We start from the raw sequence: 71509 nt of genomic DNA, 5'->3' as shown, positions 1-71509 counted from the left end.
GGAAAGACATCCCGTGGTCATGGATTGGAATAGTTAATATTGTTGACAGGTCAGTAACTACCCAAGATCTACAGATTCAATACAAGCCCTACCAAAATCCCAAAGACTTTTTTTTGCAGAAGCAGAAAATTTTACCCTAAAATTCCTATGGAATCTCAAGGGACCTTAAATAGCCAAATAATTTTGAAGAAAAAGGAGCACAAAGTTGGAAGTCTCACACTTCCTGATTTTGAAACTTATTACAAGGCTCCAATAATTGAAACAGAACCATAATGGCATAAAGACGGCCATATAGATCAGTTGAATAGAGTAGAGAACCTAAGATTAAACTCTCACAAAGGCTTTTCAACCAGAGTGCTGAGTTTTGTCCCCTGTAAATTCATATGTTGAAGTCCCAACCGCCCCCAACCCTGTACCTAAGAAGGTAACCTTCAAATTGGAAAGTCTTTAAAGAGGGGGTTAAGTTAACACGAGGCCTTTAAAGTGGGCCTTGTAATTCAACATGACTAGTGTCCTTGTAAGAAGAGGAAGATTCATCGGAAGGTTGAGGGGGAGGGGCGTGACCTGTGACACAATTCTACGTGTGCGTGTATATCCAAAAGAATTGAAAGCAGGGTCTCAGAGATTTGTACAGCCATGTTCACGGCAGCATTATTCATAATCTCCAAAGTAGAAAAAACTCCAATGTCAGATGGATGAACAAATAAGCAAAATGGTATACATAGGACGGGATATATTATTCAACCTCAAAAAGGAAGGAACTTCTGACTCAGGCTACAACGGAGTTGAACCTTGAAAACATTATGTTGAGTGAAACTAAATCTGATACAAAAAACAAATACTGTACAATTCTACTTATGTGAGGTCCCTAGAATACTCATTTTCATAGAGACAGAAAGTAGAATGATGGGTGCCGGGGGCTGGTAATGGGGATTTTTAATGTTTTACTTGTTAGTGTTTAATGGGTATAGAGTTCATGAGGAGTATGAAGAACCTCTGGGGTTGGATGGTGGTGAGAGTTGTACAATCATTTGAAAGTACTTAAGGTCACTGAACTATACACATAAAAATGATTAAGTGGTAAGTCTTATACATATTTTATCACAGTTTCTAAAATCTGAAAACTTGGGGCATTATGTTAGGAGACTTTGGAACTTATTTATTTATTTTAATTTTTTAAGATTTTTATTTATTTATTCATGAGAAAGAGAGGAGAGAGAGAGAGAGAGAGAAAGAGGCAGAGGGAGAAGCAGGCTCCATGCAGGGAGCCTGGGACTGGATCCTGGGTCTCTAGGATCACGCCCTGGGCTGAAGGTGGCGCTAAGCCGCTGAGCCACCTGGGGTGCCCTGGAACTTCTTTAAACCTACTGTGTGAACTGGCTTTAGCAGGGAGAGGGACAGTAACTCCTGGTTTATACCAAGTGGTGTGGAAGCCCAGGCTCCCCACTAGGCCTCTGTTGATACCAGAGTGGGTGAGGCTTCTCATTACTAGGCAGAGGTGGGAATTCTAGCTTCCTGAGAGACTCCACTGATACCCCTGGCTCTGAGGTGCCTCCTTATTGCCCCCCATGTGGCCTTCACTGACAACAGGGGTATAGGGTGGTAGCCTCCTTACCCCTGGGCAATGGTGAGAGTCCTGACTCTTCAGGAGGTGCCCTTCATCAGGATAGTGGGGAGGGGAAGGGCCACCTGGTTCCTGGCAGATGGAGTGGAAATCCAGGATCCCCACACAGTCTCCATTGTCACCTAAGGAAGAGTGGGGGGGTGTCTCGTTGTAGCTCAATGGGGATGAGAATCCCTGCTCCCTACTTGGCCCCACCCCAGTAAGGGAGTTAGGGAGAACAGATTTTGGCCAGGGCTTCCCCCCCTCCTCCCCTTGCCTGCTGTTGTTTTCTGGTTACCAGCCTTTTCAGCTTTAATTTGGGGATATATAAGTCAAAGAGAAAACCCAGGAACTCACCACCATTTCCTTCCTGTGGTCCTGACATTCCTACCCCGTCTGCCTTCTTCTCTCTACCTTCCAGAGTCTTATGTCTGTCTTATATACAATGCCCTGGGCTTTTAGTTGTACTTAATAGGAAAAAGTATATTGATTCCATCTTCGTAGAAGAGGGGGTCTGCTGCTGGAGCCGATGCAGGGGGAAATGGGCAGGTCAGATCTGCAGGCCATGGGAAGGGATTAATCTTGGGTAGGGGGAGGACAAACTCTGAAAGTGGAAGTAAGAATGGGCAGAGGGTGCAGAGAAATGGGAATGAGACAGGTTGCCAAGCCTTGCTTTAGTGACTATCTCCTCCACGAAGGCAGAAGTTAGTGGTAGAGGATGAAGGAAGAGGCAAGATGAGGGGCTATAGAAGGATGACGAAGCCTAGGAACAGCTGTGAGTTGTTTCAAGACTCTGCTTGCTTATGTGCAGCAGGCTGGCCAGCAATGGTGATCACAATCACTGATGCTGACATTACCAAAGGTGAACTGTGTGCCAGGCCCTGATCTTCACAGAGGCTCCAGAGCGGAGCATGTTTGAGGGATTCCCACTTGCCAGTAAGGAAATCAAGCCTTGCAGAGATGAAGTAACAAGCCATTTCATGGCCTGAAATGGCAGAGCTAGGACGTGGCCACATGGTTTCTAATTCTAGATCCTGCTCTCTTGGGTGCTCAGGGCCCAGCTGAAATTAGAGACTGAATCTTTGGTGTCCTTACACCTGGGTAAATTTCTCTAGGAGGCTGAGTGTCAAAACAGAAGTGGAATTGCTAGATAGAGTCCAGGTTGGGGCTCTTCCTGGTAGGTGTGTCAGAAGGACAGTGTGCAGAGGATATTGGCAAGAGATGGACTTGTGTCCTTGTTGGATCAAGAATTAAGTTGAAGGGATCCCTGGGTGGTGCAGCGGTTTGGTGCCTGCCTTTGGCCCAGGGCGCGATCCTGGAGACCCGGGATCGAATCCCACATCGGGCTCCCGGTGCATGGAGCCTGCTTCTCCCTCTGCCTGTGTCTCTGCCTCTCTCTCTCTCTCTGTGTGACTATCATAAATAAATTAAAAAAAAAAAAAAGAATTAAGTTGAGACAACCAGGGGATGATAATAGGAAAAATGGTGACCAGAACTCCTGATAGGGTGGGACATATGTGGGATAAGGGTACTGGTATGAGAGAACAGGAAGTATAGGAAGTTGTGGTTAGAAAGAAGGGGTTAACTTAAAGATTTCTTGGTAAGGCAGATCCTAGAGGTGACAAGGTCTAAGAGTGTGGGTGGCTGAGGGTGGGGGAGGATTTGAGGTCAACAATCTCAATGGTGGAGGATAAAGTCACTTGCCCAAGATGATGCAGCTGTTCACTGGGAGAGGTGGGATTTGTTCAAGAGGACAAAGAACATTCAATGACTCTTTCAAGCACAGGGAGACAGACTTTACTCCAGGGAGGTTCTCCAGATAGATGTGATGGAATTTTGCAGTGAGGGAGAAAGATAAGGCTCAAGTCCAAATACAGCATAGGCAAGTGGGAGTTTAGAGTGGAGGAGCGGGTGGATGGGTGGAGATTTACAAAGAGGAAACATGGGGGTTGGGAGATTCTTGCAGAGGCAGTTCAGGGTGACCAGATGGCAGTGGGGAATGATGGAAGAAGAGGGACTCAGTCAGATGTGCAGGGTGGAAGTCTTTACTAAAATGACTTTGCAGTTCTTGCTCAAACTGGATCTTATGAGGAAGGGCACAGGCAGGCCTAGGAGAAGGTCCAGGATTAGGTCAAGCAGAGAAAGAGTCTTTGTAAGATTTAAACCCCACTGAGAATCCAGAAAAAGATGTCAAAAGGAGAAGGGCGGTGGGAATGATTAGGAGCAGAGGAGGGAGGCACAGGGCAGATAGATGGAGACTCCCAAAGGGGGGCGTTTGAAAGCAGCATTGGGATGTGCAATCAGGGAGGTGCTGGGACTGGACTCACATCTGCATCACACACTCCTAGCACCTCTGTGGGCTGTGCCCTGCACAGGGAGGTGGAACTCAGAGCCTGGTGCGCGAGGCAGGCGTGTGGCACATTGAGGAACATAATCACCAAACAGAATAACCACTTCTGGGAGCCACAGCTGCTGCAGCAAAGAGGTGATGCTCAGGCCACCTTGGGGGACATTACCCAGTGGGCGCTGCAGTGGAAGGACGCAACCCAGAGTGTGTTCAGAGCCTCCCAAGTGGCCTAGCGTGGCGAGCACAGGAGCCATGCACTGAGGGATGAGGGCAGGCAGGGCCTTTGCCAGCCATCTGCGTCACGTCGGCACCTCAGCCTGAGTGTTGGGTGTGGAGGGGAGAACAGGGAACAATACGCATTTTAGAAAACATGAAAAAGCAGATGAAAAAAAAAAAAGCATTGTGACCAACTATATAAAATGCTAGACAGGTTCATAGAGGATTATGTTCTTCTTCCTTTTCAGGAAGTTTCCTTCACTATGGCCAGCTCATTGTTTTTACAACAAAATGTGGCTAAAACAAAAAAGGGAACAAGTATGGGTTTACCAGAATCACATGTTCCTGGCTGGAAAGAAGTCACAGCAAAATGCAGAACACTTGGGGCTGCATCTCCTCTCTCACCCCAAGGTGAGGCTGCTGGGGGACTTCCTGCCACGTCCCACAAAAGATAAGGGAACTAACACATTGGCTGTATTTGGGGCCAGCTGTGGGTGTGGCAGGAAGGTAAGGGGCTCTAAGCATAGAAACCCACCTGCGGAAAGACAAGGCGTGAGCCAAGAGAGGCTCAGGGTTCCTCCAGCCAGATGTTACTGAAGAGACATGGCAACTTGATGTGCAGCATGGTCCCCGATTGGAGCTGGGTAGTGGGGAGGCACCCATCACAAAGGAGTGTTTTAGGGCAACTGGCAAAATGTGAATATGGGCGAATGGTTGAAAGCCACATTGGATGGATGTTAAATTTCCCCCATTTCAGTCATTGCTCTGTGACTACATTAAGAGAATGTCCTTGTTCTTCGAAAGCACACACTGGAATCTATAGAAAGTCTTTGGGGACGTTGATGTGTGCAACTTACTCTCAAGCAGTCCAGGAAAATCATACACCTGTTCAATACGGAGGAGGAGGAGGATGAAAACACAAAAAGAGGCAAAAGATTAACAGTTGGTGAATCTGGATAAAATGTTCTTTGAATGTGAGTTCTTGAACTATTCTTGAAATTTGTGTGTAAATTTGAAATGTCAAATGTTGAACTTAGAAGAAAACAAAGGCAAAGTTCGGGGTTGGATTGTTTGTGGCTGGAACTTAAATTCAGGGCTGAGAATAAACTAAATCTCTGAGGGGGACAATGGAACCAATGGTGAGTTTTTGTTTTTGCGGGGGGAGGGTTTGCATTATCTTCTTAAATATCATCCTCCATGGAAGATCAACTTAAATGTATTCTGCAAATATTAATAATTAACTGACTACCATGGGGTTTTGTTTCTGCTATTGTCTTCACAGAGTTTACGTTATATATTAGTTTTGGACCAGAAGCTTCCAGAATGATGACCTGGGAGCAGTTTTTCCAGAGTGTCCTCTTTAGTCATGCAAACTGATGGCAGCAAGGAATGTTGCTTTTGGAGAAGGTGCAACATACGTGTGCTTTGTGGGACTTGATGAAGGCAGCCCTTCTGGGGCTCCTTGATGCCTGGAGCTGTAGGGAGTCCATATAAGGAGCCAACAGCCCCGGGAGAGGACAAACTGCAGATTTTAAAAGTTGAGAAGATCTGGCAAAGTGGCCAGGATGACAGGAAAGGACAAGGGCACCAAGGTCAAAGGCAAATTCACCAGGGGGAAGGAGATCGGAACTTAAGGCAAGAGCTTAAGTCTCTGGTGTGTACGTGTGTGGGTCTGTAGGTGGTGTGTGTGATTCTGGAATAGCATGCAGCTGAGGCTAGCAGCTCCAGGGACAAATAACCCTGGCATGGTGACAGTGTCATGTGTTAGGAACGATGGCTGAGCATGTGTGAGTTGAAGGAGCCACAGTCTTGGAGGCCAGTGTATGGCACCCTGTATAGTGGTCTAGACCGACCCAGAGCAGCCAGGGCACCACCTCAGGAACAGGCAGGTATCCCTGGCGCTGAGCCTGTCAGGCTTCCACAGTCACCTGTGGGGGATCTCTAGAGCAGAGTAGCAGTGGCCAATGTGTCCCTTTCAGTTTTCTCCTAGCCTGGGTTCGGAAGAAGGGCTAACGCTTTTCAAGTCTTTGGGGTTCTTTCTTTGTTTTTTAAAGATTTCATTTATTTATTCATGAGAGACACAGAGAGAGTCAGAGCCACAGGCAGAGGGAGAAGCAGGCTCCCTGCGGGGACCCCGATGCGGGACTCACAACCTGAGCCACAGGCAGATGCTCAACCACTGAGCCACCCTGGTGCCCCAGCCCTTGGGATTCTTACATTATTTGAGGTGGAGCTTCAGACAGGAGATGCTGTGTCCTACTCTTCTTGACTATTAATTGGGGGAATAAAGAAATATTATATATATATAAATATATATATATGTTTGGTCGTATATATAATATATATATTATATAATATATATTATACGTATAATATAATTATACGTATAATATATTATATATATATGCATTTGTCCCAGGTGGTAGCCAGTCCTCAAAACAGTCAATATCAGTTCTCTCCTTCCCTGCATGTATCCAGGCATGGAGCGTGTTTCCCCTGCCCCACATGCGGGCTGGCCCTGTGACTGCTTTGGCCAAATGTGGTGGGACTTCTGGGGTTTCAGGCCTGGCAACTTCTGCTTTTGTCCTCCTAGAGCATTCACTCTTAGCTGCTGCCCCTGGAAGCCAGTGCCCAGCCATGAGAAGCCCAGCTAGCCTCACAGAGAGGCCATGCGGAGGACTGACCTCCTGGGAGGCAGCCCGCACCATCTCACCAGTGATGGGAGGGAGGTCAGTTTGGACCTTCCAGCCATCCCGGCACCCTGGCCAGTAGCTCATGAAGCAGAAGAGCCTCTCTGCCACCTGCGGAATCGTGACAGATGATGGTTTGGTTATTTTAAGCCGCAAAGTTTTAGGGGGTTTTTGTTGTTGTTTTAGCATGGCGACTGACAATGTGTATTGTAAGTGGGTTCAGGTGAATGAGAAAGGGAATATAAAGAGCCGCTTAAGGCTTGGTGACAGACTGCACCTGTTTATTTACCTACAAGGGCTCAGGACAGCTCTGATCTCTGTTCCTTCGCCTGCAGCTTTCGAGCCTGGGACTCAGAGACCCAGAGGTGTCAGTGCTGGGTCCAGTGGCTTCCTCTTGTAAATGAAGAAACTGGAGCCCAGGGTGGGGGAAATGAGCCCCTCGGGTCACGGAGCTGGTGTTAGTGCTCGCTCACCAGAAGGCCATGGCTTCTGAAATCCCTTTGGCCTTTCTCCATATTATAGTTTGAAACATCAGCTCATATTGACTGTTTGCCACATGCCATGCACTCCATGGCCTTTGAACGCCCCTGCACCCTCTGTGGTCAATCCTGAGGTCAATACCCACCTCTGAGACCAGGAAACCAAGGCTCAGACCGAGGTTGCATAGCTAAGAAAGTGGAGCTGGAATTTGATCTCGGGGTTCCCAATGTCACCTGTACCCTGTCTGTCTTTTCCTGTATCATGGAGGATGGGGGTGTGTGTGTTCAGAATTCTGATTTTAGCTTTCCCTTCACAGGATAGCTTGGGATAACTCATGTTTATCCGAAGCCTAACATCACTGGCTGTGGCATATCACATATGGTGTTTGCACACTACTTCCATCTGTGCCTCTGCCTCTCCCCCCCCACCCCTGTCCCTGCCACCTTCTCTGGCTCGCAAAGCCACTGTGAGGTGAAATGGCAAAGTGAGGTGCTATGAGATCTGTGTGATTGTCAGTAAGTGTGACCACTCTGGTTAAAGCAAAGAGATAATGGAGGCTCCTCAAAAAATGTAGAGAGAAAATGCCATCGGTTCCACTTCTGGGCATCTATGCAAAGAAAACAAAATCACCAATCTGAAGAGGTATCTGCATCCCCATGTTCATCGCAGCATTATCTACAGCAGCCAAAATATGGAAACAACCTGAGTGTCCATCAAAAGATGAGTGGATAAGGGAGATGTGGGATATTTGCAATAGAATATTACTCGGAATATTCAAGAATGAAGTCTTGCCATTTGTGACAATATGGGTGCACCTAGAGGGCGTTGCGCTAAGTGAAATAAGTCAGACAAAACAAATATGGTATGATTTCACTTATGCTTGGTATCTAAAAATAAATGAACCAACAAACCAGATCAGAAACAGACTCACAGATCCAGAGAAAAATTGGTGGTTGCCAGAGGGGAAGGTTTTGGGGGAATGGGCAAAATAGGTGGAGGGAATTAAGATCTGTAATCTTCCAGTTATAAAATAAATAAGTCACAGGGGTGTGAAGTACAGAGTAGGGAATATAGTAAATACTATTGTAGTAACTTTGCGCGGTGACAAATGACAATTATACTTGCCATCGTGAGCATTTCATAATGTATATAATGTTGGATCACTATTTGTCCACCTGAAATTAATATAATACTGTATGTCAATTATACTTGAATTACAAATAAATAAATATAAACAACCATTTGTACATAGGAAGACCAATGAAAAAGATGTGGATGTGGATAAAGTATATGGATTCAAACGTTTGTGTTTGCCAATAACTCTGACTTCCTGCCGGTTCACACTTACAGCGTCCCTGGAGGGAGGGTGGGGGCGACGGTCATGTCTTGGTGACCCAAAGGCTCTTGTCTACCATGCCCAGGCTGCTTCCTGGGCACAGGGGAAAATCATGAAGCCCAGAAGAGTAGGAGTCCCCATGAGCCACAGCCTCCAGGCTTGGTGGGCTTCTCAGAGCCCCCCCAGCAACACTTCTGAGTTTCCCCATTCTGTGTCACATGTGTTTCAAACCTTCTCACCCTAGAATTCTCCTGCTGCCCCCCTGTCCCATCATTTATTTCACCAAGAAAATAGTAGCCATCAGGATAAAGCCCTCTTAACTTTTGCTAGAAACCCTCCCACATCGCCTGCACCTTCACCCCTCCCAGCCTTGTTCTGACCCAGCACAGGGTGAGAGTGAGTCCTGCCTGTCCTTGTCCCCTCCGCAGACACCGCCTCTTCAGCTCTGCCCCCAACTTCCACCTTTCCCTCTCTGAGCCCCAGCCTCTCCCATTTGATGAAGTCTTTCCCTTGATCCCTTCAGTTGCTGCCCAACCTCCTCTGCTCTTCATAACTACACTTCAAGACACCTGTCCCCCAACCCACTCCAATCTGACATCTTTGCTCCCAGTTGTTCCCCATCCCATAGAGGCTCATGGCCCCACACTTCCTTAGCAAGGCTCCCCCAGCCCAGCTGCTCAGCTGACCTGACACCCTGTCCTGAAACACTCTATCTTCTTACATAGAAGACTACCCTCCTGGAGTTCTTCCTACCTCTCTGAATGTTCTTTCAGGCTTTCTCCCTGCCTATTTCTGGAAGGTTGTTTGTTTTGGCTTCTGGCTCTATCCTCACTCATCACAATACCTTGGTCAGAGTTCAGCCCCGGGAGCCAGGGAGAAAAAATGAGTCAGGCTGGGTGGGAGTATTAGGGATCAGTGGGGACTGGGACAACCAGGGAGCATGAGAGCCTCGGAAAGGTGGTGGCAACAAGTCCACATGAGCAGATGAGTGCCAAGAGCAGGGTTGGCAAACGTTTTTCTAAAGGGCCAGACAGCGAGTGTTGTAAACTTGTAGGCCATGTGTCATCTCTGTCACTTAGTCCTCTTTGTTTTAAAAACCCTATACAAATGTGTAAAAAAAAAAAAAAAAAAGAAAATTCTAAGCTCTCTGAGTCATATAAACACAAGCCATGGGTCAGGTTTGGTGGGCAGACTGTAGTTTGCTGAGCCCGAGTAAAGAGTGAGTGCAAATCCACAGTGGCTAGACCTCCTGGTTTTCCAGGGAGGCCAGAAATCCAGATTTTGTTTGAAATCTTTTGGTTACCAAATGCTGACAGAGAAGATCTTCTGGGATAGCCTGTCTCCAGGTAACCCCTGAGCATCTTGCAGCTACTGGAAACATGTCCATCCAGAGCCCAGTTCATCAGTACGCCCCCACCCAGCTGAGTTCACAGTCTCAGCAAATGGCGACACCTTCTACTAGAAACAGACACCCGGGGGTCCCTACTCCTCACCCCCACCTCATTAGCACAGTGTTGCTGATCCTTCTTCCTGATTTCCTGTCCCCTTGGCTCTGTCCTCAGTGCCACTTCCATATGTTGGACCACCCTCATTTCATCCCTTGGGAACCAAAACATCCTCCCAATAAAGAGTCCCCAGTTCCTGTCTTACTTTCCCTTAATCTTTTCTACAGACAAAATGCTCTTTCTAAAATGCAAGTCTGATCATGGCACTCCCAAGCTTAACACTCATTTGCTAATTGGCTAAGGTCCTAACCTTCCTTTGGTCTATAAGGCTTCTTGTGATCAGGCCCCTGTTGGACCCCTGGTCCCCTCTGTTTCCTGGCTCATCCCACTCCACTGTGTGCTGCTATCTTTGTGGGGTGCTTCTATTTCTTGAAATGAGCCAAGCTCCCTATCACTTCCAGGTGTTTGCATCTGCAGATATGGCACATCCTTCACTCTACCCCGCTTATTGCCATGTTCTTTGTATCTCAACTCCTGCGAACTGGTGCCCTATCCTCCATTCCCCCCTCCTTCCCCACTCCCTTCCCTCTATCCCTCCCTTCCTTCCTTCCTTTTAATATAACAACTTTATTTATATATGATTCACATGCCATATAATTCATCCATATAAAATATAAAACTTTTTTTAGTATATATTTTTAATATTATATTATTATACTTTAGAATATACTTTTGAGTATATTCAGAGTTGTGCCATCATTTCCACAATCAATTTTAGAGCATGCTCATCATCCTAAAGAGAAGCCCTATACTTTTTAGCAGTCACTCCTTTCTCATCAACAACCCTCCACCCCTGCCCTAGCCTTAGGCAACCACTCGTCTATGTCTACTTTCTGTCCCTATAGATTGGCCTATTCCAGACATTTAGCATAAATGGAATCAGACGATAAGTGGTCTTATGTGACCGGCTTCTTCTTTTTTTTTTTTTTTTTTTTTCCGGCTTCTTTAATCTAACATATTTCGAGGGTTCATGTATCAGAACTTCATTTTTTATTGTTGAACAACATAGCTTTGTATAGACATACCACATTTTATTTGTCAGCTTATCAATCATAATGTTAGTTTTATCTGCTGTTTCCTTGTGTTCTGATATGTCATAGTCTTTGGAAAGGAGTCTGTTTTGTTTTGTTTTGTTTTGTTTTGTTTTTTCAAGTCCTGTAGAGTGAAGGAGAAGAGCCTCTGCAACTCTAAGATCCTTTGCAGAAATATCAACTCAAAGAGGAGGGGAGGTAGAGGCATGAAAGTTGATGTAGGTAGGTAAAGCCAAAGCAATCAAGGCAGGAAGAAGACTCTTGGCGTCCCAGCTCGGACCCCTAGGCAGAGCTGTCTCTGTACCTCACAGATGAGAAGCTTTCTTCTCAGAAAGAGAGGCAGCAGGATAAAATAGGAAGCAAAGGGCTTCACACTTTTGACTAAAGGCTAGGCTCCTGTCAATAACAGTGCTGAGCAAAGACCTCCAATATATGAATATTCATGTTGCGATTGATTGAGTTATAGGGGTTCCCTGTATATATCAGATATTAACCTCTTATCAGGTAGATGGTTTGCAAACATTTTCTCCCATTCAGTAGGTTGCCTTTTCATTTTGCTATTTCTTTTCCTGTGCAGAAGCAATTAAGTGTGATGTAGTTCCATTTGTTGATTTTTGCTTTGTTGCTTGTGCTTTTCATGTCATCCAAAACATTCTTGTCAAGACCAACGTCCTGTATGTTTTCTTCTACTAGTTTTACAGTGTCAGGCCTGATGTTTTAGGTCTCTAATCCATTTCAAGTTGATTTTTGTGAATGATGCAAGGTAGGGGTCCAGTTTCATCCTTTTGCATGTGAATGTCCAGTTTTCCCAGCACTGCTTATTAAAGTATTGACTATTTAATACTTGTTAGTTGATCATGTATATATGGGTTTATTTCTGAATTCTTGATTCTGTTCTATTGGTCTGTGTGTCTGTTTTTGTGCCAATACCATACTGTTTTGGTTACTATAGCTCTGTAATAAAGCTTGAAATCAAGAGTTGTGATGCCTCCAGCTTTATTCTGCTTTCTCAGGATTGCTTTGGCTATTCAGGGTTTTTTATGGTTCTTGTACAAATTAAAAACTTTTTTTTCTATTTCTGTAAACAATGCCATTGGGATTTTGATAGGGATTGATTTGGACAATCTGTAGATGACTTTGAGTAAAATGAACATTTTAATGAACTTTAATTCCTCCGATCCATGAACACAGGTTATCTTTTCGTTTACTTTCCAATTTCATATAATTTTCAATGTACAGATATTTCACCTCCTTGGTTAAATTTATTCCTAAGTATTTCATTCTTTTTTGATGCTATTGTAAACGGGATTGTTTCCTTGGCCAAATCCAAAGTCTGAAGATTTCTTTCTGTGTTTTCTTCTACAAGAGTATTGTTTTCGTTCTTACATTTAAGTCTATGATTCATTTTGAATTAATATTTGTGTATGGGGGCAGCCCGGGTGGCTCAGTGGTTTAGTGTCGCCTTCAGGCCACGACGTGATCCTGGAGTCCTCGGATGGAGTATCTCGTCAGGCTCCCTGCATGGGGCCTGCTTCTCCCTCTGCCTGTGTCCCTGCCTCTCTCTCTCTCTCTCTTATGAATAAATAAAATCTTTTAAAAAATATTTGTGCATGGTGTGAGATGAGGGTCTAAGTTCATTTTTTTACATGCATATACTGTTTCATGATGAGACTTTTTCCAGCACGTGAGTATCAGTATCAGCTTAATATTCCATTTCACAAACATACTATAAACACTGGGGGCCTGGGAAGTGTTTAACAACTGTCTTTCAAAGTATGTCCTGATTTGTAGCATTTGCCAATTTCCCTGGTGTAAATACTCCAACCACATCTAATTTCAAGGTACTGATGTTACATGACTTATGGAATTGGGACGAGATTACCCAATTGGTTCTTGTGAGCCGTTACAAGCTGACTGTAGCACATGATGGGTTTGTTTTTTGTTTTTTTTCTGGTTTTGGTTTGCTTCTTGTTTGTCCCCTTGTTTACCCTCAGTATACAAAAGGCTCCCCAAGGCAGGAAGAAGCAGTCTATTTTATTCACTGCTATAAATGAATGCTGGCTCTCTAGGGAGTTTCTGGTTCTCCCTCATAATGAGCACAGCTGTGGACTACATCCTTGCAGCTTTTCTGTGATCACACTTCGTGATGTCCATTATATTTACCTTCAGGACAACTCTGAGCCTTGCTTCCTGGTGAAGATAAAGAAAATTGAGTTTTGCCAAAACAGGAGAAGTACGAAGCTGCTTGAACTTCTGCAATTTTACAGATACATGTTCAAAATTTAAATTATAGGAGTGACTTCTCCTTTTTTTCTCTCCCTTTTGGGAATCAAGTAAAGCAAATGCTGCAGGGTGAAAGAATTGTCTTGACAGGCACTGAGGTGAGGTCAAGTGTGAACACCACACTGCATCAGCTTCCTGAAGGTGTCTGAGGCATCAAAGTAACCGGAGGAAATCACTGGAGTGTGACATGGTTTCAAAGAAAATGCACCAAACCTTCCTTCTGAGGAAAACTTGTAAGAAAAGCAAAGAAAAGGAGGGGCTGCTCTGGGGCAGTTGCCTTTCATAGATTATTGTTAAACATCATTTGCCACATCCTTATCTGCATTGGGTATTTTCATTAATGGAATTAAATAAACACCATCTTATCAGGGAAAAGAAGCATCTCATTTTAATTAATGTTTCTCTTATTACTATTGTGATTATATTTTTATATTAATGGTTAATGCATTTCTTCTATGACCTATGTATTTATATCTCCTTTCATTTCATAAAACTGTTGGGTATATGGAATAATTGTGTGATAGGAAAATCCCAATGGTTTTCCTATTGGTTTTATAAGATTCCCTTATGTATTATGGGTTTTGACCTTTGGCGTCTAATTTTTAGTTTTGGTGGGGTTTTTTTGTTTTTATTTTTGTTTTTTGCTTAACATCTTTGTATGCACACTTTGTATTGTGTGTTGGTATACAATCGGGCATGTTTCTCCCTCAGTAAAATACTTTTTTGAAATTTGCTTAGAATGTCTCACACCTTGTTTCTCCAAGTGAATTTTAGATTTGTTAAACTAAGAGCCAAGACAAAATACTCTGGAGGTTGAACAAAAGCTACAAAGTAATTTGGTGCTGGCCTCGCAAGTCTTTGGTCAAAATCAATTCATTGGCCCTGTTTCCCCTCTGTTGAACTGACCACATCATGCAGCATCTGCCCCCATTCTGGCACATTGAAGGCTCCAGTGCCTGTGGGAGTGGCAGGTGCTTCTCCCAGTGGTCTATGTACCCCAGGTGTCCGGCTCAAAGAGGTTGTACTGAATGAAGGGATGATGAATTAATGCATGATTGAATACTGGCATTTGGATGAATGAATAAACACACAAGTGGATGAATGAAATTTACTGGTAGCTCTTCTTTTCCCCCTTCAGTGCTCTGTTCCAGGGATTGTTTCTTCTTGCTTTCCTACAAGGACAGGTAGCAAAAGAGACTTACAGGGTTTCTATAATGTAGTGGTGTCCAAAACTCTCGCTGATGGTTTCAGAACATCTCACAGCTCCAGGCTTCCAATGTCCCTCTGCTTTAAATGATCCCAAACCCTTGGCACAAGGCAAGTAAGCCAAGCCACCCATGGCTGGAGGCTGGAGATGCTCCACGGGGATGGGGCAGTGAGTGTAGCAGCTGCATGTGGCTAAAGCTGGAGGGAAGCTCTAGTTGAGGAAGTGCACATGGGCAGGCCCTCTCTCCCCTGGGGTATGGCAAGGAGATGGGGGAGATCTGAATAACCCCTTCCTTCTTCTAAGAGGCACAGTGCCCAGGGGTGGGGACAGAATGGAAGCCCTACCATTTTTCCTTTAACAGTCATGACCCTAGTTCCTTTCCTGCCATCCAGTTATTAGTTTTTACACCGTTCCTCAGCTCCTAACACAAAAAAAAAATGGGAATGGGAAATGAAAGACCAGAATAAATACTGGACAACTTCAAAGAAGGAAATTCTTGCATGATAGAGATCTGATTGCACTGAACTCTGTCTGAACAGAGTGACAGCAATGGACTTAAAAATCAGTTTTCTTTTTTCAAAATTTTATCCAGAGAATTTTATGGTACAAAGTATTAGTTATCGCACTGAGTTTGAAGCACCCCATTAAGAGGAGAAATGAGTATGACAGGGAAGGAAATGTAAAAATCAGCTAACATCAGGGTTTCTATTTGCCCCTGCCAATACTGAGTCCTCTACATGTGAAAAAATCAAAATCTATTCCATCTTGCTGGTGTTTCTCAAGCTTTAGTTATTAGAATCACCTTTTTGATTTTTACTACATTTTCACACTTTTAGTAACTTACTAAATGTGGCATGGATTTTATTACATCAAGATTGAGAATTTCTATTCAACAGAAGATGCTATACATAAAATAATACAGCTGAGACAATGATAGAAGTCATTTGACATGTCTAAAGCATTAAGAAATTAAAAAAAATAAAGCATTAAGAAATTAAAATCCAGAATATACAAAGAACTTTTGCAAATCAACAACAAATGACAGAAAACCAGATCATTTAAAGCATTTTTCAATTCAATTGAAAAAATGATCAAAGATAAAAGTAACTTACAGAAGAAGTAACTCAAAACCCTGGCAAACATATAAAGAGATATTCTAACTCATCAATAATTGGAGAAATGTAATATGAAACAATTGTGAGTATCCATGTACTTGTTAAATTAGCAAAGATTAGAAAGCAGTATAACACAGTGTTGGTAAGGATGCGGGGAGAGGAACCTTCAGGCACAGTGAGTAAGAATGTAGACTCATCTCATTTATATCTCTTTATGATCCAGCATTTCAAATCTAAGTCTGTATGAGGATATTGCAGCTTTATTTACAATATCGCAGAGTTGGAGGCCATCTTGGCACCCATCCCTAGGAGAGTAGATCAGTAAAATATGCAAAATACACTATGGTGTACTAAGCAGGAAGTGAAAGAAATGGATTGGATATTCTACATAGCAATAGATAAGCTTGCAAACCACATACGATATTTAAAAATGAGAAACATATCACTTGCTTAAATAAAAAATTGGCATTAAAAAACCAATAATACAAATTCTTAACACACAAAAAGAAAATGAAATGGAATTACTAGCATTTCCACTTCTGAGTATTTCCACTTGAGTATATAGTCAAATGAACTGAAAGCAGGATCTTCATGTTCATAGCAGCATTATTGACAATAGCTAAAGTGTGGAAACAACTCATGTCAACAAACGAAGGAGTAAGTGAAAGAAGTCCATCCATATAAGGGAATATTATTCAGCCTTAGAAAGGAAGAGAATTCTGACTTAACTACAACATGGATGAACCTTGAGGACATTATGTTGAGTGAAATAGCCAGTCACAAAAGGACAAAAAACAGCATGATTCTAAATATATGAGGATCTGAGGGGATGGAGGAATAGGACATTGTTGTTTAATGGGTTTGAAGTTTAATTTTTACAAGAGTTCTGGCGATGGATGGTAGTGATGGCTGCACAACACTATAAATGTTTTTAATACCACTGAACTTTACACTTAAAAATGGTTAAGATAGTAAATTTTATATGTATTTTACCACAATTTTTTAAATGGGAAGAAAAAAAGAAAATGATACCCATTAAAAGCCTTAACCACCAGACCTATCTTCCAAGAAATACTAAAGGAAATTCTTTCAGCAGAAGTAAAAGAATGCTAATTAACATCACAAAAACATAAAAAAGTAACATAAATTTCATGGTAATGATAAAGATATAGTCATAGTTAGATTCTGCAATATGGTAATAGTGGTGCATAACTCACCTACAACTCTTGTTTAAATGTTTTTTTTTAAAAGGTGCAAGAAAAGAACTATAACTACAATAGTTTGTTATTAGTTACACAATACAAAAACATGTAAATTATAATAGCAATACCTTATAATATGGGGGGGGTAAAAATGTAAGATTTATGAATTTTATTGAAGTTAAATTATCATCAGTTTAAAATAGGGTGTTGTTAAAAAAAAATTAAAAAAAAAATAAAATAGGGTGTTGTTAGTTTAAGATGCTTTATGTAAGCCATATGGTAACCACAAGGGAAAATCCTAAAGTAATTACACGGAAGAACATGATAAAGGAATCAAAGATACTGATATTTAAAGATACTGATACATCAAACCACTAAAACTGACAGCAGTATAAGAAACAAGGAACAATGGATCTATAAAACAGCCAGACAACAAAGTGATAATATCAAATCCTCACCTATTAAAAATTACTTTAAACATAGATGGATTAAATTCTCCAATTAAAAGACATAGAATGGCTGAATGCATAAAAAACAAAATCCAACAATATACTGCCTGCAAGAAACTCACTGTAGTCCTACAGACATTCACAAACTGTGAGTAAAGGGATAGAAAAAGACACTTCAAACAAATGGTGACCAAAACAAAATACAGGAGTAGCTACCCTATCATACAAAATAGACCTTAAACTGAAAATGACAAAAAGAGACAAGAAGGTCATTATATAATGACAAAGTGGTCAATACATCAATAAGGTAAAACAATTGTACACATTTATATGTCCAACATCGGAGCATTTAATTATATAAAGCAAACATTAACAGAGCTAAAAGGAGAAATAAATAGGAATACAGTAATAGTTGGGGATTTTACTGCCCCACTCTGAACAATGGATATATCATCCAGACAGAGACTCCTTGAACAACATTGTAGACCAAATGGACCTAACAGACATATACAGAACATTCCATCCAGCAACAACAGAATACAAGTGTACAAAAAACATTTTCCAGGACAGATCATATGTTAGGACACAAACAAGTCTTAAGAAATAAGATACGATTGAAATAATGCCAAGTATCTTCTCTGACCACAATGGCACGAAACTAGAAATCAGCAACAAGAAGAAAACTGCAAAATTCACAAACACATAGAAATTAAACAGCACTGTCCTGAACATCCAGTGGATCAAGGAAGAAATTAAAGGGGGAGATACAAAAGTTCCCTAAGACAAATACAAATGAAAACAACATACCAGAACTTAATGGATATTACACATAGAAAGGTGAAACTGAATCCTTATCTTATACCACTCACAAAAATTAACTCAAAATGGATTAAAGACTTAAATATAAGACCTGAAACATGGAACTCCTAAAAGAAAACACTGGAATAAAAGTTCTTGACATAAGACTTGAAAATTATTTTTTAAAATATGATACCTAAGCATAAGTAACAAAATAAAAAACAAATGGATCCACATCAAACTAAAAAGATTCTGCACAGCAAAAGAAACTATCAACAAAGTGAAAAAACAAACTACGGAATGGAGAAAAGTATTTGCAAACTATATGTCTGAAAGGGGTGAATATCCAAAACATATAAAGAACTCATAGAACTCAATCACAAAAATAAATCACCCAGTTAAAAAATAGGCAAAGTACTTGAATAGATATTTCTCCAAAGAAGATGTATGCAAGGCCAACAAGTGCATGAAAATATGCTCAACATTACTCGTCATCAGGGAGACGCAAATTAAAATCACCGTGAGATATCACTTCACATCTGTTTTATTTTTTAATTTTTATTTACGTATTCATGAGAGAGAGAGAGAGAGAGAGAGAGAGACAGGCAGAGGGAGAAGCAGGCTTCATGCAGGGAGCCCAACGTGGGACTCCATCTCAGGTCTCCAGGATCACGCCCTGGGCCAAAGGTGGCGCTAAACTTCTGAGCCACCTAGGCTGCCCTCATACCTGTTTTAAAGACCATCATCAAAAAGACAAGAGATAACAAATGCTGGTGTGGGTGTGGAGGAAAGAGAACACTTGTGCACTGTTGGGATTGTAAATGGGAATAGCCACTATGGAAAACAGTATGGAGCTTCCTCACAAAATTAAAAATAGAACCATCATATGGTCCAGCAATTCCACTTTTCAGAATATATCCAAAGGAAATGAAAAAACTAGCTTGAAAATATATCTGCATCCTCATGTTCATAGCAGCATTATTTATAATGGGCAAGGCTTGGAAACAACCTAAGTAAGTGTCCATCAGTGGATGAATAGATCAAGAATTGTGAGATATATAGATAGATAGATAGATAGATAGATAGATAGATAGAGATATATATAATTCAAAAACATTAAACCAACTTTCACATGAGAAATTATATTAAAATATTTTATATGTATATATTACATATATATAATTCAACCATTAAAAACAAGGAAATCCCACCACGTGTGACAACATGGATAGACCTTGAAGGCACGACACTAAATGAAATAAGTCAGACAGAGAAAGACAAATATTGTATGATCTCACCTATATGTGGAATCTAAAAACAACAGCAACAACAAACTCATGGAAAAAATGCTGAGACTTGTGGTCATCAGAGGCAGAGGGTGGAAGAGAAGGAATCAGAGGAAGGGGGTCAAAGGGTACAAACTTGCAGTTAAAGGATTAGTGAGTCCTAGGGATGTGATGTGTGACATAATGACCACAGATAACACTGCTATAGGATATACAGCAAAGGTGTTAAGAGAGTAGATCCCAAGAGTTCTCATCACAAGGAGAAGATTTTTTCCTCTTTTTGTCTCCTTTTAAAAAACTGTATCTGTATGAGAAGGTAAGTGTTGGCTAAACCTATTGTAGTCATCATGTCACAATATATGTAAATGAAACCATCATGCTATATGCTTTACACATGCATAGTGATTATATATCAATTATTTCTCAATAAAACTGGGAGAAAAAAAACCTTAGAATGGGGCTTCCACTTTGGGTTGTCCACTTTCTTCAATCATCTGTTGATGGAGACCTCTGTTGTTTCCATGCCTTGACTATTGTGAATAATGCTGCAGCAAACAGGGGAATACAGATGCCTCTTTGAGATAAATATTTTGTTTCCTTTGGGTAAATACACAGAATTGGAATTGCTGGATCATATGATAGTTCTACTTTTAATTTCTTGAGGAACCCTCCATACTGTGTTTTATAGTGATTGTACCACCTGACATTCCCACCAACAGTGTACAGAGTTCCGTTTTTCCCCACATCCTCACCAATACTTGTTATCTCTTATCTTTTTGGTAATAGATATTCTAATGGGTGTGAGATGGTTTCAACTTGCATTTCCTTGGTGATGATGTTTCCTGAGTGATGTTGAGCACCTTTTCATGTATTTGTTGGTTATTTGTATGTCTTCTTTGAAAAAATGTCTATTGAATAGGTTCTTTGCTTATTTTTAAATTGGGTTATTTGTTTTTTTTTACTTTTGAGTTATATGAGTTCCTTGTATATGTTGCATATTAACTCCTTACTGATATGTGGTTTGCAAATATTTTCTTCTACTCCATAGGTGGCCTTTTTATTTTGTTGATGCTTACTTGTGCTGTGCAGAACCTAACACCATATATGCCAAAAAGTAAGAAAGCTCAAAAACTGATGGAAAAAATAGCAACAGCGTGTAGGATCCTACTCGAAGGGCTCCCATTAGGTAAATCTGGGACAATTTGTACATCAAAACAATAAAAATAATATCATATTCTATCCCATTGATATAAAGGGAACCTGTGAGGTCATGATGTTATAAGCAAATAAATGAATAAACACATAAGTGGAGGAGAAAAGATGCTTTTACTATATGGTGAAATGCCCACTAATGGGCACTTATTGATTAATCAGTACAATATACTTGACAGTGGAGAAACCTAGTGGAGACTTTCTGAAGCAAGTGATAAAGTTCAACATCTTTAGTCAGGGGGCAGGTTGGCACCAAACGCCTCCAAATATGATGCACTGAGAACAACCCAGCATCAACTTCTGTGATGCTCTAGTTGGTTCCTGCTCTAGTTGTATAACCGGAATCTAATCATCAGGAAACATCAGGAAACCCACAACAAGGAATCATCTGCCAGATGACTGTGGCGTTCAAGATGTTGAGGTCAGGAAGGACCAGAAAAGTCTGAAGAATTGCTCCTGATTGCAGGAAACTAGGAAGGCATCATGACTAAGTAAACGATGATTCTAGATCCTGGGACTACGAAGGACATTATTTGCAAAGTGGGCAAAATTGGAAAGAAGGCTACATATTCCATGATGATATTGTGTCAGTTAGTTTCTGCTTTGATTATGTGGGAGAGCATCCTTGTTGCTAGTAAAATCATTCTGAAGCACAAAAGGCTGACGCGGCATCATCTTTGCACCCTGCTCTCAGATGGTCCTGGAGAAAAATAGTACATTTATATCTATCTATCTGCCTGCCTGTCTTTTGAGAGAGAGAGAGAGAGAGAGAGAGAGATGAATTAGAGCAAATGTGGTAAAATGCTGACAGCTGGGAAATCTGGATGAGAGTTACGGAAGTTCTTTGGGCTCCTCTGGCAACCTTTCTGAAGATGAAATGCTAGAAACAACCATAAATGCCCTGAGTGAATGAGGAGGGGCACTGGCAGGGAGAGTCAGATGTCTTATCTGACAGACTTGGAAGAAATATCACCCAAGAAACAGACTCAACTACAGAGAATACACTGCTGGTTACCAGAGGGGAGAGGGGTGGGGGAAACAGGTGATGGGGATGAGGGAGGGCACTTGTGATGCGGGGATGTATGGAAGTGCTGAATCACTCTGTTGTACCCTTGAAACCAATGTTATGCCATGTGTTAACTGACCTGAATTAAAATAAAATCTTAAAAAAAAAAAAAAAAGAGATCACCTACTTGCCTTGCTTGGCTTCATTTAATCCTCAGGTTAAATCTGCCCCACAGGGGTAGATATTAGTCTTAGCCTCACTTTATAAAGAAACTGGGGGCTCAGAGATCGATCCATTCCACCAGCATTTACAAGCGCTCACTATGGTCCAATGTGACCACGGCTACACACAAAAAAATGTAAAGTGTGATTGCAGATGTGTGTGTGTACATTTGGAAAGAAAGCAACCCAGGGGACACACCGTGACATTAATGGGCTAAGAGAGACCGCCCTGTGTGGGTTGTGGGTAGTGACTACATGTGCTTCCGGTTTCTTCTTTGGCTTCTTTATCTGTTTCTGGTTTTCTACAATGAACATTGTCACCTTTATGACCAGTTAAAACATAAGCATTATTTCATAAATGGACCTGGAGGAGGTTATCACGACAACCTTTCTCATTAGGATAGTTTTGTGGGTCAAATGCTGTTTCATGATGCAGTCTTAATTTACCAAAATGGTAGACAAATGTTTCTTCATTCTGTCATGACTTCTTCTCTCCACCCTACAGAGACTGGCAGGTTTACAAGTAGAAAGCTGACTCCCCACCCCCCTTGACTCTCAAGGCATGGGTTTGTTCACATTTTGTATGTGGAAACATAAGCCCAGTGCAGTGTGACCACCTCCTCTCCAGACAAAAATTTCCCAAACCATCATGGTACCGGCCTCTTCATACAAAAAAAAAAAAAAAAAAAAAAAAAAGCCTGGGCACATAGTAGGTCTCTGACTGAAGGGGAGGGTGGCTTGATAAAAGCATAACTCTAAGACCCAAAAAAAGAGCAGCCAGCCCAATGATGTCACTGTGTTATAAGATGGGACAGCCACTCACTAAGGGTACTTCCTGACCGATGGATCCCTTCCTCCCCTTTGCTACCCAGCACCACAGGCTCCAGGGCAGCCCCACCCATCCTGCCTGGGGTCTCCCAACATCCCTATGCCTGTGTGCCTCTCAGGGCTCAGAGAACTCGCTTTGAAGGAAGCAGATCCTCAGTCAGTCAACACTGGTCACTTCCAGATGGAATCGATTTGTGCAAGCAATAGTGGGGAAATGGGTGGGATAAATTAGGATATAGCCCTGCTGTGGAATTCAGCGCAGCCTTCAGAAACAACGTTTTAACATGATTTATTCACCTAGGAAAGTGACCCCAACATACTTCTACTTAAAAACAACAAGAGTACAGTTGAAGTCCATCTTTGTCGCCATCGTAAATACACACAGGAAAGACACCAAGCTAAAAGAAAAAACATCCAAGAGTGCACGGTAGTTGTCTTTGGGTAGTGAGAATTGGGTGATTTTGGTGTTTTCTTTTTCCCTTTGTGTTTTTAAGCTGCTTTTGTTATTGGGAAAATTCTTTTTAAAGAAATACACATCCTAGGGAAAAGGGAAGAAATTTGTGATGACCAGAAGGTCCCTGGTGAGAGATCAAGTGTTAAGGACATTTAGGGGAAATACGTTCCTTTGAGTTTAGGATCCTCTCAACCTTCCACATCAACATGAGTCCCCTCCTCACCCTCCTCCCTCTCAGCCTCAAACACTGTTAGCTGCACACCAGGTCATTTTATTGTGGATGTGTCCCAGGTGGCAGCTAGAACTCTGACCTGTAAAACCAGAAGGCTTGGGTGGGGAAGCAGAGCCTGATATTAATTTCTGCAATAAAGCCATCAGAATGTACTCCCACATCATCCAACTTACAAAGAAGGGAGATTCTGGAAAATATTCAGAAAGAAGAAACTGGAAATAATGAGTCCCTCCCCTCTGTGGCGATTTCAAGAAGTAAAACATAGTATGCGTGTGATCCGTGACTAGTCCACTGCCTGAATTGTTTGATTTTTGCAAATGTAACAATTCTCGCCAAGGGCTTTCTCAGTTCCACTGCCAAGGACAGTTCCCCAATCCTATTTCCCACTGGGGCTTGAGTTATTTCTCAGGGTTTCCAAGGGTCTAAATCCTGCAGTGGGGGCGGAGTGGGGGTAGGTGAGGGTGGGGAGGAGGCTGCTGGTCCTGTTTGGCTCCTTGCTCAGAGTAGAGTCAGTAGGAAATCACTGACTCCAAGTTCACTGATAGTAGGGACAGGGACGTGGGCAGGGATGCTCAGTGGCTTTGTTTACAAATGTTAATGATCACAAATCTGAAATCCTGTTGGGGCCCAAGCTTTTCCTCTGCACCCACCCTCCTAGTCTTCTGGAATGTTCCATTTTGCTCACTCCCCTCCTTCCTACCAGGGAGGAGTTCTTGGAGAGGATGCAAACTCCGGAGGTGATTTCGTCTAGACTGCCCTTAAACTCCCTCACCCCCACATGGCTGCAATTCCATGCTGTGCCAGGTGTCTGAACCTGGTGGGGAGACCCAACCTGCCTCAGCTTGGGTCAGAGTGACTGGCGGGTCACCCTTGTTGAGCCCGAGTCAGAACCCAGCAGAAAGCTCATGCTCCGCCGTGGAGGGAGACATGGAGCTGGCCCTCTCGAGTCTGTCCGTGGAGAGGAAGGGGAACCTTTTAGCCAGATGCCTGGCCACCAGCCTGTGGAACAGCTGGTGCAGGTACCTGCGGAACCTCTCCCCGACGAAGGCATAGATGACAGGGTTAACGCAGCAGTGCGTGTAGGCGATCACCTCGGTCACCTGCATCGCCAGGTCCAGCTGTTTGCTCTGCCTACACTCATCGGTGAACAGGCTGTCTTGGAAAGCAGAGACCAACACGGTCAGGTTGTAGGGAGTCCAAAAGAGAAAGAAGACGATCATGATGACAAAAATGAGCCGGACGGCTTTGGCCTTCTTCTCGTTGGGTCGCTTGAGCAGAATCTGTATGATCGCTGTGTAGCAGATAATCATGACCGACAGAGGCAAAACCAGCCCCAGTAAGTTCAGTTTCAGAGCCTGGAACTGTTTCCAGGCTTTTAGGTCTTCATAAGGGAAGTGGAGGCTGCAGGTAGTGTGGGAGAGTTCTCGCTGGGTCTTGGAAAAGTAGAAGCCTGGGATGGAGGCCAAGAGGGCCAGGACCCAGGCACCAATGCTGCTGATAATACCAAAGATGACAGTCCGAACCCGCAGGGCAAACACAGCGTGGACGATGGCCAGGTACCTGTCGACGGTCAGCAGGATGATGAAAAGGATCTCGCTGTATAAGCCTGTGTAATAAAGCCCCGAGAGCAACTTACAGGTGCCATCACCGAAAATCCAGTCATCCTTTAGCTTGTAGTCGATCCAGAAGGGCAGCGTGAAGAGGAAGAGCAGGTCCGATATGGCCAGGTTGAGAAGGTAGATGCTGGTCATGCTCTTGAGCCTCCTGTATTGCATGAGGACCAGGAGCACCAGGATGTTGCCGACCAGGCCAATGATGAACACCAGGGAATACAAGGGGGGAAGCAGCTGAGCTCCAAAGGTCCGTACCTCTCCCTTCTGGCATGGGGTTATGCCCTCATAGTCATACATTGTCGACTGGTCATAGTCCCTGCTGGGCGCTGTGGTTTCCATCCTGGCTTCTTGCACTAGTCAAGGCAAACGGTGTCTGTTTACTCTGCTGGGAAAGGCAGTGGGCTGTGGACAACAATGTTAGTGATTATAGGTCTTCGACCACCTGACAACTGATTACTGAGTACCTACTGCGTATCAGGCCCTAGAGCGAGGGGGATCCAAGTCCTCTCCGCCTTTCGGGGAACCTGGAATCTAACAGAGGGCATAGGCGGTAAAGGGAGGAGCCCACCCATTGTTAATCCAATTACTTGGGCACTCAGGGTCGTGAAGGACAAGTCCATGGCTGGAGAGCACAGACAGAGGGAGATCTCACCACACTTCTCTGAAGCAGCGCTGCCCGAGGTCTTGGCATTGGACTTAGTGCAAGACAACTCTCCCCCACCCCCACAGAGGGGGTGCCACTGTTCCTCAGTTTTGAGGTGATGATGGAGGAGTTCGAAGTGGTAAGGTATTTATGAGAATGAGAGCTGGAGTTGCTTTCATGGAGCAATGGATTTGCATTGGGGGGTCTCCAGGAAGAAGCTCTCAAGCCCCAAACATACAAATGGGTCTTCATGGCTACGGAGACTAAAAAGATTCTCAGGCAGTAATGATGTAGCATGGTGGGGGCACAGGAAAATATGCGGGATTTGTTTGTTTGTTTTAGTTGCCACAGAGACTAGGGGATGCTACTGTCTGGTCATTGAGTAGGCAGGGCCAAGGATGTCCTGTAATACAAACATTATCCTACCCCAAAGACCCATAGTGCTGCCACAGTGAAATTCTAAAGGCCAGCCCCATTCCTTAGTAGATGAGGACCCTGAGGGCACCAGACTGGGTCAGCTTGGATATCTTAGATATTTTTACCCAAGGTTGTCTTGAAACAAAGAAAAACAAAAAAGAACCACTAGATAGCTTGCCTTTGTAGGACTCCCCCAGCCCCCGATTTTCAGTGCTCCTTTCCACTTCTAAAGACACCTCCCCAAAGGGACCATGGGTTTTTGTGTAACCTACCAGCTGTGTGACTTTGAGTAAGTTAATCTACTTCTCTGAGCCTCATTTCCTCATCTGTCATGTAGGAAAGTAACATCTTGCATGGCTAATATCGTGTATGAGAAAAGCCACCCCCTTGTACTTAGCGGATCCTCGGTAAATATTAGGGCTCCTCCTTCCTTGCACTGACCCTTCCCTGAGGCCAGTCCCAGGTTCCAGTCCTATTCTGGTTGATGTACCCTTCTCCCCAAGTCCCCCACCATTTTTCTTCGTAGTTAATCTGGCAGATGAATTCTGCTTGACAGTGGGGGACGGTGACAGTCCCTTCCACGTGAAGCGCACTTTGAAATTTTCAGTAGCCACCAGTTTGAGTTGATTTGACATAAAGACCGATCAGTAAGGTAGCTGGTTCCTACATTATCATTCCCATCCAGAATCTGGAGTCTCTAGCACTCTTTCTTCTCAATTGCTTAATGAATGTTTCCTTCGTACACAATTCACATTTCTGCAGTGGCCATTAGAACATTAAGCACATTGGTGGGCGGGGGGGGGGCTGGTCAGTGTCATACACCCTGCCTGGGGGACTGTCGTTTCCAGTCAAATCCATCCCTGTGTCTGACGCCTCCAGCTCTGAACTTGTCTGTTCCTCACCAGCCCTCCAGGGCTGACAGGTCAGTTTGGGAGACAGCCCTTTTGGGTGGGCTGGCAGGTCTACTGCAGAAGCTACAAGCAGCTTGGAAGCACAGAGAGCACCTGGTGCAAGACCCACGAGCTCATGAGCCCAGTTTCTGGGGAATTCTGGCAAAGGCGAAGGCAAACTGAGTCAGCATTGCTCATGCCATTTGAACAGAGGATCGCCTTCACCAGCCCCCTCCCCGCCCCCCACCTCCAACTCCATTTACTGTTTTCCCAACTTGCCAGGCACCCCACAACAGCTCTAGGAGAGGGATGACCTGGTGTGGGGCAGTGGAGGAAGACACAAGGACCCTCTTGCCATCTAGCCCCGCTGGAGTCTGCTGCAAAGTCTGCCCCAAGGCCTTTGGGAGCCTGGAGCCCGGAACCTTGCAGTGCCAGCATCCTCCAAACCGGGAGTTGGTGAAGTCTTTGAGCCAAGAAAGGGCAGTCTGATGATAAGACACCTACGCCTGGTGGTGTGCAGGGGCTGATTTATACTGGTTCATAAAAACCAATCGTGTGCATCTTTCCCCAACTCTGCATTCGCGGGGTCGGTAGCTTGAAATCAATCATAGTGGGGATGTTTACACCATAGAAATCCACAAACACTAGAAATCAGGGGTGTGTGTGTGTGTGTGTGTGTGTGTGTGTATGTGTAGAGCTAGTTGTTAAACATTTACTGGCACTTCCCTCCCCACAGCTGAATAGCCCAGATTGTTCCGTTAGAGTGGAGACTCAAGGGTCAGTGAGTTGGTACACAGCCTGCTGACAAGCTACGCAAACTTCTGAGAGTTTCTAACTCTGAGAATCTGGGGCACTCCACATTTTATGGAGGAACAGTTGAAGTAGATACCTCCAAGTAGCCCCCACGCCCCTCCATCCTCAGAACAAATTCTGACCTGCCTCTTTGTTAGAACAGAATGGATGCATCCCAAGAAGACCTCGCCTGCCTTCAGGAGGGTAAAATCCTACCTTCTCCAAGGACAGATCAGCAGTCCTGATTGTGAGGCTCCTTGGCTCTAGCCTTCTCAAGAGATTGGTCCACCATCAAATCATCCTTGCATCTGCAATGTTTTTTTTTTTTTTTCCTAATTCATATTTCCCTTTTGCTACAATTTCTTCATACACCATGTTTGGTTTTTGTTTTTGTAGGGCAATTTGGCAAGTGATTTCCTCTTGAATCATTTTTCACAGAGAGCCTCTTGTTTCTTAACTGACTTTAGAAAGGCTGATTTTTCTCAATCACTTGCCAACAACCAATCTTTCAGGAAAGCTTCCCTTTTTTTAGCAAAAAAAAACCCACCCCACCCTATTTTACTATCTGAGCACCTAGTCTTATAAATTCACCCATTGTCAGCATTGCTATACAATTAATCGCCTTATAGATGCATCGATGGGCTACTTAGACATTTGCTTGGCCCTCAAAGAATTCTTCACCTTTGAGGAGACAAGTAAATAATGCCCTCAACATGAGGCCCACAGTTCCGCCTGGCGACACACATGTCTTCAAACGAGATTGCCCTCAGCTGTCACTGACAAGACAGGAAAGACAAGTGACACTTACTCTGATCTCTAAGGATTTTGTCCACGAAGTCTCTATTTCTGGAGCTTGTAGAATCTTCATGAAATCAAGTTTCAACGTCCTGATTGAGCAGGAAGTCCTCAGCTTCCTGTATGATGATTTAGGACTCCAGGGTTCACAGTCTCAGAATGACAAGAAAGGGACAAAGTTCTTCTTTTTCGTATGGTTGGGTGTCCGTGAATGGCCACGATACCCGCCAGCGGCAGTTCCTCGAGGCTGGGTTCGCTCTCAGCTGTGCTCCTCCCTGGGGAGCTCTGCCTTAAGGGGACTGGGGAGGGTGGGGTTGGGTGGAGTTGAGTGGGGGAGAGATGGTGTGAGGTGTTCCCAGAATTTGTGAAGCAATCAAAGGCTGAGCTTACGTGTGTTTTGGGGGTTGAGGGAGGGCAGGGCATAGAGGTCTTGTGGTCAGTGAGTGGCCCTTTTTTTTTTTCTTAAAGCTCGCAAATGGAAGGATTTAAACCAGAACCTGGATCCTGTTCCTCAAAATGAACTGGCAGAGAGCCCGAGAGAGGCAGCGGCTTCTCTCTGGTGCCCCCTATGTCCTTCACCTCTGACCACTTGCTGTCCCTCTCTGTTCCCCATTCTCTACCTCATCAGACCCCACTGAACAGTTTCACCTCAAGGAACCTCGGCCTGGAGTGAATCCAGGTCTCTGCGTTGGATTTTGGCCATTCCTTTCTGATCTCACGTTCCTGTTTTCTGCAAGAGTACAACTTGGCCATGGCCCAGTCTCAGCTCTCTCCTTGAGACAAGGGCAGACAACTGTGCCTTGAGAAGTCTTGGCTTCTCACTCCATCAGATGAGATGACTGAACACTCACTCGGAGCAGGTGTACACGGTCAGCTCGTAGGTGAAGAGTGTCACGGAGCACCTGGCCCAAGGGAAAGTGTCTGGTGAAGGATGTTTCCTGCAAGTCTCCCCACAGTCAACACCTACTCTGCTCCTGTGCTTGCGTCCCCCTCAGGTTCTACTCCTTTTCCTTAACACAGGACCCCACTAGCCTTCCTCACAGATGGTACAAAGCACCATTTCAGAAAGGAATGCCAGGGTGCTTTGAAAATGTCACTTGCCCTTTCAAGGCTGTTTCCTCATCTGTATAGTGAAGACTTGAGGCAAGATCTTCAAAGGAACATTCCGTGAGTCTTCTGGGGTCGGGTCTCCCCTCTTTGGCAGCCTGTCCAGAGAGATGGGGGTGGAGGGATGCAAAAGGCGACAGACTGACGAAGAGGGATACAGGCCTAAGAACTTGCTGCCTTTGTGTGGAGAGCAGGGCATGCGGGAGCACTGTGATGGGCCTGGCAAATCAGACAGTCCTGTATCACATCCTGGGGTCTACCTCTTGGTAACTTTGGCTGCAATCTTTATGCTTTGATCGTCTCTTTCCTCTTCTGTAAAAACGAGGCTAATCAGGTTGACTTTATAAAGGATTGAATGAAGATATATACAGGCATCTGAATAAATGATTTGGTGGAGTGCTTGGGATTGCTTTGGATATTATTGATGCTCTGTTTTTTGTTTTTGTTTTTGTTTTTGTTTTTTTTAGATTTTTATTTATTTATTCATGAAAGACAGAGAGAGAGAGAGAGAGACAGAGAGAGACAGAGAGAGAAGCAGAGACACAGGCAGAGGGAGAAGCAGGCTCCATGCAGGGAGCCCGACGTGGGACTCGATCCCGGGTCTCCAGGATCACACCCTGGACTGAAGGCAGTGCTAAACCACTGTACCCCATTGATGCTCTGTTTTAACTTAGGGTTCCCTTTTAGGTGCAAACCCTGGAACGGAATGCAGATACAAGTAGTGCATTTGCAGGGGAATCCCAGGAAGCCCTGCAGGGGTGGGGAAAATGGGCCAGGGAAAGGAACGTGACCATGAGGGGAGCATTATAGAAGGGCCTCCTGGGGAGCTCAGGGAGCCTCCCACTGGGGAGGCCAGGGGTGAGGAGACCTCGCGTGTATCTAGCAAATCGCTACCTGCCCAGCACTGAGTGAGGGCTGCTTCTCGATGGCTTGTGTCACTGACTATCCTCCCCAGGACTTTCTTCTCCACCAGTGCGCAGGGCTGGGCATTCCAGGCAGTGGCTATAGCCATAGACGTAGTGGAGATGGATGGAAGAATCAGCAAGGTGCACACCACAAGATTCTAACCTTGACTTTGCCCTGACCTCTGATTCCTTCATTCGGCACCCCCTTAATTTGTGTCAACCCCTCACCTAGCCTGCCGAGCCTCTTTCATCTTGCACACTTCCATTTTGTGTTTCACCCATGATATCTAATATTGACTCAGCCATTTCTGCTGCTCCTTTCCTGTCTCAACCTCAACATCCCAGAAATCTTATGCTCTGTTTGGCCAAGACAGGGCAAGGCCAGACTCCTTGACTGCGTGGAGCCTGGTTCTCACTGAGGCTCACCCTTCGGGTTCAAGTGCTATACTGTAAATACATTTCCAGGAGGATGGCAGTGCCATCACCAAGGAGCTCTCTCTGCTGCCCATTCCAGGCCACAATGTCTGGCTACTTGACAAAAGAGGTTGCTTCTGACCCTAGGCCACTTTCGGGACACCAAAGCTGGACTGATGAGTAGCCCACAGATGGACAAAAGGGTCTTTGGGAGACATGGGTGGCTCCTAGGCAGCAGCCTACCCTTGCCTCTTCCACACCACTGCATTTCATCCCCACCTGACCCTTCCACCTTGTCTCATTTCCTTTCCTAGCCTCTCTTTCTACCACCCTCCCCCGCCACATTTCTTCTTCCCAGGTGGTCAGTTCTCCTCCTTAGTCTCCATCTGTCTCTCACATTCCAGCATGCTACAAACCCAGCCTGGCAAACCAGAGGAAATAAGTCCAGCATCTTTTCTCCCCTCTGGTCTGCTTGGCTGCCCTATTGTGCTGGGTCATGTCCTGGTGTCACTGAGGTGGTTGAGCACATCCATGACCCTTCTCAAACTGCCTAGACTATTCAAGAGGCCACTTCCTCCTTGAAGCCTTCTCTTTCTGCAGCAGGAAGTCATCTAAGAGGGGCAGATGCCGGAGCTCTGAGAGTTTTAAGTTTTTCCTGGGGGTGGGCAAGGGGGTGGAGGTCCCTTTATTTACACTTAATTGTGTATGTTGGATACTTTTGGCAATGAACAGCAAGGCAGTCCACTCAAAGTAGCTCAAAAAAAATTAAAAAGAATAGAAACTATTCTTTTCTCACAAACCTAGATCTTATCTCTGGTTTGTTATTAGTCTCTAATATTCTCTTGTAATCATTCTAAATGATTTCACAATCTACACGTCTCTGTCTACAGCCTGACACCCTCACACTTAGGGGCTAAATATCACAATGACATCATGGTATAAATCTGTGGGTTGCATGGGTGTCCCCATCTGGCAAAGGGGCTGGGGCTTGACTGGGGTGCCCCAGTATTCCACGTGGCCTCCTGTCCTCGAGCTGGCCCCACCAGCTTCATTGCCTTTGGGGTGGGGAGGGGTGGAGGGAGTCCTGGACATAAGCAGAGATCGCAGTGTCTTCAGGCATCGTGTCAGAGGTTGCCTAATGTCGCCTCAGCTGCATTCGGTCAGTGAAAGCAAGTCACAGAGCCCAGCTGCAACCAAGGAGTCAGGAGATGGGATGCATCATTTTAGCTAGAGCCGTCGGGTCACACTATAGGAGGCTGAGGGCTCCAGGACAGGAGGGCCTGGAAACCATATGTTATCCTCCACCAAAGTGCAGGTTTCCTGCAGCCCTCTGGCCATCCCCCACAGCTATGTCTTCCATGTCCCTCAGCTGCTCACCCCGGGATCCTAAATCCTGGATCTCACTATCACACAGTCCGCTGCCCTTCATACCTCGGTTCCTGGCACCCCAGCTTCTGACACCACTTCCATCTTTCCTCCCTCCTGCCACTCAGCACCACTGGTTCCCCAGCCCCAGCGGGACTGTGGGTATGTGCTTTCCCCAGACCGTCAGCCTCCTCCTGCCCTTGCTGGCCATCATCTTAAATCCATAGGCCATTGTCATAGTCCCACACACACACCCACAAAGTTGAAGGCGGTAGGAGGGAACCATGCCAGCATCCAGCCTGGGACCCTCCTGCAGGAATGATGGCCCTGCGGGAGGGGCCACAGTAACCCGTGGCCAGTGTGGGGTGCTACGGTGCCACGCCACCCATCTTTCTGACATGCTCAGACCAGCCTCTGCTCCCCGCCCAGAGAGGGCTGCTGGTGTCACCTCCAGGCACTGTGACATCTAACAGAAGACAGGGCTGCTTCTTCTTTTTTGTCAGTTTATAGGAAGAAGGAAGCTCTGACGAGTACTTTGAAAAAAAAAAAAAAAGACCGTCCCCAGAGAAGTGGCTTCTCTCCAGTGAGACCAGGGCAACCCCTCCTTGGCCGTCTAGGGCAGTGCCTGGGTGACAGCCCCTCGAGGGAGAACTCCTTCTTGCTCTTCTTCTGCCACAGGGCGATGCTTAGCAGGAAGCAGACGCTGGAGGGCAGGGTTTGAGAGCTTAGAACAAACCAGCAATGGGAGGTACATAAGCTGCTGAGCAGACCACAGCAGGTCGCAGAGCTAAGCACCCGCAAGAACTGAGCAGTACCTCACTGTCAGGAGGCAGGGAGGAATGAAGAAGGTGACAATACCCTCCATCCCTCAGATCTAAGCTGGAGGCAGTGAGGTGTGTGAACGTGTCCCCTCTTGCTGAACCCCGTGGTGGGCTCCGGCTGGCCCTGGATTCCCTCCCACCTCATTCATCACACACCCATTACAGTGCCCTCCGCCTCTCTCGGATCCTGGGCAGCTGTGGGCCCCAGGTGAGTTAGGCAGGGCCTGGGACTAGTGCTAACTTAGCATCGGCACCATGTGGGAGCTGGTTGAGAAGAAAGATTGTCAGGCCCCATCCCAGACCTGCTGAATCAGAGTTTTCAGGAGCCGGGTTTCGACCCAGGAAGTTGTAAGCCCTCTGGTGCGTCTCATTTATGCTGCAGTTTGAGACTCGTTGCTGTTTGAGACTCGACTAATCAGACACTCGCTGATTAGGGTGTGATGGCAAGACCTGAACACACATCCAGAAATGCAGACTAGAGGCCCACTGAAGGAGAAACTGCGTTTTCACCAGATCCCCCCCAGGGATTTGTTTGCATCTTACGGTGTGAAGACACCCTGGTCTAGAATGTCACGGTCGAGCAGGATATCTGTGTAGGGTTCAAGAGATGCACAGGAAGGTGAGTGGAGTCCAAACATCCTGCAGAGACATTCACACCTCGTCTGGGCTACAGAGATGAGCTGGAGTCTGTCAGGTGGCCAGGGGCAGGAGATGGGTGAAGGATGCCTCTCAGGGTGTAGACGCTCGGTCAACACTGGGTGACTGCTTGTCGCACAGAAGGAGCTCACTAGCTGGGCTGCAAGATAGACTCGACTTCCGGGACCCAGCCTGAGGCTTAGTGGGGACGCCCTGGGTCCTGACCTCGCCTCTGGTCCTTACGCTGTGTTGGTGGGGTTGAGGAGGAAAGTCATGCCTATCATGCCTACCTATTGCTGGCGGGAGTAGAAATTGGGTCCTCCTCCACGGAGGGCTGTTTGGCCATGTCTATCAGAATTGGAGCGTGGGCATCTTTTGTTCTAATTCCACTTGTAGGAATTTATCTTCCAAAGATTTACACGTGTGGCAGGAGATAAGGTTACAAGAATGTCCCCTGTGTTGTGGGGACTAGTTAAGGCATATTGTGCAAATTTCTGTGTTGGTACAAAACACACCCCAAGCTGGAGGGACTGCCAGCGGGGAGGTGTGGATGCTGCAGGTGCCATGTCTCTGGAGGGAAGCACAGTGAACTGCTAATATTCCTGGTCTCTGGTGAGGGAAACAGGTGGCCAGGGGAGAGATGAGGCCTTAGTTTTCACTGTATGTTATTTTGTACCACGTGGCTTGTGTACCAAGTACAACTGCCATCTATCTGCCTGGCAGTCCTCAAAATGTGGCCCAAGGACCCCTAGGGATCTCCCAAACCCACCCGACCTGAGGCGTCCCTAATGTCTCCCCTTTTCCGGATATGTATCTGTGGGTGGCTGGGTTTCCCCCTTAAACTTCATTCAGCGACAGCAATCACAACCGACCCGGGCAGAAGCAGCTGTGGGGATCCGGCCACTCTTCCCAATGACATTTTTTTTCGTCTGGGAAAATATAATTATTTTCCTAAAAGTATGGTTTATGTTGCTAGGTAACAGTTTCATCACTGCTACTTTAAGTGAATCACTGAAAATGTTTTTAAGTTCTCAGTTTTGATTTCTGCAACAGTAGGTAGTAATAATCCACGTACATGAAAGCTCTTTGGTGTGGCATCACACTGTGCGGCGCACGCGTTCCTGAGGCCCAACCGCTGGTGCGGGGCACACCGACAGAGTGAAGTCCTTCCAAGTTCCTGGCTCCGCTCATTAGTGGTCAGTGAACCTGGGCAAGTTAACTATTTTTCTGAGCCGCACACGGGGCGTGTGAATAAAACGGTGCACATTCAGCATTGAGCACATGGCATATACTCAGTAAACACGGTCATGACGGGTCCCTGAAGCCCACAGCCGACTCTGGCTACCCTGCTGCACTTTCAGTGGTGTTCAGTTGGCAGCTTGAACTGGGCCACGGGGAGGGTCCTCACACCAGGGAACCTACATCGGTGGCTTTTCCATTGTTCCCTGCAGGAGAGCTGATGTGGAACGTTGGCCGGCTCCCCACCGCAGGGCAACGACGGCCCTGAATGTACCAGGGGAGGTGTTTGCCCCCCTTTAGTCTTCCATTTGTGAGGGCAGAGGGACCTGATAAGAAATTCTGCATCTGAGTGCATACAGACCTTCAGTCTGGGCAGAATTGAGCTTTTATTTGAACGTCTGCCCTTTGCACACGGAGCTGGGGCCCAGTTCCCTAATTGCAGGGGGGTTCCTTCACATTCCAGATGCACCCACCCACCACTCAGCAGCCCAGACCCATGTTGCTGAGCAGGCTCTCTGACCTTTAGGGGGGTGAGGAATGCCATGTCTGGCCCATGTCTCTCTCTGTCTCTCTGTCTCTCTGTCTCTGTCTCTCTCTCTCTCTCTCTCTCTCACACACACACACACACACACACACACACACACTCACACATGCTCAAGGAAGTTCTATGGCCCGGAGCTTGTGCCTTGGGGCCAGGCTTCTTGTACCCACTTCATACTTCCCTTTTCTGGACTTCTGGTCTCCCTCCCATCTTCCTTTCCAACTTCTGTGGGTTTTTGCAGGGGAGGGGATGGTGGTATTTTGTTCTGTTTTCTGGTCTTCATTTTTGGTGTTTGCTTCCCTCCCCGCAACCCCCCGCCCCCCCGCCCAAGCACCAGCTGGCAGTTTCCCTGTCATTGAAGATCACGTTCAAGTTTTTTCTTTGAGAATCTTTGGTTCTTTCAGCCCTTGTGGACCAGGCCTCCTCAAGGTCACTGAGGGTGGCCAAGGGGAAGATCCATGAAGGGAAGCAACTTCCTGCCTCCTTTGTCCTATAACAGCACTTCCTTCCAAAGTGCCACCAGAGTGCCCCCCACCTCTTGATCAGGGGACTGCCCCTCACCCCGGCATGGCCTCCACATCCAGCTCTGGGGCCTCCCCTCCCATCTTCACTGCTGTCCAGACAGTGCTACTTTCTCATCTTTAATTCTCATTTTGAGCCTCTTGTCCTCTTTCTTTTTCTTTTTCTTTTTTTTTTTAAGATTTTATTTATTTATTCATGAAAGACACACACAGAGAGAAAAGCATAGACACAGGCAGAGGAAGAAGCAGGCTCCATGCAGGGAGCCCAGTGTGGGACTCGATCCATGGATCCAGTCTCCAGGATCACGCCCTGGGCTGAAGGCGGCACTAAACCGCTGAGCCACCCGGTCTGCCCTCTTGTCCTCTTTCTGATGCTTCCAGGTGTGCCTGTTTCATGAGATCTCTGCAAAGAGGACTCAGAGCCCCTTCAAAGGCCTTTACAAAGATGGCTGTTGGGGACCCTTCCGGGTTGGATGAATTTGAGGCCAGTTACACCTCTCTACCCTGGGCTTCCATTTCTCATGAGTTTTAGTGACAGAGAGTACTGGGGAGGGACTGTCCTGGGAGAAGGGACAAAGACCTCTAATCCTCGAAGCTCAAGGAGGGAAGTCTGTCAGTATGGCCTACTTGGGGGTCTAAAGAAATTACCAGGGGGAGACAGAGATAGAACCAAGGGACTGCCCTCCCCAGAGTTATACAGGAGTAGAGAGGAGGGTGCCTGGGTGGCTCAGTGGTTGAGTGTCTACCTTTGGCTCAGGTCATGATCCTGGGGTCCTGGGATTGAGTACCCCATTGGGCTCCCCACAGGGAGCCTGCTTCTCCCTCTGCCTGTGTCTCTGCTTCTTTCTATGTGTCTCTCATGAATAAATAAAATCTTAAAAAAAAAAAAAAACTGAAATGTAGAGAGGACAATGGCTCTGGCTAGAAGGGCCTGCCATGACCCAGTCCTTTGGAGGGTAAGTCAGACCCTGGCACAGGCTTCCTCAGGCCTGACACAGGCCTGACATTGAACATCTTCCTGAGGTCCAGGCAGTAGAATGCCTATTTCAGAAGGGTGAGGTCAGAAGAAGCAGGATCCCATGCCACACCACTACCATGGATCCCCATCAATGCGGCCACCCTGCTCCCTAGCCATGGCCCTAAAGTGTGGTCTCTGGAATTCCTGGGTGGGCAGGGTAGAGGAAAAGAAATGGAGGCGTTACAGGGACAGATGTATTTCCAGCCCAGTTGGGCACGTGAGGCAGCACTCCAGTCTGGGTTGTGACAGGGAAAGGGGCTGCCCACCTGGCTGTGTAGCTGTCTCTTATCTCATTTGTCTCTCTCTTGCTGCTGCCCAGCCACCCAGACAGCCTTAGGCTGTCTCCTTGAAGGGTGCCACCAGGCCGGCAGAGAGCCAGGGTGCCCCTTTGCTTTCTGGGGCTGCATCAGAGAACTGGCTCTGCAGGGCTTGGGTTCTACTTTCCTACTGTACACTGCCCCTGCCTTGCCTCACTGTCTAAGCATCTCCCAGCAAGCAATGAGCACCCCAGCATGCCAGCCTTTGGTTCGAATTATGGCTCTATCAGATGCCAGTCATATGATCTTGGGTGATATTCTTTACCACTTGTCTGAACCTCAGTCTCTCCATCTATAAAATGGGCATGTTGATATCTCTTCCTTCAGAATATTGCAAGAATTAAGTGTGATTTACTACATGCCTGGCACTTGGTTCAGCTGGTGGGAATTATGTGGCTCTCTATTTCTTCAACACAAGCTTTAATCAAAGCAGCAAACATGGGTGGAGTACCTCCTGAGTGTAAAAAAACTATCCAAGAACTCCCTTCCCCCCCACCTCCATGCCAAAAAGGGGAAGGAGAGAGTATCTCAAGGAAGTGCCCGAAAAACTTCCCCTCCAGCCTCAGCCCAAATTAGCACTTATGGTTGTGCACGCGTTGTTTTAAAACTTGGATTCTGAGCCTATTTATGTATTGACTAACACACACTATCTTATTATTTCATGGAGCCTGTGTTACATCTTTTTTTTACAACTAGATTGAAAGCTTCTCAGTACCTGGCCCCATGCCCTGTCCTTTTGCGTGGGTTTTCCATGGTGCCTAGCACTAAATTGCAGCACAAGAGGTGCCAAGATCCAGACCTGCACATTAAGGTTGAAGCTTTTATGTGTGCATGACCACAGGTGAGGGTGGAGTTTGACATCTTTGGTCCAGAGTAACATTGTCAGGCATCTGCTTAAATAAATTCCTTGTCCCATTTTATTTGGCCCCAGTTCTGGGAGTGAGAAATCTTCTTGCTCCTGAGGAAGAATTGAGGGGAGAAGCAACAAGTGGGAGAGACTTGTGTCCTGTGGCTGGTCCAGAATCTGGCCAGGCAGGGGCTGGCCCAAGGCTGAGACCCTGGTAGAAGTATGGGAGAATGGCTGGTGTCTCTAGCAGGGTCCAGAAGCTTCAACCTGGGCATTGTTGCAACTGGAATGAGCGTCAGGGGGTTGCCAGGAGCTGGGTAGAAAGGGCAGGAGTGCCCATAGCCAGAAACAGGCCGAGGTACCCCCCTTGGATGAGGGACTCATAGAATAGATTAAAAACTCCTAGCAGTCAATTTGGAAATGATAACTTAATTTTCTTTTAAATAGGCCAAAGACTTCACAGAAGAGGATATCCAGTTAACCAACACATATATGAAAGTGTACTTGATATCACTGCTCATTTGAGAAATGCGAATTAAAACCACAGTTTTAGATAAATAGATTAGAGATAGCAGCACAGGGATCCCTGGGTGGCACAGCGGTTTGGCGCCTGCCTTTGGCCCAGGGCACGATCCTGGAGACCCGGGATCGAATCCCACGTCGGGCTTCCGGTGCATGGAGCCTGCTTCTCCCTCTGCCTATGTCTCTGCCTCTCTCTCTCTCTCTCTCTCTCTCTCTCTCTGTGACTATCATAAATAAATAAAAATTAAAAAAATAAAAAAAAAAAGAGATAGCAGCACATACCCACTAGGATGACTAAGGGAAGAAGAAAGGAAGGAGGGAAGGAGGGAAGAGAGAAGGAGAGAGAGAGAGGGAGGGAAGGAGGGAAGGATTCCTAGGAGCAGTCAGTACCAGGTGTTGGCGAGAATGTGGGGTCAACCGGAACTCTCACACACGTTGGCAAAAGTATAAATCGACACAACCACTGAGGAGACCATTTAGCAGTATGTGAAGTAAAACATATGGTTTCTTTATGACCCGAAAATGCTACTGCAAGCTATATACCCAAGAGAAAGAAGTACATATGAATCCAAAAGATAAGCACAAGACTGTTGCTAGTAGCTTTATTCAGAATAGTCCCAAACTGAAAATCCCAAATTCCTGTCAACAATAAAATGGGTAAATTTTTTTTTTAAAGATTTTATTTATTTATTCATGAGAGGCACAGAGAGAGAAGCAGAGACACAGGTAGGGGGAGAAGCAGGCTCCATGCAGGAAGCCCGATGCGGGACTTGATCCTGGGACTCCAGGATCATGCCCTGGGCCAAAGGCAGGCACTAAACCACCGAGCCACCCAGGGATCCCCTAAAATGGGTAAATTGTGATATATTCATATGATGAAACGCTACACAACAATATAAAAGAATAATCTGCTGCTATTGTATATTACTCCATTTCTATTGAGTTCAAGAACAGTCAAAACTAATCCATGGAGATGGAAATAAAATAGTAACTACCTCCCTGGGTACTAACTGGAAATTACCCAGTCAGGGAATGTTCTGGCTTCTGGCAACGTCCTGATTGGTGTATACACACCTGCAAAATTCTAAGATTAGTGTGCTTCAGGCATTTTACTGGATGCATCCTGCATTTCAACTTAACAATCTTTTATTTAAAAAAAAAAATTTGAGATAAGTTGCCCAGAACGTGACTTCTGGGTTATACTGTAAGCACGTGTTCTAGTTTTGTAAGAAACCGCCGAACTCCTTCCCAGGGTAGCTGTATTATTTTAGAATTACACCAGCAATGTGTGAGTGACCCAGCATTTGATTTTGTCACTTTTATTTCAGGCATTCTGACAGGTATGTGGTAATATCTCGTGGTAGTTTTCATTTACATTTTTCTAATGTCCTATGATACTGAAGATGTGTTCATGTGCTTACTTGCCTTCTGTATGTCTTCCCAGGGAAGTGTCCATTTATGTCTTTACCCGTTTTCTAACTAGATTTTTTGCTTTTGAGTTTTAAGAGTGCTGTACCTTTGAGATACAAATATTTCGCTGGATATGTTGTTTACAAATATTTTCTCTGAGTCTGTAGCGTGTATTTCCATCTGCTGAATAGAGTCACAGAGGAAAGGTTTTCATTTGGATGAAAGCTAATTTATCCGTTTTTCTTTTTATGGATGGCACTTTGGGTGTCAAGTGTAGGAATGCTTGACCTTGGCCCAGATGCCAAAGATTGCTCCTTTGTCATCTTCTGGAGTCTTCCAGTTTTACATTTACAATTAAGGCTGTGATTGATTTGAGTTAATTTTTGTGTGAGATGTGAGATTGAGGCTGAGGCTTATATTTTCTTTGTGCCCATGGATATCTACTGGCTTTAGCACCATTTGCTGGAAGGGCTGTCATGGCGCCTTTGTCAAAAAGCAGTTGGACATCTTTGTGAGTCCAGTTCTACATTTTGTGTTTTGTTCCATTGATTTATCTGTCTGTCCTTCTGCCAAAACCACACTGCCTGGATTCTTGTAGCTCTGTATGTATGACATCTCAAATTCCAAATCCTGAAATTAGATAAAGTGACTCCTCTGGTTTGCCCTTGTTTTCAAAACTTGTTTTTAGAGATTTGAAGTCTTGTGACTTTCCATACAAATGTAAGAATAATCATCTTGTCTATGTCTTTTTCTACAAAAAGACCTTGGCAGGATTTTAATCTAAATTGTTTTATGTATATAGATCAATTGGGGGGAAAACTGACCTCTTTACTATGTTGAGTTTCCCAACCCATGAACATAGTCTGTCTCTCTCCATTTATTTTGGTCTTTGGCTTATTTCGCCAGCATTTTGCAGTTTCCAGCATTGAGTTCTGCAAATGTATTGTTAGAATGATACTTAAGTATAATCTAAAAGCCTTTAGGAGCAATTGTAAGTGTAATTGTGTTTTCAATTTTGGTTTCCAAGTGTTCATTAATATATAAAAATGTGATTGATTTTTCTTCATTGGGTTTTTCTTTCCCTTGGCAACCTGGCTACATTCAGTTATTAGTTCTGAGTTCTTTTGTAGATTCTTCAGGATTTTCTCCACAGATGACTGTGTCATCCTCCAACAGGGACTCAATTTTTATCTCCTCCTTTTCAATTGGCATGTCTCTCATTTCCTTTTCTTCCTTATCGCTGTCTAGGATCTATGGTTCGGGAGGAGTGGTGAGAATGGACATCTTGCCTCCTTCCTGATCCTAGAGGAAAGCACTCAATCTCTCACCCGCAAATTTGATGCAGTCACTGGCTCTCTGTAGTTGCCGTTTATCACGTCAAGGAAGTTAATATTCATAGTTCACTGAGATTGTTTACCATGAATAGTCAACTATCTTGTCAAATGCTTTCTCTGTGTTACTATTCTGCAAATAGGTTCATTTCTTGTAAGATTTTCCATTTATGAGCATGATGTTGTTCATGGTATTTTCTCATGACCCCTTTTTTGGCTGAAGAATCTGTAGTGATATTGCCTGCTTCAATCCTGACATGGATTGGTGATTGGTTGCTTTCTCTCTCTGTCTCTGTTTCTCTCTTTTATGTCTTGCTAGAGGTTCACCATTTTTAATGATTTTTTGGGGGGAAAACACATTTTTGTTGCATTGATTTTGTGTGTTGTTTCTGTTTTCAGTTTTATTGATTTGTTTTGTTCTTCTTCCTGCTTACTTGGGTTTATTTTGCCCTTTTTCTAGTTTCTTGAGAAGGAAATAGATTACTGATTTGACACTCTTCTAACATAAGCATTTCGTGTTGTCTGTTGGCTTCTCAGAGCCACCTTAGCTACCCCCCACTGATGTTGACTGGTTATATTTTTGTTTTCACCTAGTTCTATGTATTTTTTAAAAATTTCCTTTGAGACTTCCTTGTTGACTCATGTTTTTAAATTCAAGTATTTAGAAACGTTCATGTCATCTCTCTGTGATTCATTTTTAGCTGATTCCATTTTGGTCTGAGAATGGGAATTCTGTAGAATTCCCAGCTTTTGAAAAATATTTGAGGCCCTGGATGTGGTTTATATTGGGAAATGTTCAGTGGGCACTAAAAAATTTTTTCTGGTTGCGAAGGAGTTGAAATCCTATATTAATTCCCTTTCTGGCCAAAGTTACCTACAGAAGCCTTTTTTCATGGCCAAACTCTGACTGATAGAGGACGGTTATATCCCACACTGCTCAGCAATCCATCCCTTCTGTACTTTCTACCTTCTTTTCTCCAAACTCTTTCTCATTTGCTGTCCCATTGCTGAGTGTATTCCCTTTTGGCCCTGCACAGCCTGGTGACAGTCACATCTCTCTTCCCAGACCTCATGTCACACACCCTCCCCATGCCACTCAATCCTTCTCTTACCTACAGAAATTTCTCCTCTGTCAAATTAAAAAAATTTGTGCCCTCCTCACCCCCATCATCTCATTAAGAACTTTCTTTGTGATTCATTCTCCTTAGAATGCAGAGAGAATGCAGAGAAGACTATAAGGAGAGAATAACTCTTGCCACCTCTTGGGCTGAGTTGACCGCACCCTTGGATCGGTGGTGCATTCGCCTTTTTTTTTTTTTTTTTTTTTTGCATTCGTCTTCTTGACCATCTGCTCTGGGGTCTAAGTTGTGGGAAGCTTTTTCTAGAGTCTAGAATCCTTCTAGAATCTTTGAACAACAATGAAATCTTGGTAATCTTGATGGTTTGGGTTATTTTGAAATCTTCTGCTATTCCATAGCTCCCATGGGAGTGGGAAAATGCTGTCAATTTGTTCTTCTCCATGCTAACAGCAGAGCATTTAGGAGTCCAGAAGGATCGAGGCACGTTGGATGGCTGTGTGGCCACGATGGGTCATGTAATCTCACATTGCTTTCATCATCACCTGTAATTTGGACACCTATAAATCGTGATGATAACCTGACAAGCCATGGTAAACCCTTGGCATGAGACTGTTCAAAAGATGATCATTGTTCTCATTGTGTGTTATTTTGTGGTTGTTGCTGTGACATCATATGGCAGTATTTCTTGCTCCTTCCACTTCCTAACTGTCTTTTCAGCTTCCAAGAGCTCTATGCATACCTGTGAATGTTAATAATTCCTGGGTACACCAAGAGACTACCTGTCGAGCCTCTCTTGCATTTTTGTGTGGTCATAATCAGAGTTCTAGCCTGTGGAATTGGTACAAATGTGATGTGAGCAATTTCTGGGCCTTCTCACAAACACTTTCATACTCTTTCCCCTACCTCTTGGGTGAGGCAGCTGTATACATTTTGATCTTTATTGATATCAGACTCACCATACATAAGGTGCCTCACTCCCTGAAATAAGAATTGGAGGCAGACTGCCACCGATCAGTGATCTTGACTAGCTATACATGACCAAGAAATGCATGTTTAAGCTCATTATTCATTTTGTAGTTTGTGAGTAACTAGCATTTTCCTAACTGGTGTAGAAATGGGTACCTTGAAGTGGTGCTGTACAAAAACCTAAAATATGTAGTATTGGCTTAATGTTCAGGCAGTGGGCGGCAGAGAAACTGATCTCAAGAACTGGAAAGATGTGGTTGCCTGGAGTTGGGGGCAGAAGGAGGGATGGACAGCAAAGGAGCTCAAGGAATCTCTTGGTGGGGGGGGGATGCAAATGTTCCATATCTTGACTGTGGCAGGTGTTTTCCAGATACATATGAGCATCGAAATTCATCAAATGGATGCAGTATATTGTCCAAAACACTTTCATACTCTTTCCCCTTAATAAGTTGATGCCAAAAAGCAACTGCCATCTATGGTAAACTTCCTATTTTCTCTCAGGTTTCCAGACCCTGAGGTGAGGATCCACATGGGAGTGATTTATTTTTATTGTTTTATTTATTTTTTTTTTAAATTTTTAATTTATTTATGATAGTCACAGAGAGAGAGAGAGAGAGAGAGAGAGAGAGAGAGGCAGAGAGAGAAGGCAGAGGGAGAAGCAGGCTCCATGCACCGGGAGCCCGATGTGGGATTCGATCCCGGGTCTCCAGGATCGTGCCCTGGGCCAAAGGCAGGCGCCAAACCGCTGCGCCACCCAGGGATCCCTATTTTTATTGTTTTAATTTAAATTTTAGTTTGTGAACAGCCAGTGCAATACTGGTTTCAGGAGTAGAATTCAGGGATTCATTGCTTACATACAACACCCAGTGCTGATCCCAACAAGTGCCCTCCTCAATATGCATCCCCCATCTAGCCCCTTCCCCCCCTCCCCCCACCTACGTCAACCCTCAGTTTGTTCTGAGTGCTCTCAGAAACCACCAGCAAGCAAGGGAATGAGAAAGCAGGACAGGCTGGGAGGTAACTGGCAGGAGTGACCTCAGGCAAAGTCACCCCTCCACCCGATGTGCAGAATGCTTGTTTTCTTCCAATTGTCTTTTTTTTTTTTTTAAAGATTTTATTTATTTATTCATGAGAGACACAGAGAGAGAGAGAGAGGCAGAGACACAGGCAGAGGGAGAAGCAGGCTCCATGCAGAGAGCGCAATGTGGGACTCGATCCCAGGACCTTAGGTTTACAACCTTAGCCAAAGGCAGATGCTCAACCACTGAGCCACCCAGGTGTCCCCCATTGTCTTTTAAGAAATGGAGAATTAAAGCACAGATGTTCTGACATAAAAGTCAGCTGCTGGATCTTGCGCATGGGCTCCTGGAGCTGGATGGGGTCCAGGCCAGCTGCACCACGCCTCCCCCAGCCCCGCCCTCTGCTCTAGGGATGCAGCAGGGCAGGGTGGTGGGGAGTGTGTGTGTGGGGGCTTGGCTGGGATCTGGTGGCCGGGGAATCCAGGCCCAGCCCTACTGTGTTCTGGCTGTGTGATCTTGGGCTCATTGCTTAACCAACTCACTTCAGTTCCTCCTCTGCAAATGGTAAAAACAGACACACAGGCTCACGGAGAGATGTTTACTCAAAATGAACCACGTAAAGCCCTTAGCAGAGGCCCTCGCATGACACAAGTGCTCAGAGAAAGCTGTTTTTATCATTCAACCACCGTTTCTCTGCCCTTCCCCCCCTCCTGCAACTTCCCCACTATGGACAACAGCCCCCACCCTCTGTCACTCCTGGTAGCTGTGAGTCCCCTATGTCCTCTTGTATTCAGAACACCCCTACACTGGCTCTTTTATACCCGCCTCCCCAAGAGACTTTGGCACATTTTTTAATTCGTTCAGTATTCACACTGTGCAAAACAGAAGCTTGGCACGTTTAAAAGTATCCAGATTAACCTTGTTTTGTGAAAATGAACTATCAGTGGGTAGCTTTCCAGCCACTGGGGTTCATGGTAGCCTCCCATACTCCTCACCATACTCCTGAGTCGTGAACAAAGCCAGAAATGAAATTTTCTTGAATGGGAGAAACATTGCTGGCTGTTATTTGGAGAAAGAAAAATGAGCTTAAGGTTCTATTAGCTACCATCCCTTACAGATTGTTTCTCTTGTCTTTTTCTCCCCTCCCCCTCCCAGTTCCCCCTTCTCTCTCCTTTCTTGCATTTCTTGACCATCTCAGAGTGTAAGGTAACACAGAAGAAAGGACTTCATTTATTCTACTCCACTGACATTAGGTATGTTCGCTCCTGCTTATTTTCAAGTGTGTTGTATCCCATACCCAGGAGAGACAACTGTGTTTTGTGCATCATTTCTAAGTCCTTGCAAACCTTTTTCTTCACTATCCTATTAATTTGCTAATTTTTACACTAGATTTTTGGTGTTTATGCCAAAGAATAAAAAGGAACAAAATGAAACACATAAAATGGTGAGATGGACCATGGTGCCAGCCCAGAGCCTCATGGAAATGGCCTCGTAGGGCCTGGGGCCTGTTTTCAGGCTAATCTAAATACACAGGTAATGCTAGTCCAGATCCCTGAGAAGCAGACACTAAGAAGGTTTTATACTGGTCAGAGTTTGTTGGGGTAAGCACCATGAGGGGACATGGGTGAGGGCCAGGAGAGGTGGGGAGGGCTGTCAGGCCCCACGTAGAGTGGAACAGGATGGCAGAAGCGTGCTGGCCATCTCACAGACTGAGGGATGTTTGGCGTAGCACTGGGGAGTCCTAGCCCTAAAGTCAGCCAGCAGAGGAGGAAGGTGTCCCAGGAGTGGGCCTGCATCAGCATCCCCACTGTGCTGGGTCAGGGGCAGATGGGGACCATGGGACGTGTGGCCTTGGGACAAGCACAGCGCTGACTTCAGAGCCCGGCAGCGGGGCCTTGGTCAATTCCACACCACGCAGCTGGAGGTGTGCGAGGTACGTGCTCATGGCCACCACGAGGGAGGGTTTGCTCCATTTCTGGTTTAATTCTGGATTTGAGTTGGAGGCCAATGCTGAGGCTAGACTCCACTTTCCTGTTTTCTGCACATCTCGAGAAGTCCACTACCTCCCCAGCTAACAGCTTCCACGAGTTCACTCTGGCCCTTCTTGTGAGCCATCCAGGAGGGGGAAAGTCATGTTGGTAAAGGCTTGCTTCTGTAGATTTTTGAGCTTCCCAGGAGAGCAGTGTGCTGTGGACAGAGGGGATTCAGAGGTACAGTGGACCACCAGTAAGCCAGAGGCAGGCAGGGCTGGCCATCTGGGCCCTTCCACTAACCCGCTGGGAAAATGTTACGGAAAAGACCTGCATGGTCTGAGCTCAGTCTCCATGCCCCGGAGACCTTGTACCTGGGAGCTGGTGACCAGAAGATAGGTGCAATTCAAGGAAATGTGTGCTCTCTGCTGCTCTGCCAATCACTTCCTTTCACACGCTCAAGGCTGAGGTTGACCTGACCTCTCCTGCAAAAAAACTTCTTGGCCTCTCATAGCTTCGGATGGTGTTTTGTTTGTTTGCTTCTCTTGCCCATGCTCCTATATTCCTAAGCTGTCTTCTCTTTGGTTTGTTGTTGTTTTGGTTGTTTGGTTGTTTTTCCTCCAAAATGTTTCTGTTTTAGTTTCTGTGACATTGAGAATCTGGAAGATCACAGAGTATTTGAGGTGTTTGAGGTCAGGTTTTCCTGTGAGCTGAGCACTTTGAGTGGCCTGAAAGAAGCTCCAGAAATCTCTTGCCCCTCTAGGGAGAGCCAAGACAGAGCAAGCCCCTGTGGACCTCTGGGAAACCTCCTCAGGTTCTGTCTGTACATTTGGACACCATGTCATCCTTGTGGTCAGTGGAAGCTCGGTGCACCTTTCCTTCAGATGGTAGGATAGTGGAGGAGAAGCAAGTACTCAGTGGATAGTCTACACTCTGGGGTGGAGCCCAGCTTTGCCCTTTACCCTCCCTGTGGCTTTTGCCAAGTCCCTTGACATCTCTGTTTTCTCATCTACAATGTGGGGGTAACAAGACCACCCCTGCCCACCTAGTGGGCTCCTATAAAGACCCCCTATCAATATGATAGAATGGGCCAGAAAGCAATTTGCAGCTGCGCTGTGTGCTGTGTCTATATGCTGAGCCATCACAGACCAGCATCTCCCAGAGCTCTAAGGAATCCCGGTCCTGAAGAATGTTAACAGGTGTTCTTTGAAAGAAAACAATTTTTGTTTCTACATTAAAAATAGGTTTGGGAAATGCTAGGTTAACAGAGTTTAAGTGGTTCTACACTGCGGGATTTCTCAGAGACTTCAATGTGCTGTGAATCTCCCTGAGTGTTTTCCAACAGTGCATGAGAGAATCTTCTTTACGTAGGAACCTGTGGTTCGCACACAACACCCTCTAGTAGAAGTGCCGTCTGAGATAACACAGCCATCCTGGAGGACAGAAGGCATCAGTTTTGGTGCCAGCTCTTGTGGTAACGCTGGATCACAGGAGTCACCAAGCACATTGGATGGATTAGTTAGTTTAATCAACACACGGGTAACCGGGAGCCATAACCTGCAGGACCTGAGGTTCTTGATACCAAAACCAGCCCAAGAGAATCCCTGACATGGGAAGAGTCTGACCAGGATCTCCCAGAGTCACCACATGCCCTTCCACAGCCCACATAGAGGCTTGTGAGTCCTGTTTCCACCAAAATCATATATGGTCATATGTATCCTTACATAAATTAACCCCCATCAGAACTTTCTTTAAATCTTAATCTCCCAGTTGATGACAAAATGGTCCACTGAGCAGAGCACCCAGTGGACAGGCTCCCGTGGTTGGTCACTTGCACATGGAGCACGCTGTGGGGTCCATTCCTAGAGGAGTGCACATGGAGCACGCTGTGGGGTCCATTCCTAGAGGAGTGAAGCTGCTGCTGAACTCCACACTCCCCGGCCATATACCCCAAACTACTGTTTTCTGCCCGAGAACCATCATCTTCTTAGACCTCTTTCTGTTGACTTTCTTCTACCACCATTGCCAGCACTTGGCTTGTTCCACCCGGTAAGGAAGTTCTTGGGTTGCTTCAATCACTCCAGAAGAAATTCTAAGTCCACAGTGAGAGGTGGTCGGCCATGTACCAGATAGAGGGCCCACTCCCTACCCAGCCCTGTCCCTGCCACTCACCCACCTTCTCCTGAAGGTCACTTGGTATGAACACCCAGCTTCCATCCTCTCCCCACCACAGGAAACGTGGTGACATTTGAATTTGGAGGCAGGGAAGGCTTGGCTCAGCTCTATCTTCTTTCCCCAGGAAGGAGAGTTGCCTGTGGCTCTTGGTGTTGACTGCGCCTTGGTAGATGAAGCATCCAGCTCTGCTGTTTGGGGAACAGGCTACTTTTGGGTCCCTCAATATCTTCACTTGCTCAGAACCAGAGAGCAAAGGGGACAGGTGAGGAGGGCAGGGGTGCTTACTTCTCTTCAGATGATTCGGAGCTTCAGAAAACTGGGTGAGCCTTGAATACCACAGAAGTTCTGCGGAGGTGGCAAGGACCAAGCACCTGTTGCGGTGACACCGTCGTCCTGGTCAGCACCAGTTGGACTGTTTCCACAAGCAGGTACTGGGTGCAAGGTGCTTTCAGGGCCACCTCACCTGACCCCCTGTCCATGTGTGATGTTTGCAGAAGAGGAAGCCAAGCTTAGTGCCAATGACCTGGACTCAGAGTTCAGTCTTTTGAAGCTGAAAGGGATATCTTCCCAGGGAGGCTGGGCCTTGACTGCAGATGGGGTGTAGACCAGCAGAGAGGGAAGAGGGTGGGACTGAGGCGGGCAGGTCTGAGCCCCACATGGGGCTTGAATGGGAGGTTTGGGGCAGAAAGAGAGGCCCAAGAAATGCAACTGGAAACCCTGGAGTTGGATGAGGCCTCTGGGATTTTCCAATCCAGCCTCCCACCTGCAGACAGAGTTCTCCTTATTCTCAAATAAAATTTATATTACTGTTCTCTATGGATGGCTATTTCTGTGATTTGTCTCGTGTAACCAACCACCTGGACTTGCATGCACACAAGCAGGCTAAGAAATGTTGTTTATGAGACTTGTGCCATGTAAATGACCTTGGGAACCTGGTTAAAATATATTATTTGGTTTCTAGGTCAGAACTGGCCGGGACACCAGTTCTGTTCTGGACACCAAGAGCTACGAATCTGGTCTCATATCCCCTCCTGATCCAGGCTGAGCTGCCTATCTCCCCACCTCCGTGAAAGGAAACTGGATGCGGGAAGGCAGACACACACAGCCCAGGCTCCTTGAAACTATAAAATTATGATTGCATAGAAATGCAACTCGCTCCAAACTGCATGTAGGCCAACAAGTGTTTAACTTCCAACCCTGTCATTTGCCCCATAATATGGCCCCCATGGGGATGGTCAGGTGGAAGTCTCTCACCTGAGGGGAGGATGCTCCACCCAGGCCTCTTGATCCATCAGGACTCCAGCTGCACTGACTCCACCAGGCTTCCCCAGCTGCTGAGGTCGGATGTTGTAAGTACTGCATTTGATGAAACTTTGCCTTATTCTCATGTATTACCTACTATTCCCTTCATCTACGTGTAGATTCCTTTCCTCTTCTATTAGGTTTCTGTGATAATGATATAATTTTTTTTCCTTTTTGAAATTGAAAACATAGCTGTTATGAGTCTTTTTCCCAGAACAATTACAAAAATGTGTCCTTCCTTTATTCTTTTACCTGTTTAATAGGTATTCACCTGGTGCCATCAGTATGCAGGCATGGGGTGGCAGGGCAAGCCGGGGAAGCAGGGCAGGCCTGGCCTCTGACCCCCGGGGAGCTGCCCTTGCAGAGGGCCCCAGGCTATGCATCCCCAGCTCCTTTATGGGGCCCCCAGGACACCCCCTCCCTGGTGGGACAGCCTGCTGAGACTTCTAGTTCTCTGGGGCAGAAATCTGTCTCCTGGCAGCCTCTCCACCTTGGCCTTAGAGAGTCCAAGGGAAAGGCCAACTGCATTATAATGTAGAACAACATCCTATCTTCTTCAGAAGCTTCCAGTTCCTCTAACTCTTCTCAGGCAGGGCTTCTGCAGACCCACCTGACATTGAATCCTGGCTATCAAGCTCCCTCAAACTCCAGCCTCCAGGATGCCCATGAGCCCTCTTTGGCAGAGTCCTTTCTTTTTTCCCTATCTTTTCTTTGTCCTTTGAAGCATGTAACAGAGCTCTGCATCCATAGCAGATGTGTGATAAACACTTGGTGAACTTCATTGACATGTCCACTTAGCCAGTTTATCAGAGCTCTTCCCACAGATGCTGGGTGATGCGGGTTCTGTGCCCAGCACCACGATAGGTCCCCTGGACATGTCAGCAATAGAGCAAGCACATGTCTTGGTGGTATTCTACTCATTGCTTATGTTTGCTTAGCCCTCTGTATTTGACAGAGTTTTCCCCCAAATTTTAGTTGATTTCATGTCTACTCTATGGATTTACAGATGAGAAGACTGAGGTCCAGCAAGACCTAATGATGAGCACAAGGTTATGCCACGGTGCGGGCCACAGCTGTAAGTCATTCTCAGGTCTTCTTGGGACATCTAACCCTGTGCTTCCATCATGACTTATCCAAGTCTCCTGTTGAGTTCTATAGAACAATTAGGTTATCCCGCAGTCCACATTTCATGGGAGAATTCTGATTTCATTTAAAAAATTCTTTTAGGGGCTCCTGGGTGGCACAGTCAGTTAAGCTTCTGCCTTCAATCCCAGGGACCCGGGATTGAGCCCCACATTGGGCTCCTTGCTCAGCAGGGAACCTACCTCTCCCTCTCCCTTTGCCTGCAGCTCTGCCTGCTTGTGCTCTCTCTTTCTCTCTCTCTCTGTCAAATAAATAAATAAACAAAATATTTTTAAAAATCCTTTTAGTATTGAAGAACAACTGGCAGATAATGCTACATTAGTTTCAGGTGCCTAACAGCGATTTAACAATTCCATACATTGTGTAATGCTCACTACCATCTGTCAGATGTAGTTACCATCCGTCACTCGATTTCACTTTTTACTCTGCCTCCCCCAGCTCAAGGCTATGCTTATTTGAGAACTTTCTCCCCCTTGCAAAAACAAAACAAGAGAGCAATGCCAAGAGAATGCAGAACCCCTGAAATAGCTGTTGAACATCAGCAGAGCTCATTTCGAAGATTACTCAACTGCGTTCTTTAGTATGTCATGTCAATCATAGAAAAGAAGAACTGTACCAAACTTGATATCTTCTGAAAACTTGCAAAACCTGAGCAGCTAGTCTGTTTAAAAGAGGAAGCTGTATTTTTTCCTACCTTACTGATGTCTCTGATCAGATGGTTTCTCCATTTCATGAGTGGTGAGACCTTAGCTGTCACTGGATGCATAACGGACTTTGCTAAAGCAACAGGTACTGCTTATCTTCTTTCTGTTCTCATCTAGGCAAGAGCTTATTAAATGCAATAGATGTGGTTTGTTTAGAAGTTATTTCCAGGTATATCGTTGGGTTTCTAGGAACAGGGAGATGGAAAAGGGGTCTAGGCAGGTGGAAGTAGTACCTCCCAGGAGTGCTCTTGAATTGAGGAGGCAGAGGAGAAGGGACTCTCTGCAATTTAGTAGGTAGTATGGGGCCAAAGTGGGAGAATTTGTTGTGACATGTCTATTTTCTTCTTGCTTTCTCCCATTTTCCTTTTCCTTCTCCCATCTATTAGATATGATATGCTTGCTTCTCCTAGTCATCCAAACTTGGTCCCTTTTACCTCTTTAGTCAACATGCCCATGTCTGTGCCCACAGTGTGTTTCCCTGTGCTTTCATAAATTCTCAACTGCTGAGAATGTGACCACTCCAAAAGGATTACACTTAGTAGTTTTGTGTTTATGGATATTGACTTGTAAGAAACAGTGAAAATAGAATTTACATATATGTGTATATGTATATAAACATTTGTTTATATATTACATTTGTATATAATTTGTAATTTCATATTTATGGTATGTATGTAAAACATTTATGTGATACATACATAGTATATACATATATAGTGTGTGTGTATATATATGTATATAGACATAGATAAAGTGTTCATTGAAAATCCACTCGAAGGCAATGAGATGAATCAGTTAATCAACTGATTTGGTCTTTGTGTCTGGATTTACAAGGTTGACTATTTTTCCTGGACCTGTACTAGAGGGTAAAGATAGAAATGCCTCCAATCTCAAAAACTTGGATTGATGGGGATGGAAGTTAACTGTTGACAAATGTCTCCAGGGAGGGTGATGGGACTATGATATCTTTGGTATATGGAAGAGATAGGGGTACTTGTCACTCTTTTTAGAAGATGGTGATGATGACATTGAACCATGCAGGCTGAGTTATTTCTCCTGGGGGAAGAATTGTATGACTCAATAAGAAAAAAGCTGATGTACCCAGTGGAATGAAATTGGTAAAGGGCACAAGCACAGAAAAGGAAAAATGAATGACTACCAATTCCAGTTAAAAACGATTCTCAGTAATTAAATACATATTAGTTACACAATAATGACATCTCTTTTGCCCATATAATTGGCCAATTTTTTTTTTCTTTTCTGTCTTCTTAGTGTTGATGTATGCTTGTTGAGACTGGCACCGTCATCTATGAGTGCCAAGAATATATACATTGCTACACACTTTCAGGAAGCAATTTGGGAAAATGCATCAAGAAACTTAGAAATATGATCACAGGTAGAAATTGTGTTTCGGGAAATCTACTTTAAGGAAGTAATTTAAAAATACAAAGATGTTCATTGCAGCATCATTTATAAAAGTGTAAATCTGGAACAACATGGTCACACAATAAGACAGTGATTAAATAACCATGAATATTTATACAATAGTTGGGGATCTTTACGAATTATATTTTCTTTTAAAAAATATTTATTTATTTGTTTTATTTTATTATTATTTTTTCATTTACTTGAGAGAGAATGAGAGAGAGAGAGTACAAGCAGGGGAGAGGGAGAAGCAGGCTCCCAGCCAAGCAGAGGCTCCATCCCAGTATCCTGAGATCGTGACCTGGGCCAAAGGGAGATGCTTAACTGACTGAGTCCCCTAGGAGCCCTCCAAATTTATTTATTTTAAAGAGAGAGAAAGAGAGCATAAGTGGGAGGGGCAGAGGGAGAGGGAGAGAGAATCTCAAGTAGACTCCACAATGAACGTGGAGCCTAACGTGGGGCTTGACTTCACAACCCTGAGATCATGATCTGAGCTGAAACCAAGAGTCAAGAGTTGAGTGCTTAACTGACCATCCCCTACACATTATATTTTCAAACAATTATTAACTACATGGAGCAAAGTACAGAATATAAAATTTAAAATATCAGAATAAAAAAATGATATAAAATTTTAACAAACGTGGGACCTAGAAAAGAGGCAGAGGCAGCAGTGCTTTGTCCATGGCACAGGTGTAGGTGGAAATAGCAGTGGCCAGGAAGCTGAGCCCTCAGGTCATGCTGAACACCCCCCAACCACGTTATTTTGACTACATAGTCATGCTTTCCCTATGAAAACATATTCTTCATAATCATCTCCTTCAACTAAATAACATACCACCAGCCTGTATACAATTAAAATTCAACCACATTTAATTCAACCTAATGTTGAAATATAAGGAGTAGATTTAGTCTTTTACAAGGAAATTGGTAAAAAATAACCAAAATCACCTGGCAGGTGAACAAAACCAAGTCACTTAATGAACTGACCATATTCCAAAAATGGGGTGTAGCCTTTGCTCTAGTAACTAATGACAATAATCATCAGGGAAGTCCATGTGCTGCCCCAGAATACAGTGCTGGTATGTGTCTGCAGCTAGTAAGAAGTTTGCATTTATTCATGATTGCATCCTTGAGAGGTTCTTGTGTGTTTCCAGGGAGGGAACTTCCTGGCTCACCAGGCAGCCTATTCTGTTCCCACAACCTGGTAATTCCTGGCAAGTCTTTCCCCCTGTGGGACTGAATGCAGTCTCTTCCAATGCTATCAGATTTCTCTGCTCTGGGGACTCTACTTCCTCTCCTATAGGAAAAGCTATCACATCAATCTATATCAAAAGGATTCTTCTATCTCAAAGGGACCTAAAACACTGCCTAATTCAAACCTTTAATTAAAAAGATTAGAAAACTTTGGTACAGATACAAACACTGGCCAAAAAAAAAAAAAAAAAAAAAAAAAGGAGAAACTAATATTAATCTGAGCATTAGAAGACTTATATTTTTCATACAAAACATTCTAAGTTCTGTTAACTATGGCTGGTATTTCTGGACCTTTATCATTCTAGCCTGTCCTGTACTCCAGATGGTTACTAACCCTCTTAAAATAGGGCACCTGGGGCAGAACATAATATTTCAAATGTGTAACCTGCACAGTGAAAAGCAGAGTGAAAATTATTCTGGTTCATCCTCCTGTCCATTTCAGAAGTGTTTATTAAGCAGCTATAAATTGTCAGGCATTAAATGGACATTAGTCACTAGTTTGGCACTGTCCAGTATGATGGTTACCCGCCACATATGGGTACTTAAATTTAAATTCACTGAATTTCAATAAAATGAAAAGTTCAGTTTCTCAACAGCACTAGCCACATTTCAAGTGCATAACAGCCACTTGGCTAGTGGTGCCTTATAGGGCAACACAGATACAGAACATTTCTATTGCTGCTGAAAAATTCTCTTGGATAGTGCTGCAGCAGATAATTATTTTTTCTGACTACCGCAGATTCTCTGTAAAATAAAACAAAATAAAGGGAAAAGGAAAGGAGGCCTGGCTTAACTGTATAGGCGGGAAGCAATTTGAGTAGCTAGTTAGATAGGTAGTTGGATGGATAATGAAAGGGGAGCTTTTAGAATCACTGTGTTCTGGATCCCACCTCCAGAAATTCTGATTTAACTGTTGGGGGATGGGGCATAGCCTGGCATTGGGATTTCAAAAACTCCCCCGCAGTTCCCATCTGCAGCCAGGGCTGAGAACCGTCACTGGAATGAAACTTCTCATTGTGGAAATCTCCTTCTGCAAAGTTCCTGCCAGGCAGTCACCCAGGCTCTGCTTGGATACCTCCAGGCACTGTTTGCTTGGCGCCTCAGGAGGTACCCATTTCATTTTGGGTAATCCCACTCAAGCTCTTTCTTATGTAGTGTTTGAATTTGCCTCTTGGAATGACCTCCTGCGGGCTCTGGAGGGCACCTCTGTGAATCACATTCTGATTCTCACCTACAAACTAGTATCTTGCTCTCTTTCCTATTCCAAAGTGTCTTTTGTCCTGGGTGAGTGGATACATCTGGCTCTATGAACTCATCTTCCTTGGGTAGGGTTTCCTCTCCCCTACATTTCAGCTGGCAATGTTCACGTGCCTGGGACCTAGCAGGGTGCTCTGGATGTAGTCTCAGACCACCTGAAAATCCCATCACATGCTAACCTGTAATTCTAGTTGACCATAAAGTTAGCAAGTGATGGGGTTTTTAATTTTTATTTATTTACTTTTAAAGATTTATTTATTTGTTTATTTTGAAGAGAGAGAATGCACAAGTGGGAGGGGCAAAGGGAGAGGGAGAGAGCATTTCAAGAAGACTCTGAGCTGAGCGTGGAGCCCAATGCCAGGCTCAATCTCACAACCCTGGGATCATGACCTGAGCTGAAATCAAGAGTGAGATCCTTAACCCATGGCACCACTCACGTGCCTCTGGAATTTTTTTTAAACTTCCTGTGTCAGATAATCAATTGCAGCATTATTTGAAACAGCAAAAAGTATCTGTTTATAGGGGGACTGGCTAAATAAACTGGTATATTCTCACAATGGATTCTCAGCAGTAACAAAGAATAAGAAAAACTTATGTGGTGAAATGGAAAAAGCAAGGTGCGTGATGACGCATGTAGTATTCTGCTTTTATGCAACCAACAGGGTAAAGTTAGTAAATATATTTATATTTGCTTACAGTTGCATATGGAAATGTGTCCCTGCCAGGTAAAGAGTGGGTAGGTTTGTTGTCAGCCAGTTTAAAAGATTGGGGGTTCCTACACTCTGATTCCTCAGCTGTGAGGCAAGCCTACTGTGTGTGCAGCAGCCACCCGGGCCACTCCACATGTCCTCCAGGCAACTTGGCAGCATGGAGAACCAGTGGGAACATTCAGTCATATGCCTGCTGTGCCGTTATAAGTCCTTTGTCCATTATCTAATTGTCATGTGCCTTCTGGTGGTAGCCATAAAAAAGTGTCAATCTTACTTGCTAGCTTACAGGTAGGGTACCCTAGATCCTCTACAGTTCTTGATGGGGAAGAGGTGTACAGAGATGGAGCAGGATGAAACTTCTTATTGTGTATCTTCTCATAATATTATGTTTTGAACCATATGATAGTGTGTATTACCTCCTCAATTGTAAATAGCATGTAATTTGAAATAAAAATGTTACTCTTGTAAAAATCAACTTCTTTCATGTAAATTTAGATTAAGGCAATGGAAGTATTATATGCAGATTAGGAGAAATGATAATTTCTTAGCATCCTAAAGTGGTCAGAATTAAGTGCCCAGTAGAATTCTCCTTGATTCCTGGTTGTCCTCAATGTCCTGGGAATTCATCTACCTATCTATCTATATAGCTATCTATCATCATCTATCTCTACCTGTCACCTACCTGTCACGTGCCGAGGTCAGGATAATCTGACCTCGGATATCTCTCCATTGGACATGTCAGTGAGTAAATGGACTAATATAATCCATGGTTCCCACTAGGTTATTTAATTTGGTTGAGATCCAAACTTGTTTGTAGAAATTCAAACACTTCATTTAGAATAGCTAAAGATTTTAATGAAGTCTGAAATGTCTGGTTAAAACAAATTATTGGATACTAATCATTGTAGGTTTTCTAGAACTCTGGGTAACAAACTACTGATTGGATATTTGTGGAAAGATAAGCATTTCTGTTTAGGTGGAAGAGATACTTGCTCCTCTGAAGTCATATTATACTACCTTGGACAAGATCTAAGAAATTTTGGAAAGCCCTGAGAACTTAAAAGTAAAGAAGGTCAATGGTTGGGGGATGGGAGAAGAACAACATACACTTAACTGGCTCTGTGTGTTCTAGATGCTCTTGCATGTGTTGGTTCATGTTATCCTCACACCACTCCTCCCTCCTTGACACCTTCCTCACTTGGCTTCTGGGACACCAGCTTTCCTGTGTTTTTTTCTCCTACTTCACTGTCCACTCCTTCTAAGTCTCTCTTGCTGAGTCCTCCTTGTTCCTATGACCTCTGATTTTTGATATACCTGAGAACACCACCCTTTACTATCTGTACTCACTTCTCTGGTGCTTTTACCCAGTGTCAGGACTTTAAACACCATCTATATGATGACAACTGTCAATTTTAGATCTTCAACAAGACCTCCCCTGGAGCCATATATCTAACTGCCTACCAGACATCTCCACTTAGATGGCACACAGGCATCTTGGACTGATATCCCCGCCTTCTTTATCCTGGCTGATGGCAACTTCTTCTTTCCAGTAGTGCAGGTCAAGACTCTTGGAACCTCTAAGTCTTGAACATTTCTCTGGATATTCATCCCTCACTCCTCCTCTGATCACACTGGGCTTCTTACTTTTCTAAGACCATATCCAGGCACTCTGTCATCTCAGGACACTTGTACTTGTCATTTCTCTGCCTGGAGCCCTCATCCTCCCTCTACCTATCTAACTCATCCCGTTGCTTCCTCCAAGTCTTTTCTCAAATGTCACCTCAGTAGGCTCCTTATTGGCCTCCCCTCCAATTTAAAAGTGTCCACCTCCAATCTCACCCGGTTCCTTTTCCCCATCTCCTATTTTATCTCTTTCCAGAGCACTCATGACCATCTGAGACCCTGTCACTTTTAGCTATTTATTCCCTGTGCCCCCCAACTAGAAAATAAGGTCCATGGAGTCAGGAAGTTTGATCTGTTCAGTTCCCTGATGTTGCCTGTGTTCCTGGACCAGTGCCTTGCCCATCATAGATGCTAATAAGTAATTGCTGAATGAATGGCTGAAGAGCCCCATGAGGCAGTAACTCTTCTCATCAGCATGTTGCACGTAAAAATCCTGAGGCATAGCGCAGTTAAGCTACTTGCTCTAGGTCACACAGTCATTTCTTCAGACATGGTAATGAATCATTATCCTACACCAAGGAGTATACATAAGGAAGGATACATAAGAAAGAAAATCTTATAGCTATGGACTCCCTTGGCACCAGATATCAATGAAGTCAAAAGTATCTAAGGTCTTGGGACAGGACCTGATCATAATACCTGGTGGTCCTGCAGGAATGATCACTGGAGTTATCTGTGGGCAGGGCTCTTCTAGATGGGCAGGTAGAGTCAGGGTGGCAGGCAGTGACTTCACACATATTCTCTTCTCTATATTCTTTGGATGATTTATCAAGTTCACCTGAGAGGCTGATCCCCTCAAAGAGACAAAGCACTTAACACACACACACACACACACACACACACACACACACACACACACACACAGAGTCCAGATTAGTGACTTTACTAAACTGGGATATCATTCAGCATGTGGTCTTCTATCAGACAGGCCTGGTTTTAACCAAACTCCCCCTACTGTCAAGGATCAGCACTCTCCATCATTAGCATAACAGATTTCCACTTTGGTGAAGTTTTGTTATAAAACAGATCTTAAATCCGTAGTGTCTTTCTTCATGCATCTGACAAGACCTCGTTGACATTTACCTCTAAAAGCATTCAGACAAGCCCGAGAAATATTGCAAACGATTAGCTCAGAGTATCTCTGGCTTTGGCTGCCATAGACAGACCACAGGTTGTAGCATTGATGCTACTGGAGTGTGTGTGTTGGGGGGTGGGGTCATGACTTCCATTTACAGTAGATGTCCACAGCGAGGAAATGATGCTGCAACTGAGAAAGGTGATCATTATCACACCAAAGGTCTCCACTCATTGGGTGGATGCTGATGGGCAGATGTGGCTGTAGAGAGCCTAGGTTTCTTCAAGCCGGGAACACGTGGGCTCAAGTCCCAACTTTGCCATTTGTTCTCTGTGTGATCTTAAGTTATGGAATTGTTTTGAGCTCTTTTTTTTTTTTTTCCTGAACTCAATTTTTTTGAGCCATATGCTAAGAATAATAAAAAAAATCTACCAAAGCACAGACTAGAGGACAATGAAGGGCCTGTTAATTGGTCTGTGCTTTGGGGCCTTTGAAAGGCTGGGGAGGATCATGTCTCATTAAAATCAGGAACCATCGATACTTAACATCACTGTGGAAATTCCAACCAACGCAACAGGATTAGAAAAACAAATGAGGAATATGAACAAGGAGGTTATAATGTCAGCCTTGTTTTGCTCCCGACATGAAGCCTGCTTCTCCCTCTGTCTGTGTCTGTGCCTCTCTCTCTCTATGTCTATCATGAGTAAATAAATAAAATCTTAAAAAAAAAAAAAAAGGAATACTAAAGAATTTATAACAAAGGTGATGTTTTGAGACTGGTGGAAATGCACTTCATGCTATATATCAAACTCAATTAAAAATGGATTAGAGATTTATATGTATGAAATACTGAACCACAGGGTACATAATATATATAAACATTCATGCAATCTTGGGGTGTGGAGGTCCTCACTCAGTGGAACCCCAAGGCAATGACAACAAGGGCTTTAGGACAAAAGGACACACAGGATCAAGTCTCAGCTCTGCTGTGCACAGAATAGCCTCAGGCAAGTGAGTGAGCCTTGCCGAGTCTCTGTTTGCTTATTGGTAAAATGGGGATATAAAAATCTACCTTGTAAAGTTGTAAGATGGAGTAACCATGTAAAGTGGAAGGCTCACTTGTCATGGACTCTTATCTCACATTGGCTATGTGTAAAGAATGTAAACTTCCTGAATTCAGAGACCATTTTCTCTCTGGTATTTCGTTCCTTCCCAGGTGGTTGTTGACAATAAGGGGGGAATACATGCATTAAAAATTTGACCATGTCATTCATTATTTGATCCATGCTGAAAAAATGAGTATTTCTTCCATTCAGAGGCATCGTGTGAGCTGGTGCTCAAGACTAAGGAGTTGGAGTCACAGCTCACTGGTTTCATTTGGGATGTCTTTGGACATCAGAGAGGACAAGCCTCTCTGAGTTGACACTTATTAGAAGCTCTGGCTTGCATCTGGGAAGTATTTGGGGGTGCAGGGAAATGGTCTCTACTTCAAAGGCAGGGATGTGGGAATTACTGTAAACCCACGGAAGTGCCCTTCTGAGCTTTCCTCAGGGACATCTAAACCCAGAGTCCAAGCATACAGGTTGAAAGTCTGGGGCCCAGGGAGAGAAGAGCAGGGCCCCGCGGTTACTCAGTATTTGCCAAAAGCACTAAGAATCGCAGAGTAGGAAGGAGGAAAGAAAATATGAGTGTGACAGTATTACACACCAGATAATCTGAAAGCATTCGGGGATCCCAGGTCCACATGGCCCACATGTCCACATGCATGTGTGTGCCAGGTCATCTGAAGGGCATCTCTGTCTTCCATGGAGGCTGACCAGTTCATGTCTCAAGACCTAAAGAGAAATTTCTAAGAGGAACTGTCCCTCCCCCAGTCCTATGGTGTATGTTAACTCCACCCAAGACCCAAGAGAGACAAACATTAAGATCTTTAAAACAAAATTTAAATACTCTACCTAGGGTGACTTCCACTTCAAGTTTCTTAGATCTCAGTTTGTGGTTTCAGATTCTGATGACTAAACCCTTCATCTTGTAATTTGCCCACGTTTTCAACCCAGTTACCTTTAGAAAATGTGGTTGCCAAATCTCCAGCAGAGCCTGCTGGAAGGCACTTGCTTTTCATTACAGTTTAATGCACAAGGGAATATAGAAAAATTCCACATCTTTCAACTTTAAAAATTGTCATCCATTTCCTTTCTACAACTATTTTTATTATTTGCCCATTCCCCCCCCTTTTTTTTTCTTTAGGAGAGGGAGAGAGAGGGGTAGAGGGAGAAGGAGAAAGAGATGCTTAAGCAGGTTCCAAGCCCAGCACAGAGCCCGACACCAGGCTCAATCTCATGATCCTAAAATCATGACCTTGAAATCATGACCTGAACTAAAATCAAGAGTCTGATGCTTAAGCTTAGGGGACTGAGCCACCCAGGCACCCCCCCAAAACTGTTTTAGTGACTACATAATAACCTATTGCAGTAAGTGGACTACAATTTATCCAAAGTCTCCTTCACTTGTCAAAGTGTCATTTAAACTGCTTCCACCTTTTTTTTTGTTTTTTCCTATCAAGAAAATGAGGCCACAGTGAACATCCTGTTTTGGTTTGGTGGTGGACTTCTTCCCCATAGGGTAAATTCCTCAGAGTAGAACCAATGGACCAAAGTCATGTGTATCTTATTGGTTCTTGTTATGTACAAAATTTCCTAAACATATTGAACCAAGTCATGTTGCACCAGGGATGCATAATTGCTCCAGGCAGGGCCACTGCAACCTCACCAGCATGGGGTGGCATCATTTACTTTTTTTTTTTTTTTTATGATTGAAATGGTGTTTCAAACCTCAATGTATTTTCTAAAGAACCCTCTCTAGGGAAGCCTGGGTGGCTCGGTCAGCTAAATATCTGCCTTCAGCTCAGGACATCATCTTGGGGGCCTGGGATTGAGTCCTGCGTCAGGTTCCCTGTTCAACAAGGAGTCTTCTCTCTCTCCCTCTGCCCTTCTTCCCTTTTCATTCTCTGTCCTAAATAAATAAATTAATTAAACAAAAACTTTTTTTTTAAAGAAGCATCTCTAATTCTAGATGTTTATGCTCAATTCAGCCTTGTGACATTCATTGAAATTTTAAGTTGATGAATGTAGAACTCTGCTTGTTCCCATGGAGAAGAATCCATTACATATTATACAGTAAAAACTGAGGTTGCACACACAGTATTGAGCCTGGCCAAGGCGAGATTGGAGGGCAGAGGGAAGGGGCAGGGGAGGAGGCTTCTCTCCTCTGACTCCAGGAATTGTGAGAAAAGGGTAAAAGGTCGCAGATGGAAGTAGTCACAACTCTGGGTTCCTATCTTCCCCATCCAAGCTTTGACCAGAGTTGGAGGATATGAAGGGCTGTTTGATAAATTGAGGGGGGGCCCTCCAAGAGGATGTCTCTCTGCAAGTCACTTCCTTACCCTCATGGGTGGTCATCACAGTTAAGCTGGTGGTCAGGCAGGAAAATAATTTAGTTTGTACCCTTGAGTGTTCCTTAGTTTGTAACTGGCATGGACATAGAGTCAAGAAGCAGTATGTCTGCCTAGGTGCCTGCCAGTTCAGGAGGAGGTGCCTAGCATGGGCCAGGAGCCTGATGACGTGGCAGGAGCAGAGAGGGTCCTCCATTCCAGTGAGGCCTAGAGGGGTCTCTATGCCCAGGGACAACTGAGAATGAGTGGACTGTGAGGCCATTAGCTACAAAGCAGCAGATGCTAGCAAAAAGTTCAGGGTTAAGATCGAGTCATCATCCTTCCTCAGCAGACACCGGTCACTAAAACAGGACCAGCAGGAGACCAATGCATCTTCTTTGCCCTCTGCCCATGCTGGCCCCTCCCTCATATCTCCACTGCCATCTTAGAAAGGACCAATGAGAGAAGACAAGAAACCAAAATTAATGAGCTGGTACCGTAAAGCGGATAAGCAAAACTAAAGTCCTCCTTCAAATGAATGGGTCAAGCTAAGTTTAAACCACTTCGGACTAAAATTTGTGAATCCTTTTTCCTGCTACCCAGTGGAAAGTTGGTAAGATCCAAATTGTTTTGGAGACTAAAGAAATTGCATTTGCATTGCACGGCTGAGTAGTACTATGAGCAATTTTAGTGAGCCAGCAAAGTAGTATAAACTTATTTTTTGATAAAACTTGTATCCGTGTATGCATATCTGTGTAGAGAAATGTTAATAGTGGTAAACTGCATGGGGGAATTTGGGGTGGTTCTTACTTTTATGTTTTTGCCTTTATTATCAGTGCTGTTTACTATTACTGTACCACATTTTTTAAATGCAAAAAAGACACTTTTAAAAGCCTAATTCAAACTTCTTGACTACTTCAGACTTAAATATTTATTTTGATTTGGACTGAAAACAATTTCAGTTTTCATATCTCTGACCCATGTAACTGGGAGTCGAGGACTTGGCTTCTCACCCCAAAGAACCAGCATATTTCCCTATGCATTGCAGTCTAGAGCCTCTCAAAAAGATCCTATAATTTTATCATAGTCATGTTGAAAGTAACTCATGAATTAAAGACATGATCATCAAGTTGAACAAAATCTTAGTCAATTTTTTTTAATTTGACTAATTTTTAGATCAATCTCAGAGAAAAGGAAAGATAATAGCAATAGTTAAATGGAGGCTTTTATAGTTTTGCTTCTCTAGATCAAGCAGCTCTGTTTTGAGGTCTTTTTTGTTTTGTTTTGTGTTAGCCATTAAAGTTTGAGGGATGTTCTCTGTGATTGTGACTGTGCAACAGACAAAATAATGAATGGGTATTTTTTTCTCAGCAGCTGTAGATTATGGGATTAAGAATAAAAATGATGATAAGATCATACAAATCAGTTGTTTTCACTCTCATCTTCCACCTCAAAAGCCTGGATGTGTTACTGATCAATGAGATATAGTAGGACAGAGTCATGGAAACAGATCAAGTTCTATCCAAGAGACCCAATTTCCTTCATAATTTTATATGAAATGGTTTCTTATTGCTTTTCTTTCTTTTTTTTTTTTAAGATTTTCTTTTTTACTTGAGAGAGCATGCGTGTGTATGTGTATACTCTAGAGAAAGCACAAACAGACAGAGGGAGAGGTACAGACTCCCCACTGAGCAGGGAGCTCGATGTGGGGCTCAAACCCAGGACCCCGAGATCATGTCCTAGGCTAAAGGCAGATGCTCAACTGTCTGAGCCACCCAGGCACCCTCTTAGTGCTTTTCTTTCAGTTCCACTTCCTACCAATTTTATAGTTTTTTTTTTATCTTATTTGATCCTGCACATAACTTCAAGTGGTATCATGATCCTCATCATGGTATCATGATACCTCAAGTGGTATCATGAGTAAATGAGGCTCAAAGTTCAATTCTTGCCCAAGTCCTACAGCTGGTGAGAAGAAGGGCTGGGAACGGCTGCTGCCCATGTCTATTCTCATTTTGACTACACAGGACCCTGACAGGTGCTGACCATTGGGGTCCCAGTAGTCTTGTCATTGGCTCTAATTATTGCATTTCTAAGACTTACTTTGAGAAATGCCCATTGATATATATTCATGTCCTCACACTTGTCCCTTCCTCAGAGAAAGGAGAAAGTCAGGAGGACTTCTTCCAAGGAAACAGTGCAGGGATCAACTGTCCTCCTTGGAACTCCTACCTTGTCTGTTTTTCCATCTTCTCCAGTGAAGTCTGTAATCTTAAGAAGTGCAGACATGGGCCCTAGGGATCCTAGTCTAGAAGATATCAAGTCTGCTGAGAAACTCCATTGGCCTCTCCCTCCCACTCAGTCCCTTTATGAAGGAGGAGCTCTGAGGGGTTTGCTGTTGGCACAGGGGTGGCTTATCTCAGCATTATCAGGAGCAGGTAAAGGACAGCAGCCTAGGTTACTGTTGTTTAGAATGTAATTGTCACACAAGTTAATATTAATTATAATGGTGCAGTCTTAAAAAGTTAAACTTAAAAATCACAGCATTAGAATATAGTAAGATGAGAATTATTCATAGATACTGAAGACCTAGCCTGAACTTTTAAACTTACTTGTTAGAGGACTTGGGATAAATTACTCCATTTCTCTAAGGTTCAATTTCCCCATCAGCTTTAATGAACAGTATCTTGTTAAGGGACCCCAGAGAGGGGAAGTTATTTGTAATAATAACAATCACTATTATTATCAGTAGTAGTATTTGGTTTTTATATAGGGAAGATGATTTTGAAAGTCATATATAAACTATAAAACCTAAAATTCAAAATTCCTGAAAAGATACAGCAATAATAATTAGCATAAAATTATTGTTCTCATTCCCCAGCCTGCTTTTCCCTGCTTTGTATTTCCTCCTTTAAATGCTTGCAGAAATCAACATCCCCATTCTTTACCAACATCCGCCACATTTCTGTTTCTTTTCCCATGGTGGATTGCGTTGACTTTCAAAACTTCACATCTTTCATCCCTGACACTTCCCCGCCTTCCAGCATCTCTGACACAACTTTGAAAAACATGCTGAAGAAACTTTAAATGTCTAGGCTGTTTAATCACATGTGGTTTTGTGGGTAAATGGATAAATCAATGGGTGTGGCCCATCAAGGGTGATTATGCCTAATTGTGCGGTTATTTTTGTTGTCACTTTTCTAACACAGGGACAAAATGATGGAGGCCACTACAGCCGAGATTAAGACCATGGATGAGTCTATCCAGACCACAGTGTTTGACTATGAGAATTCACTGCCATGTGAAAAAGTCAACATTAAGCACCTGGGAGCCCAGTTCTTGCCTCCACTGTATTCCCTGGTGTTCGTGATTGGTCTGCTGGGCAATGTGGTGGTGGTGGTGATCCTCACAAAATACAAGAGACTCTGGATTATGACTAACATCTTCCTGCTCAATTTGGCCATTTCTGACTTGCTCTTTCTATTCACTCTGGTATTCTGGATTCATTATACTGGATGGAATGATTGGGTTTTTGGCCGTTCCATGTGTAAGCTCATCTCTGGGCTTTATTACTTGGGCTTATACGGTGAGATCTTTTTCATCATCCTGCTGACCATAGACCGGTACCTGGCCATCGTCCATGCTGTGTTTGCCCTTCGAGCCCGGACTGTCACTTTTGGTATCATCACGAGTGTTCTCACCTGGGGCCTGGCAGGGCTAGCAGCCCTCCCTGAATTTATCTTCCACGAGTCCCAAAAGGAGTCTGAACAGTTTGTCTGCACGCCTCTCTACCCAAAAGACCAAGAAGACAACTGGAAGCGTTTCCATGCTCTGAGAATGAATATCCTGGGTCTTGCTCTGCCTCTGCTCATCATGGTTGTCTGCTACTCTGGAATTATTAAAACGTTGCTGAGATGCCCCAGTAAGAAAAAGTACAAGGCCATCCGGCTCATTTTTGTCATCATGGTAGTCTTTTTCATTTTCTGGACACCCTACAACCTGGTCCTCCTCCTTTCTGCTTTTCAAACAATCTTTTTTGAGACCACTTGTGAGCAGAGCAAACAGCTGGACGTGGCCATGCAGATCACGGAGGTGATTGCCTATACACACTGCTGTATCAACCCCATTATCTACGCATTTGTCGGGGAGAGGTTCCGGAAGCACCTCTGCCACTTCTTCCGCAGGAATGTGGCCACCTACCTGGGCAAATACATCCCGTTCCTTCCCAGCGAGAAATTAGAGAGAAGCAGCTCTGTATCCCCATCAACAGGAGAGCAGGAATTCTCATTTGTATTTTAAGAGAGATGTGGAAAATCACCTAAAGCAGATGCACAGAACCCATGAAGCAAACATTTCAAGTTAATCATGTTGACCTCAACGCCAACCCTTTAAACTTCCAGCTCAATGCTGTAACCCTTAAAGACATTAAAATATATACACAATCGTATCAGTATATGTGTGTTGGCCCAGACATGACCAGGGGTCACTAGCTAGTCAGTTCACTCAACTGCTAACCTCAAAAAGCAGAGCTTCGCTAGGTTCTCCAAAGAGTTACATACATAGTAATGCCATTAAATGTTAGGTAGTTACAAACAGATAAATCATTTTAAATTTAAACCTTAATTTTAGCCAGCTATTGCTAAACATGAATGGACGGTGTGGGGGATGGTGAGCAGGTTGGGATGGGCCATAGATTTCAGGCAAGGCATTTTGGGTTTTGCTGGGAAGGCAAAGAAAGCTACTGAAGGAGAAGAGTAGAGGAGAAGGATAATCACCATGGTGCATTAGGAAGAGAAATCTGGTAACACAGGGTGAAGTAGAGACCCCAGAACTATGTAGGAAGTTGGTTAGAAGTGTATGTGTGAGGCAAGGAGAGATCAATGACTAATAAGAGAGGGGCCAGAAGAACTCAGAGAGGAATTTGGCCACGAGACAATGGGGAAGGGAGAGTCAAAGCACTGGGAGCAATATAGGATTGACTGGGGGAAAAGAGCAAAGACAAAGGAGAATGTATCCTATGTTAAAAAATGAAATAAAAAAGAGATACAAACAGATTATTTGCTGTGCTTGAGTGCATTGCCCATCCCTTAAAGGACAGGAAAGAAAGTAGTAGTCTTTGGTTTTCTTTAGGGAGGGTTATGGGTGGAGAATAAGAGCAGTATAACTTTTCTCTGAATGCCCTGTGCCTTTTGGCTTTTGAACCAAGGGAATGTGTTACCAATGAAAAATACAAACAAAACTTTAGAATCATATATTAAAAAAAAAAAAAAAAAAAAAGCTAATCTGCTCTTTAGACGTGGTATCCGTTCTACCAGCCATAAGAGCATTGGAAACTCTGAAGCACCTTTTGTCTTTTTTGTGGTTCAGTCAGAATGTAAATAAAGCAATTATCTGAAGACTTAACTATACATCATTGGTTTTCTCTTGTCTTGTGAAGTAATGTCTGTCCTTAGGTAAGTAAAAGTGTAGGATACAGGTACTTGGTCATAAACCCAGATCCCTAAAAGCTTTAGGAGTATTGTGACCCACACAGAATGGCACATAACCAAACCGTGTGATATCCAGGTTATGTGAGATCCTCAAACTAAATCAGGAAAAATTTTGTCTTATCTGAAGACTGAGAGGCTTTCCTCGGTTCCAAAAGTCTAGATTGCATGTCCAGTAGAACTGACTATAGTGCTAGAAATGTTCTATACCGGTGTTGTCCAATAGGATCACCGCTAGCCACATGCAGCCCTGGAAATGTGGCTATTGGGACTGAGAAACTGAATTTTTAATTTTTATTCAATTTTAACTGAAATAGCCACAAGTGGCTAGTAGCAGCAACATATGCTCAGCTGCACAGCACTGCCCCCACCACCTTGCATTTCTGCCTCTCTTCTATCTATCTATCAAGCTTCTGGAAGCCAGCAAACACACAGCTTGAACACTGTATGACAGACTAGGGAAAATACCAGTGATGCAAAGATGAGTAAGACCCACTTCTAGAAAACTCACTCACAGTTCGGTGGAAGAGATTCATCCGAATCCAATAACTATAATGAAACACAATAGGTGCTTTCTCCTGCAGGTGGAAGTAAAAGGGAGAATTGAAGAAAAATACCCAGAAAAAGTCACATTCTGCTTAGGTTGGCTTCTCCCAAGAGCATTTCCTGAGCAAGGATTGGAGAGCAAAGAATTTATTTGGAAAGTGCAGAGAACTCCAGTAGGAAAGGGGGAAGTAAGACAGGACTAGGAAGATGTCAACAAAGGGTTCATTATGAAGTACCTTCCACTGGGGGTGCCTGAAGCTCAAAACCACTAGAAAATGCCTGGCAACAGGGTAACTCCCACTCAGCTATCCCACTGGAGGGGGAAGGAGGTTGGGGTGTTTACATTCCATTCCTGTGAGTCATTGGCTGATAGTGGCTCCTGGGGTATGTTAATTCCTGACTGGCTCTGGCAGAGAGACCCTTCCAGCTTTGGGGAAAGCTCCCAGGCAAAATGATGGTGTAGATACTGGGCATCGGAAGCCAGCCAGGCACACTCCATGAAGCCTTGAGGGATAACACAATTTGCTGCCTACTTGAACAGGTTTGTGAACAACTTTTCCATGAAGCGAAGTGTGGATGTGAGAGTGGTGTCCAGGCAAGTAGGTCAATTTGTGGGAACACACAAAAATGCACTGCAGAGAGAGCCCGCTGTGACGAGCCTGGAATGACCGACCTTGAAAGTGGCAGGTGGTCTTGAACAAGCCCTGCTGCTGCTCCTCCTTCATGTTGAGCATCACACTCTGCTAGTTTTTTTTTTTTTTAAGATTTTATTTATTCATTCATGAGAGACACACAGAGAGAGAGAGGCAGAGATATAGGCAGAGGGAGAAGCAGGTTCCCTGCAAGGAGCCTGATATAGGACTTGATCCCAGGACCCCAGGATCAGACCCTGAGCCAAAGGCAGATGCTCAACTACTGAGCCACCCAGGTGCCCATCACATTCTGCTACTTTAAAAAAAAAGATGATCCTTTTCCAGCTTGAGTTTCTGAGATTTCCTTCAAATTCCAGAGCTAAAATTCTCAAGTCTGGTTCTTAACAAAGCAGCTTCCTGTCCTTCATAGCTGTGGGTTTTCAATAACTTCACTGGGATTCTCTTCCATTTCTACCCAGATAAGTCCCCAGTATAGTTAGGGTTGTCTTTCTCCATCCACTGATCTCTCCCAGGGGTCTGTGAATTATGCCTCCAGGAGCCAAAATGGCCCAAGGCCCTCTCTGTAAATAAAGTCTCACTGGCACACAGCCATGCTCTTATGTTTATAAATTGTCTGTGGTTGCTTTTGCGCTACCACAACAGAGTTGAATAATTGTGGCAGAGACCATACCGCCCACAGATCCTAAAATAATTTACCTCCTTATCCGTTACAGAATAAGTTTCCTGACCCCTGACCAACCATGCCCCCATACAGGATCCAGGGCCCTGGTATGCATAGCCATGGCAAGGGAGACCAGAATGCAGGGGAGAACTTGGGATGTGAGGTCTGTAGACAAGCTGCTTCAATGCCCAGGCTGGTCCTACCTTGACCCTGGAAGCAGTGCAAAATACACAAAACAGGGTTGGGTGGTGTAGCAGCCAAATGCTGGTCTCTCATGCAAAACGCTAACAGTATGTACCGAGACAGTACACTGGAAGCTTTATTGAGGCAGCAGAACTCCATAGATGCGTATTCCAAAGTAGACTATAAGCAGACCTGACACAGGACCTGTAAAAACAGGTTTTATGACTCTTTAGACCCCCTCAACTCTACTGGGAACAAAGAGATTGCATTGATGAAAATAGGGAGATAGTTGAAAAGGGGTTCTTTGTAGAAGGCGGCTAGCGCCCCCCTCCCCTGGAGAGGAGAGAGGCAGGTGGGTGCTTGTGGCTTACCTCAAGCCTGCAAGAATGATGCCAATGGCACCGCCCTGCGGCTTGATATGAATCATCCTGATTAAAGAGGCCCGGCGCACGGGATCTGGCCAGCTAAGGGAGAGCTAGTCCACTGGCCACTGCCCCAGGTCGTCAGAAGAACGGCTGCCTCTTGCAATCTAGACTTTTGGAACCGAGGAGAGCCTCTCAGTTTTCAGGTAGGACAAAATTTTTCCTGGTTTAGTTTGAGGTCCTGGTGCACCAACCCCAGTAAACTGAAGCTCAGGCTTTGCTTGCTAACAGCAGCTTTGGTGACAGTTGCAGTGGGAAATGTGAACACTAGGCGGCCTCCGCCCATGCGAGAGGCGCAGAGAGCCCTGTGCTGGTTCAGTAAGCCGAGAATACACCCGCGTGCAAGGAGGGAGGTGGGGTTTTGATATTACAGCAAGAAACTTAGTAATGCCTATACCTGATGTTCCACTCTGTTGCAGGAAACTTTAGGGGATACCATTTATATCTCTAAGAATTGTGCGGTGCAATGACCCAGAAGGAGCCACAGAAGAAGGGAAACACAGCTCCAATTTATTATTATTTGGGCTAATTTCTAGTTCCTTGATGTAGGATTTTGGCAAAGTGGTTATAAATCGACGCTTATGAAATTCCACTATCTCTTCCAAAACCAAAATTCAAACCTTATTCCAAAGGGTCGTGGCCAAGCCCAAAGCAATGGAAACGCTGAACATGCGTGTGAATAAAAGAGGACAGAGAAAAGCAAGATAGTGCTCCTGTGAGAAAC

At 44.5% G+C, this 71509-nt stretch overlaps 2 protein-coding genes across 5 annotated transcripts; one reads left to right on the top strand and one right to left on the bottom strand.

The window, feature by feature from the left end:
- Positions 1-23088: 23088 nt before the first annotated feature.
- Positions 23089-28992, bottom strand: LOC140610432 (C-C chemokine receptor type 1-like). 2 transcript variants are annotated; one of them, XM_072786513.1, is made up of 2 exons: positions 28665-28992; positions 23089-25516 (listed from the first exon to the last, which is right to left on the bottom strand). In XM_072786513.1, exon 2 carries the CDS (start codon positions 25451-25453, stop codon positions 24386-24388), a length of 1068 nt encoding a protein of 355 aa, XP_072642614.1. In that variant the 5' UTR covers positions 25454-25516; positions 28665-28992; the 3' UTR covers positions 23089-24385. The 2 variants fall into 2 exon arrangements, with proteins under 2 accessions (XP_072642614.1, XP_072642615.1); XM_072786514.1 differs by lacking the exon at positions 28665-28992 and adding an exon at positions 28073-28621.
- A 4089-nt stretch (positions 28993-33081) lies between these two features.
- On the top strand, positions 33082-67886 carry LOC140610430 (C-C chemokine receptor type 3). 3 transcript variants are annotated; one of them, XM_072786510.1, is made up of 5 exons: positions 33082-33882; positions 48979-49282; positions 49816-50203; positions 51163-51231; positions 66044-67886. In XM_072786510.1, exons 4-5 carry the CDS (start codon positions 51209-51211, stop codon positions 67131-67133), a joined length of 1113 nt encoding a protein of 370 aa, XP_072642611.1. In that variant the 5' UTR covers positions 33082-33882; positions 48979-49282; positions 49816-50203; positions 51163-51208; the 3' UTR covers positions 67134-67886. The 3 variants fall into 3 exon arrangements, with proteins under 3 accessions (XP_072642611.1, XP_072642612.1, XP_072642613.1); XM_072786511.1 differs by lacking the exons at positions 33082-33882; positions 48979-49282; positions 49816-50203; positions 51163-51231 and adding an exon at positions 51726-52088; XM_072786512.1 differs by lacking the exons at positions 33082-33882; positions 48979-49282; positions 49816-50203; positions 51163-51231 and adding an exon at positions 62956-63450.
- The last annotated feature ends 3623 nt before the right edge of the window (positions 67887-71509 follow it).

Source organism: Canis lupus, chromosome 19 (genome assembly GCF_048164855.1).
Source record: "Canis lupus baileyi chromosome 19, mCanLup2.hap1, whole genome shotgun sequence".
Classification (NCBI taxonomy): Eukaryota; Metazoa; Chordata; class Mammalia; order Carnivora; family Canidae; genus Canis; species Canis lupus.
Note: the sequence above shows the minus strand (reverse complement) of the source record. Positions and strands in the feature narration are given on the sequence as shown.

Excerpts from the sequence above, each read along its gene's own strand:
- LOC140610432 (XM_072786513.1), bottom strand. The coding sequence starts at position 25,453 with ATGGAAACCACAGCGCCCAGCAGGGACTATGACCAGTCGACAATGTAT.
- LOC140610430 (XM_072786510.1), top strand. The coding sequence starts at position 51,209 with ATGCCACGGTGCGGGCCACAGCT. Across the intron at positions 51,232-66,043 it reads CCACGGTGCGGGCCACAGCT|GGACAAAATGATGGAGGCCA; the intron begins GTAAGTCATTCT and ends TTTCTAACACAG.